Source organism: Xiphias gladius, chromosome 17 (assembly GCF_016859285.1).
Source record: "Xiphias gladius isolate SHS-SW01 ecotype Sanya breed wild chromosome 17, ASM1685928v1, whole genome shotgun sequence".
Classification (NCBI taxonomy): domain Eukaryota; kingdom Metazoa; phylum Chordata; class Actinopteri; order Istiophoriformes; family Xiphiidae; genus Xiphias; species Xiphias gladius.
In genome coordinates this window covers 7263121-7316023 of record NC_053416.1, presented here as the reverse complement: position 1 = coordinate 7316023, position 52903 = coordinate 7263121, and the positions used below count along the sequence as shown (strand labels likewise).

General features: G+C 42.1%; 5 protein-coding genes across 6 annotated transcripts; 3 read left to right on the top strand and 2 right to left on the bottom strand.

Moving 5' to 3' along the window:
- Positions 1–1645: 1645 nt before the first annotated feature.
- haus1 (HAUS augmin-like complex, subunit 1) lies at positions 1646–5820 on the bottom strand. Of its 2 annotated transcripts, XM_040151384.1 has the most exons (9): positions 5418–5819; positions 5152–5326; positions 3555–3690; positions 3320–3454; positions 2992–3115; positions 2317–2382; positions 2136–2207; positions 1851–1898; positions 1646–1763 (listed from the first exon to the last, which is right to left on the bottom strand). In XM_040151384.1, exons 1-9 carry the CDS (start codon positions 5436–5438, stop codon positions 1719–1721), a joined length of 822 nt encoding a protein of 273 aa, XP_040007318.1. In that variant the 5' UTR covers positions 5439–5819; the 3' UTR covers positions 1646–1718. The 2 variants fall into 2 exon arrangements, with proteins under 2 accessions (XP_040007318.1, XP_040007319.1); XM_040151385.1 differs by lacking the exon at positions 1646–1763 and having other exon boundaries at positions 1889–1999; positions 5418–5820.
- A 1104-nt stretch (positions 5821–6924) lies between these two features.
- Positions 6925–12892, top strand: mis18a (MIS18 kinetochore protein A). The gene is made up of 6 exons (XM_040149734.1): positions 6925–7247; positions 8159–8225; positions 8478–8600; positions 9315–9417; positions 12013–12118; positions 12425–12892. The coding sequence occupies exons 1-5, from the start codon at positions 7013–7015 to the stop codon at positions 12091–12093; spliced, it is 609 nt and encodes a 202-aa protein (XP_040005668.1). The 5' UTR covers positions 6925–7012; the 3' UTR covers positions 12094–12118; positions 12425–12892.
- A 6737-nt stretch (positions 12893–19629) lies between these two features.
- On the bottom strand, positions 19630–30234 carry hunk (hormonally up-regulated Neu-associated kinase). Its single transcript, XM_040149736.1, has 9 exons — positions 29995–30234; positions 26889–27181; positions 26114–26169; positions 25588–25723; positions 25352–25479; positions 23588–23714; positions 23301–23469; positions 22953–23115; positions 19630–22022 (listed from the first exon to the last, which is right to left on the bottom strand). The coding sequence occupies exons 1-9, from the start codon at positions 30232–30234 to the stop codon at positions 21274–21276; spliced, it is 2061 nt and encodes a 686-aa protein (XP_040005670.1). The 3' UTR covers positions 19630–21273.
- A 2761-nt stretch (positions 30235–32995) lies between these two features.
- scaf4a (SR-related CTD-associated factor 4a) lies at positions 32996–44655 on the top strand. Its single transcript, XM_040150813.1, has 19 exons — positions 32996–33223; positions 34565–34648; positions 34797–34841; positions 34937–35098; positions 35290–35422; positions 35754–35881; positions 36020–36196; positions 36390–36475; positions 36614–36698; positions 37029–37205; positions 37479–37552; positions 37714–37904; positions 38137–38237; positions 38364–38477; positions 38589–38745; positions 39067–39194; positions 39628–39781; positions 40575–40733; positions 41012–44655. The coding sequence occupies exons 1-19, from the start codon at positions 33194–33196 to the stop codon at positions 42211–42213; spliced, it is 3387 nt and encodes a 1128-aa protein (XP_040006747.1). The 5' UTR covers positions 32996–33193; the 3' UTR covers positions 42214–44655.
- A 755-nt stretch (positions 44656–45410) lies between these two features.
- Positions 45411–48605, top strand: sod1 (superoxide dismutase 1, soluble). Its single transcript, XM_040151369.1, has 5 exons — positions 45411–45543; positions 46711–46807; positions 46981–47050; positions 47884–48001; positions 48241–48605. The coding sequence occupies exons 1-5, from the start codon at positions 45472–45474 to the stop codon at positions 48346–48348; spliced, it is 465 nt and encodes a 154-aa protein (XP_040007303.1). The 5' UTR covers positions 45411–45471; the 3' UTR covers positions 48349–48605.
- Positions 48606–52903: the final 4298 nt, after the last annotated feature.

Here is a 52903-nt window from a genome sequence, read left to right as displayed (position 1 = left end):
CACCGTTGATGCCCTAACCATGGCGCCTCTGAATGAAGCAAGGGGGCCTACGAGGTAAAACCGCTCCCCCGGCCCACATCCATGACCCACTCCATGGTAACGGGTCAATCTCCATGTCAGACCGCGGCGCAGACCTACAGCAGTCAAGCCGACAGAGGTGTTGGGGTCTCCAGACTGGGAGGACAGGCAGGGGGAAGGAAACTGAGAGGTGACAGTTTGCATACAAACTGGATGACAGGCCCCCGAGTCGGTTCCGTTCGCTGTGCTTTAGCTTCGGGCACCCAGGGAGTGGCTCCAAAACCTTTTCAAGTGCTGTTATCCCTCCAAAGCCTGTGGAATTTTGTTGTCAAACTCAAAAAGTCTCCTGGACTTTGTTTTTGAGACAAGATTCAGCCACACAGGTCAAACAGGAGAGTAAAAATGTACTCCTAACATGATTAGTGTCATGCTTTGAGGTATGGAGAAAAAAGTCTCTTAAGTATGTAGATGTCTAAGCAGGGAGATATTAAGAAATAGCCCCTTGAATAATAATAATAATAAAAAAAAGGTGATGCCATTTTTGTCCCATCGCGAGGCTGACCCAAGTCAGCAATCTGCAGTAACAGTTAATAACGCAGATGTCTTTACACTTAGTAATAAGCCAGGAATGACATATTAGTTTTATCTGTATAATATTACTATTGGTGCTTCTTTAAAAAAAAAAACTGAAGTGCCATCATGTTAAGTGTTACTTTTGAAAAGATTCTTCCAAAGTTTCAGCTACAAATAATCAGAAACATATTGCCGTTCATCCCCATTTTTAATATTTTCCAACACAATGAGGCTATTCAAATAACGTCATCTCTCTGTGCATTGGGGCGGAAAGACAAATCAATATGCATCTGGCAAATAAACTGGAACAAAGAAAAATTCTCAGGACATGTTTCATTAACTTATTCAAATCGGGACCGCAACCCCGCGATGGCATTGCGGGAACCAGGAAATGAGGAGAAAAAAACGCTTGATTAGTGGTAATGATGTTTTGTCACAAACAGAAAGAGAATAAGTCGCACGGAAGGAAAGAAAGATCACCATTTACGCCATCCACCATTTGAGGTAAGAGAGTGCACTGAAAGACTAAAGGACAGCTCATCAGAGCTGTAATACATCAGCTTAATCTGAGGCAACTGCATCTGAGAGAAAAAATTACGTGTACGCATGTCAATTATAAACGGTTAGAAAGATTTAGAGTTTCAAGGATGGAAGTGTGTCTAGCCTGCCTCGAATTAACATAAGAATTGACCTGCCAACACTGACTGTGCATGCAGCATTCAGTTTTCAAAAGTCGACTTAATAGAGATTTAATAACTAAATGAAAAAAAAGACAAAAGTTTGTGGCTAATGAGCCTTAATTTTCTGCTATAAGGAGACTCTGATGGTCTCTGATAAATTGTTCAGTAAGGTGTTTGTAAGCTGAAATGTACCTAACACAAGGCACAGACTTGGTGAGTTGTGCAGGAAGTGCAGTTTTGACTAACAGAACTCAATTTTGACTTTATTTCCCCAAACTAATACCTTATGGTTGAGAGGTTCTTTAGAGGCAGACAGAAGTCGGCTGCTGCAGCACATGACCAAGTCGTGTCACCGAGACATGGTGAGGATTAATTTTATTATTTTTGTCAGACACGGAAATGGTACAGCTCAAAACAGAAAACATTACAAAACATTACAAAACATTTTCACTTGAAATCCACATTCATCTCGAGTTGGGAATCAATTGCAGCCTGTAATTAAGGAAATAAAACGGTATTAAAGTAAAAAGTAGGCAACCATATCTTGTTCATTATTGAATGACCTATTTAGATACTCACCAGTTCTCTTTTTGCTTCTTCTATTTTCACTTGAGCAAGAGATGGGCTCTGTTGTGGTTTAGAAGGGAGAAAAACCTTTAGTGAGGCCAAACACAGCAACACAAAGTGGTTCCCAAGTATCTGAAGACCGGTTCAATTATTCGGTCAAGCTGTTGACAAAGTTTAATTTACGCACATGAACATTCATTGAATTTCTCCGAGGACAGGATAAGATAATGTTAAAGGACTTTTTGGTTGAGACTTTTACGAGACAGAGACAAAGTGGAAAAAAAAAACACCACATACTGGGCTTAGGTCCATGTAAGGCTCCAGTTTCTTTTTCAAGGGGATTATTTCTTGTTTCAGCGTGGTGACTTCCTGCAGAGAGAAAAATAAGATGACACATTTTAAATCCTGAAAGCAGATGGTCCTACGTTTTCATTTCCATGGTGATGCCTGGGGCTTGCATGCGTAGAAGCTTAAATACCTCGGAGAGCTGCACAATAGCCTGGTGGGTGATGGACTTGTCCATGTTCCTGGATACAAGTTGAGCCTGTGGGATCGATAAAACAGAATGAACGGCCGGCCAGGCTCCACATCAAGGCTCTGTCATGGCTGCCGCTGTTATGACTGTGGTATTTAAAAAAAAAAAAAAAAACCTGGTCCCTCCAAACAATGATAGGAAAGGCAGGCCTGCAAGGAGGTTATTTGCCCCCCCACCACCAGAGGTCAGTTTCTGCCCCTTTACAAGCATTTATTTTTTCTGTGGCAACATTAGTGAGCTATGAATTACTCTCCTCATCCTCTCCATCTTTCACTCCTTCCAACTGATTATTTGTATGACTATTATTATTATTATTATTATTATTATTATTATTATTATTTTGGCTTGTGTTGATTAGCATTTCCTCTTACTGGTGGCTGAGGACACCATTAGCCTATGCCTCTTCAGGCTGCATAGCAACTTGTCATAAGTAAAATTTTGTTCAATCTTCTCACACAGCACGACTTTCCCACTAGGACAGCCCTCTATTATAATATGGGCATTTTCCGCCTTATCATTTTCAGCAGCAGTATATTGTACCATGTATCAACACCTTAATGTGAAACTTAATTAGCACTATGCAGCTATTACAGACACAGATATAAGGCCACAACATACCTCTGCCCTCTCCCGTCTGTTGCCGAGCTCTTTAGCTTTTGCAGTCACAAAATCCATGTTGAGAAGTCTCTCCTCCGCCTTAGCGCTCTCCACTGCCTGAGCTTTGACAGTTTTGTCGAGATCCCTGAAGACAATTAAGAACACAGATTCACAGATGAAGTACAGCGCGTAGCAGCAAATGGTTTTATGTCTGCTGGGACTAGATGTTGGCCCGTGTCTACATACAGCATGTGACAACCCAAGACTCCGTATTTGTTTTCACTATAACAACGTTACAAAGCAGTTGGTGTCACGTTGTAGATCAACAAAGCAACATCCATGTTCTTACTCTTGTAAGTTGCTCCGCAGCACCAGAGTAGCACCCAGTCTCTTCCTGAGGGCCCCGAGTTCCCTCTCGAGTCTTCTGTTTGACTTCTCTGCTTCCAGAAGTTCGTTGGTGAGGTTGTTCACTGCTGGCATAAAGCTACACGAGAAATAAAAACCGGAGCTCCTTCCCGTGAAATGTTAACTTGACCAAACCCAAGGCAACAGCAACGGCATATAGACGTCAATCGTAAGCATACCTGCCCAGTGATGTGTCCCTCACTCCAAGCACCATAGCATTGTCCACTAAAGCGGACAGGTATTCAGCGGCGGGCTTTGACAAGCTTGCACAGGACAGGCCGACACCTTGTAGAAGGACATCCTGGAGATGTGCACCTGGACGGAGAAAACACCGTTAAGTTCTGTGAAAACCTTTTCAATACTTGGTGGTGTCAATTCACGGACAATAGTGTCGTCTTACACTCGGCTAAACTGCGTACACTAAAGTGATGCATGTAAAGATACTGAGTCTTAGTTCTGGCCATCGTTCCTACCAGTACTGAGAACATTTCACTGACCACGTTAGTTGCTGAGATCTGAGAAAAGTGGCGACTTTGCTAAAAAGGAGTCCGACGGGACAAGAAACACAAATGATCCGATGATCATACAAGTTTTAAACTTGGTTAGCAAGACCTTTTTTAAAGAAAAAAAAAAAAGGTTTGAATGATAAACTTTTTTTTCTGTTGCAAACATCGAACATCATGTTTCTCTACGCACATACTTCATTAGGAACAATAGGAACATTATTTCCAAAAAAAAAAAAAAAAAGCTTTAATCCTGGAGAATAAAGGATATCTGATGGTGGAAGAGCAGTGACATACCGTTTTCACGTGGCACGCAGCAGCGACATATCAATTGTCAGCAGCAGCATGTGCCGGTGAAGATTCGACATAAGCGGTTGGCGGGTGGCAGTGGAAGAGGAGTGATATATTACCGTTTTCTTGTGCCATAAGCCAGCTGAGGAGCAGCCCCGTATGACTAGTGGCATACCAATAAGAATCGGCATATGACAAGGAAACAAGAGTGTGATAGGACATTTAGAAGTCGTACGCAGCCGTGGCATATGTCAATAAGAATCGCTGGATGTTGATGAGAAGTGGCATATGACAGCGGAGCATGGGTGCATGCCGTTGGCAAGTGCCACATGCCAGTAAAACGCCAGACGCTGATCAAAAAGAAACCAAAACAACGGTTGCCACTCGGAGCCGACACAAGCCACAAGAGTGGCGAACCAACAGCCACTGTTCAATCTCAGCTCTGCTGGAACTGTGACTCCCAGTGGGTTTTTGTTTGTTTTTTTTCCTTTTTTAAAGATAGTAGGTATCAACAGCAACACTTATTTTAAAGGAAAACTCCATATCGGGTCCCATGTTTTGTGGTTCTGTATTTTTGTAGTCAAGCCTTAAACAAGACAAAAAATTCTGGCCAGATCAGTAGGTCAAAGATGAGCCAAGAAGTCAATCTGAAGATTGTGATTTGGACCCCTTTTAGGTCGAGGCTAGTCTCCTAAAGGTCAATGTTAACATCACAATTGAAACGTTTATATAACACATGTGTAATATGTTCAGAACTGTGCAAAAGTTTTAGGCACTAAATAAAAAGTTAAGCGAGAAGGCTTTCAAAAACAATAACGGCATGAGTAGTTTTTATTTATCAATTAATTCCATACAAAGTGCATATCAAAATATCAAAAACCAACAGTGACCACTCAGAATGGACGCATGCCTCTGGAATGGGAGCGGAACACCACCAGCCCCTGTCACTGCATGGACCCTCTGCCGACTGGCAGTGACTCACCCTCGGCCTGATACTCCGACGCTTTCTGCCTGATGTCCTCTATGAAGAGAGCCGTGTCCCTGCACCGGGCTTCGCTGGACCGAGCCAGCTGGTACAGGACGTCCACTGTCCTGGTGTTGACCTCGAACTGTGGCACCGGCTGATCTCCGAACACCGCGCTGAGCCAGCCGTTCACCTGAGGAGCCCCACGACACGGGAGGATAAACAACAGGGTCAACAACCGCGCTAGCCTACGACGCTATGGGTAGCCAGACACTGAACGTTACCTTCTTGATCTTTTCACACATGGCGAACAAAAAAAAAAGAAGGGAGCTAAGGCCCAAAATAGCGGACTTCTTCAAACGATGGAGGGGTCCTGCAGCTCCAGTGGGAAAAAACGATGGCAGTATCTGCTCTTTGGTTTCGCGCCCCTGAAATTATTTTTAATAACTTCCTAGTTACCAGCCAATGACGAGCGTGTCCTAGCTACGTCTACTGACAACGACGATTCATATTCTTTTAGATTTAGATTTTTTCTAGAAACTTAAAAACCGACGACAGGCGGCGACGAGTTAAATAAATCCAAGCAAAACAGGCGAAAAATTAAGCGAATAGAAGACAATTCATTTCGCTTAAAAACAAAAAAAAAGTTTATCCGGTTCACGTTTCAAAGAGAAAGATCGGGTCAAGATAGTTCGCGTACCGTCTCCCTAAGGAGAAACATGCAGGGGGACAGAAAAACTGCAGCAGCAGCAATAACAAAAAGATCTATGCACAACAAGATGAAATCAATAACAGAAGAACAGAAGTGATTCATAAGACTGTTTGCTTTAGGGACTGGATTTATAGCACAACCCGAAACTGTACATTTATCTGTAAGTGAGGGCACAAAGTTCCAGCATCTTATGCTAGTTTGGCAAAAAAAAAAAAAAGACTCATATACACACAAATGTATGTTCTACGTTGCTGTATGAGACGAGAGATGTAATAAACTGGTACCCACACACACACACACACACACACACTCACACAAGGAACAGTGGTCATTTATGGTTATATGAAAATTGTCGCCACCACAAATCTGTCACGGTCAAATGAGCTAAAGTGGGATGATATCGCGTATCTCTGTATTCTTCGTTCAAGTACAACGTGCCGTTAAACCCCCCCAGCTCAACACAGAACGAGGCACCGTGGTTCGCAACCCCTCTTCTCTTCATGTGGGCCAGTACTTGATGCCATAAGGTGACATTTATTGGCGTGTACAGAGGCTTTTGTTTAGATTGTTATCTGCAGTAAATTTGTGGGAAAAAAATCGGAGGTCCGGATCGACCCGTTCCAGTTGGCGCCGCTCCAGTGCCAACCCCGTGGCAGTAGTTCCCGTCCACTTGCACTAATGCGCAGTTTATTATAGCACACTGCACTCTAGTATATTGCCACCACGGTAGAGTGTAGATTCAGCACATTGTATAGCTAGGGATCTATCTTTATTCTCTATTCTTTATTTTTACACCAGAGCAGATATGAAATTCTTTTTACGGGCCTTTAACAAAAGTATAAAAGCAAAATTGTCTTGCTACATCAGGCTTGCCATTCACGTGCGTTATCCAGCATGCAACAATAAAGATTATTGAAAGATCATATTTATAAATGCCAGCAGCTGATATAAAAACATTTAGATATCTTGAGCACAAACGAAATATTAAATTACATGCGCGCACACTTATTTCACTCCGATTTTTTGCTGACATTAAGCCAAGAAAGGAAAAACTAAACATATTTGAGTGGAGAGACGAAGACGGAAGTACACGGAAGTGAATATCTCACTGTCAAACACCCGCCGAAGTTTGAAACGGCTTGTTTTGGGGGAAGCCTCGTAAAAAAAATGGCGGCGAGAGAAAAGGCGTCAAAACACCGACAGAAGAGTGTCAATACCACGTTTGAAGGGTCCAGCATAGACTCCACCACCGTCGAAGAAAAGCTGTTTGGCCATGCGGAGGAGGACGAGGACAGTGACGACGGACCGGTGGTCTTCATCTGCGGGAAGTGCAAGTTACCCGTTGGGGATTCGCTGTCCTGGGATGGAAGTGAAGACGGCCAAAACCAAATTAGACTGAAGCGTGAGTCCGGGTTTTTAGATCGGGTTCTCGCCTTCTCCTGGTAACACACTCCTCCAAACATTCAAGCTTCCCAACACTCCCAGTTCTCTGTGACAGTAAAACTCAATGTTTTGGGGTTTTTGACAGCAGCAAAAAAAACAATTGTAATATGTTTACTAGCCTCAGAGAATAATTGTGGACATTTTCACACTTTTCTGAAATTGTATGCACTGAACAGTCAATCAATTACTATAGAAAGTAACTGTCAAATGTTTGTTAATTTAAATAATTATTGGTTGCAGCCTTACCGTTCCCATATGATGGAATAATACTACCTTGCTTGAAGTTTCCTGTGTGTTAATGACTTGACACAGAAAAAAAAAAAAAAAAAGCACATTGATAAAACACTTTACAACAAATGACCACAACATAAATGAAAAAAGTTAAGGCCTTAAAAGTAGATTTTGACACAGGGTCTCTCTTCAAGGCCAGGGCCTTAAGATGGAGGATAGAAGACCCATCATAGTTGATGTTCTATGTCAGTTGCGCAAATTTCTGACAGATTTGCGATTAGTCAAATTATGTAGGCAGTATTAGAGTAGAGTCAACCCTGGGGCCAAAACATGGGCAATTGCCCACTTTGCCTAGAGACAAATTAAAGACAAAACCTAACAAACTACAAGCGACACAAAGCAAACAAAGTGTTAGGCATACAATTAAAGCATCACACAGGATAAAAACACTAAAAATTACGGTAACTTATTCATAGTGATCCTGGCCTGCCCCGAATCATGATGTCATGATCACGAAAAGTCTGATAGAATGGTGCATTCAGGTGCATTTGTGGGGGTTGTGAATTTACACATTTGGAAGTTGCCCTATGAGAACAACGCCGCATTAAGCTGCTGGTGTTTGTGATGCTTCGGTTGTAGGGGTCACCGACAACGTCCTGGTTGGAGAGGACACTCGACTGTATGAAGCAAGCAAAAAATCTCTCTGGTAAGTCTTGTCCCGTGCACCTGGTGTTCAGATTACCGCAGGATAACGCTTCATTTAATAAGCTCGGAAAAACTGCAACTCAAATTGTGCAGTCATTGAATTAAATTGAATCCCCAGAAAATCACAATAGCATTGGTCACGTATGCAAATGGTTTAAAATTGCAGGATTTCGTGAGAATTTTTTTAAATTTGTGTCGCCGTCTCACATGTGCTAAACTGTGCTAATTTCTCCTGTAATTTTTTCCTCCGCAGCCTGATCATGGATCTCTTCTGTCGAGGCTGCCACTCCGTGCTTGGCATGGTTTATGCATCCACGCCTAAGAACCTGGACCACAAGAGATTTGCATTCTGTTTCAATGTAGCGGACATTGACAGGTACGTTCAGGCCCTGGATTAAGAGTAGGAATGTTGAAAGACACAGGCATGAGTTTACATTTCTTCAAAGTTATTTTGCTATTTTTTATGTAACATTTTTTTTATGTAACATAAAAAGCATGCAGGTGCACTTTCACTAAATTCAGCCCTGTACATTATATGAGAAATAAACTGCACCCTCATTCAATGTTATGTTAAAAGATGGGCATGATGATTTTTTTTATTTTTTGGTACCAAAACTTAAAAAGATGGATACTCATTTATGAAATATCAAAAAATGTAATCTTAATGACTTCAGCATAGTCCCGGGATCAAGTAGAATAAAGTAGAAATAAAACCCCCACTGTTATATGATAAATATACTATCTTCACACAAGATTTGGAGATAAAAAGTAAACAGAATTTAACAAGAAACACAGCAGTGTTGCGTTTAAGGGCATAAGTAATTGAAAGCCAAACCCCATATGTTTTGAATAATAAATTGAAAACATGATGAGATATGTTGTGAGTCATGTTCCTAAATTGAGACGGTGATTTTTAAGCTCAGCAGTCCAGTGCCATATCACATAATTCTGAATGGGATAAGCTTTACACGGGTATCGTTCATGATTAGAGTATTGTATTGAATTTCATTAGTTTTACAGGTGTTAATGGTAGGTATCATTCCTGTACCTGCATTTGGCACCCTAATATTACACTGTAAATCCTTTCCAGCTATATGCTTGGCTCTGCGAGCCAGATGTTGGCAGCAGAGGGCCCCAAAGAGCAGCCGGTGACGCTGGAGTACAGAGGCATTGTTGAACAACAGCTGACAGAGGTAAATTACTGCTGCTGTTTTTCTTTGTTTGGTTCCCCTGATTTTGTCTTGCTCTGAGAGAAAATGGTTCACCCGCTGAGCGGAATGTCGGATGTAGAGCTCATTGCGGTGTAGAAGCGTGGCTGTTTTTCCAAAGACAGGCGGAGTTTAGTCCTCAAAATCGGGCTGTCGATGTGTAAAACTGATGACAGACCTGCTATACACATCGCGCCGGTTGCAGCAGGAGTAACTGTTCCCCTTTGCTGCATTCCCTCGCTGACAGTAAACGTTGCGTGTGGGCAGCTCTTTCTCGTTGATGATCAACGCACAGGTTGTACCGATGATGACATCAGCTCAGCTCTGGGAAGCCCTTAGTGCTCCGATGGGCAGACTCTTGTATCAGACATTACCTCATCTCTCCATGTCATCCACTGCAAACAGATTTATTTTCCATACTATTTTAGATTAGATTAGATTAAACAAAGAAGTATACTTTCTCTAGGATCCATTGTTAACATCTAGATCTGTTTCTGTTCATAAATGTCCGTATATTTCACCTTTGAATCCCTTTCCTGTTTTAGCAGTAAATTTTAAAGTGTCACATTAGTGTTACATTTTTTCATTGGAATAGTGTAGTAATTCCCAAAGTTATTCTAAATCATCCTTTTGTTTAAAAAAAAAATATCCGTAAAGCCACAGACGGGCCAGTAGGTGGTGACAGCATGCAGGAGTAGCTGCATGCTGTCAGTACCCTCCCAGCCTCTTGGACCAAGGACAATAGATGTGATGCGAATGGTGTTGAGGAATCTTTGTTAGAGGAAAAACATGTTTTGATCATGAAGTGCCTTCGTCATTATAGCTGGATGTTTGCATGGCATTTTGTTTTACTCGGCCGTGGTCTCTGAATTTGTCTGTAACTTCTTTAGCTCGTTTCCACGCATAATTATCATTTGTCTTCTTTTCCACTTTGGTGACCCACCAAAACGGGTACGTTTCTAAACGAATCAACTCTTCAGTTCATTTCACGCAATAATGCTGCTACACCATGTGTCTCTCAACAATGGGCTGAATAAGGGCACTGTATGAGGAAATGAATAGGCTTGGCTCATATTGTCTTAATATGTAGGTTATGTTGATATGTAGGTTACCCCTGAAATCCACCTTGTCATTGGCTGTGTTTAGTCTCAGTGTGAGCAGGCTGAAGATTAATCTGACTGTGGCCGCACGCTGATTGAATTAATTTTATTTGGTCCTCTAGCCATTGCTCATCGTCCGCTATTGGTTTATTGTAACAAGATTATAAAGGCCGTTGACAGGGTCCAGAAATTAAAAATCGCTGCTTTCTTTCATCACATCTGTCACCTTACAACATTAAGGCTTTTTCACTGAGAACTCCTACTGTCTTTACTTTACATCGGCATTGGGTTTTAGTTTGTGCACAAAGCTGTTTTTCCAGCTAACACAGTCGGTTTTTCTGGACAAAAGTTTAAGTAACACCCAACGAGTGGTATGTGAGAGCTTTTTCCTTTCACAACTCGTGCAGGTTTTGAAATTCAACTTTTTGGTGCCCTCTAAAATTTTTCTCTAGCAACAGGTATCAAAAGCAGTTGATCATACAGGTTCTGATTTAAATCAGTGTTTTGCCAATTTTAATCCCGTATTTTACTTAGAAAAACGTTCTTCTACTCCCACTTGTGTTTAGAATTTTTAACATATATTCCACATCTGAGAAGTTCGGCTTTTTTTTTAGTTTAGTAGATTCATCGATTACTTGATCAGCAGAAAATTAAGTATGAAAATTATGGTAATTGATCCTCAAATGTGAAGATTTTCGGTCTTCCCCGCTTTAAATAGCTGTAAATTGAATATCTTTGGGTTTTGGATTGTTGGTCAGACAAAACATGCTTTTGGAAGACGTCAACTTAGGCTGTTGGAACTATTTTATAAACCAGGAAATTGATCAATTAACTGGAAAAATAATTTACAGATTAGGAAATGATGAGATGAAAATAATCATAGTTGCAGCCCGACTTCTTTAGTAAAATGAAAAGAGTTTTTTGGGAAATACAATTTCTCAAAGTAAGCTGTCGACAAAAAGTTGTTTTGGAATACTAGTAATAAAATTTTTAAACGATACCCAGCCCCGCACTCAAGTGTTACATATGCAGTCTTTGTCCTCAGCTACACTGTATCTGATGATGCTCATCCAACCTGCTGCCAGTGTTAATGTATTCTGTCTGTCTGTCTGACTCCTAGACACTTGTTTGGGTTTTCCATCTTGTACACTCACTGACCTGCCCAACCCACACACCCCCTTCGTGCCCATCCATCCCCGTAAACTTCCCCTTTGGGTTTCGGTCTTCTCCCTCATTGCCCCGTTTTTCAAATTGTTTTTACTGCTCCCCTCTGCCTTCTTCACTGCTTCCCGCTGCTCCCTTAATTTCCCAGCTGTCCAATTTTCTCCTTCGTTTCTTCCCTGTTCGAACTCTTCCACATCCACCCGTTCCATCCGCTCCCTGCTCATTTTCCTGCTATTCTACCCTTTCTGTTCATGTACAAATCCCGAACCTTGCACCATTAAAACAAAAATCTACCTCTTCTCCCCACCCCTCCCAGATGAAAATGCTGGTCATGTCCATGGCACAGAGGCTGGAGGAGATCGAAGCTGGCCCTCAGGAGGGTTGTGATGAGGTGTGACAGTGATGGACGTCAGCTTGTCTGGGTGGGTCCTTTGTCCAGTTGAGCATGAGGATTTAACATCCTCTGTCCTCGCCCCTACCTTTACATTAATGCTTCCTCTTCTAAGTTTCATCTCAACGACATTCCCTCAGTAACATGTTTTGTCCTAGTCTCACCTTATCCACACACACCTACACACACACACACACACACACACACACACACACTCTCTCCGCTTTGTTCTGATTACCGATGGTGAAACAAAGACTGCCTGCACTTGTAATCAGTTATGTTGTGAGCCCGGCTCCTGTGGCTCATGGCACCATCTTCTCTGTATGTCTCAACGCAGCGCGAGAATGCGTGCAGGGTTTCATCAGGCAACCTGCGCACTCAGCACAATTCCGGATCGATCGGGCCATTTGAGGCCACACACACTGTTTCTTTGTTCTCTTCCTCTAGCACGGAGCCCTGAAGACAGACAGGATTGCTAGATGTACTGCCAAAACTCAACAACACTGAATTTGCATTGAAACAAGGTTTTAAACATTAAAGAAAGACACACCCTCTTTCATATTTACTGCATCGCAGTTAGGAACATTATTAGATCATTCTTCACTTAGGAATTATTTAAAGACTTTTTCCTTTTTTTCAAATATTGCCAGAATTTAAAAGGATAGCAGTCAGCATCCCTTCATTTGTTGTTGTTACATTGACCCCTTGATGGTTTGTTCATTTTTCTTTTGTTGGTTCACGATTGTACGAGCTTGTTTTGTCTGACATATTTTTGTGTAATAAAGTATTTAGCTGTTTCCAAAAATTCTTTTAATATTGTCAGTTTTCAATAAATGATTAAATCAAAAAATACAACCTTATACTATCAGGATAATCTTTTTAAACGTTTCTGTGTCTCTGCCGTTGTTCAGTAACGTTGTTGGGGATCAGTGGCTCATCCTGCTTTGTCTCTAATTAGAAGTATCTCTTGGATTTAAGAGTTAAACAGCAAGCTTAAGATCCTAGGGGTTGAGAGGGGGGTTTATTATAAATGAAATGCGCGTGTTTGTTTACCAACTGACCTCTAACGTTCCTAGCAACACTTTCTACCAAGACGGGAAAAGAAGCTCCATGCTGTACCGCTTGCCCTCCCTCACCCACGAGGTTTCATCAGCTTCCCAGAACAACAACAGTTAGAAACAGCCAACCAGCACGCTGTATCCAAGGGCAGGTTGCGATGGCAACTGAGAGCACGTGCTATGCTGAGTGCCTGTTGCCATCTCGTCATTGTGTTCGCTGCCGAAGGAACAGCCAGCCAGCTCGCTGGCCGGCACGCCTGTCAACAGACGTTATCCCCCGCTCATGCTCAGACACATACACGGGGGAGGAGTCCTGAAACCCCCCACCCTAATCTCTGTGTGATGTTTTTCTCTCTGCTTAACCCCACCCTCAGCCTTCTTTCTCCTTCCCCCTCCCTCTAATTCTCCCCTCCCTCAACTGCTGGGGGGGAAAAAAAAAGTCAAAACAACAACAAACAAGCCCGCGTGGTTGTTTCTGTTGTTTCTGTTGGTGTCGGTCTTGGGTGGTGCTGTTATCTTTATCCACTCCTCACTTTAGGATAAGGTGCCTGCACGCAGCCCACACAGAATGTGGATGATGCAAGCCAGTCGACTTTCCAGATGTGCGCCGCTACTCCCTATAACAGACTCATTTTGGAGAATATGTCCCAAGTTGTTTTGTCTTTTCCATTCAGAGCAATAAAGCTTAAAGGCTAGTAGCTGTGTTTGAAGTTAGCATCGCTGTGAATGGCTCACTAAATGGCCTCTGAACTCAGCTAGCCGTTTTATATATATATAGACACGGTGTTGCTGGATGCATTGCACTGCTGAGTGCAATTATTGCACCGGTTTCACCCCATTCACCCTTTAAGTCTGAACCAATCACTACCATCCAAACCAAGACCAACACAGAAACACACACAAAAACACACACACGCATCAGTCAGCACATCTACACACTTTCTACAAGCACTCAGGGACAAAGGATGAATAATGCAGAGGTAGTGTCTGAGTGAAAGTCGCCTCCCCTCTTTCCCTCCTTTTCACCTTCCCTAAGCAATAAGGAAGCAATGTTGCCATGGAGGCAATGAAGCCTCGGCACACTATCAGCCAATTACAGCCCTCCCTGTGTGAAACATCGGGCCAATGGCTGCTGGGACTGATGCTGCTGTTGCCACAGACACTGAGATTCTATTGGCTGAGCTCTGCTCTTTGATTGAATTTCTGATCTTGTTTTTGAGAGAGAAAATATCTCAAGGAGTGCCACCTGTGTGCCAACTTACAAAATGTTTGTTTGTTTTTTTCCATGAAATGAAAAGGATTACCGGTGAGAATGAAAATGTTTTTTTTTTTAAGGGCTTAAGAGAACACAACTCATTGCCGTTTTTGGTTCTGTAATAAAGTCGTCAATGCAGAAACTTGTTTTTTTTTTTCTGACAGTAGGTACAATTTCAGGTGTATGTATCTGGGCTTTTGTCAATTAAAAGGTGAAAAACTTCCTAATTTCAATAATAATTTTAATCACTACTTACTATTTAATTGCAATTTTCTTCTTTCCCATCATATTATTTGGTTATTCCCTGACAAAAGAACCACACCCCACCAGTTGCTCATGGCTTGTTTATGACCAATTTCCGGTTTAACTCTTGATCTTCCACAGCACTGTCCAACCATCAGGTGCACTGTGTTTCATAACAGTCCCATGTAGTTATATTTTCTCAGTGCTGTGTAGATCAAATTTTTAGCAACAGTTCATTCAAATGTTTTTTTTTTTTAATGAATATATTTACATGGTGCTTTTATGTAAATAGATTCAAAAATATTATATTTCATGGAATATATATATACAAATGTTTAATGCTCCTTGATAATATGACAAAACATATGTAAATAAAGCATCAACTTTAAAAAACAACCTATATTTAAGACAGAACCCAACTGATTTTTTGACTTAGTCGATCACCTCTGCTTGATCTGCCATGGTTGGTTGTCTGACATATGCCCGACCACAATCTCTTTAGATCTAAAGTCACTGGCAAAGTTTGGTCTCATCTTTGTCTTTGTATCACACAGACTAGACGACGGGTCAGTTAGTAAAACCCCTTCATCCGGAGGTTAAATTTCCCAAATAATCTCAAGAATGAGTGATTGTAAGATGATCTTGGTGTCAAGAGCATTTGGGAAACTTAGCCTTGTTTGTTTTACTGACAAACGGCACCTCTACGGCGAAAGCGTAAAATCTCTGGTAAGCCACAGCCTTCTCGTTTCATTAAGCTCCCTCATCTGGTTCTGTGATCGAACAGGATAGCTGGCCAGTCAGTTACTGTCTGACGGCATAGCCCCAATCCCCTCTGAGTGCTCAAAGCCTCCTACTTCATTAGAAACATCTGCTTGTTTATTTCCCCCCCCACGTCCTTGTGTACACTGGTGTCTGCCAGGTAGTCTGGCTGTCTCTCGCCCACTCACTCTCTCGTCCTCTGCATGTGTGAGAGCTGCCGCGGAAGGCGGTACTGGTCTGCGAGGTTGAACCAGGATGCTCAGGTAGTCTGCGTGTGTGTGTGTGTGTGTGAACATCCCTGGTGTCCGTCACTGTGCAGCAGGTTAATCGTCTGTTTTTGTCAGACACAAAGGCTTTTTTTGTCAGACACAAAGGCTCATCCCGTTGCCACTGACACCCTGGAGTGAGTGTGTGTGTGTGTATATGTGACGAGAAGGGGGCTAAAAACAGGATTAATGTCATGAAGATCTAAGCCTGAACAGATTGACGGAAACAAAGTCATGCTGGACACTAAGTGGTCAGTTTTGCCTCACATTAAAAGTGATAAGCATATTAAAAACATTATTTTTGTTTGGCCAGTGACAGTTAATAAACAGGCACTTGGACATTTATGAATGCCATCACTCAAGTTATCAGTTCTTCAATATAACACATATACTGGCTGTTTCATGATCTGTTAAAATTTGTTGGGAAAGTCTGCATTTCTCCTGGGTGTGGCATGAGTCTGTTCTCTGGACAAATTCTCTCTTGTGGTTTAAATCTCAGCTTAAATTTTGATTATATCAAAATATTTGATATAAATATATTAAGGCATGGAAAGTCAGCCATCATGCATTTTCATGCCACATCCCAAATATTTCAGAGATCATTCCTGGAGAAACCTGACACAGCAGCTGCTTTTTATTGTTTTCATCAACACAATTGTCACAATATTAAAATATCCCCAACATGATTATGATGAAAAATATCAATTTATTGGCCACCCCTGCCTGGACGGGGATGGGGGGAGTTATCACAGATTTGTCATTGTAACATGACCTGTTTACCCACAGATTAACTTTGAAATAATCAAATAAAATGTGTGTCGAGGAAAATGATTTTTTTTGGTCTTTATCATATCAGTATGGATTTTTTTCTTCTAATGCCTCCTGAGATTACACATACAGTTAGGTCCATAAGTATCTGGACATTGATTTTGGCTCTGTACACAACCATGATGGATCTGAAGTTAAGCCATGAAATGTGATTGAAGTGTAGAGTTTCAGCTTTAAATCAAGGGGTTTAACAAAAATATTGCATTAACCATTTAGGAATTACAGCCATTTTTTTTATAGTCCCTCATTTTCAGAGGCTCGAAAGTAATTGGACAAACCAACGTAATTATTTATATTATATATATATATATAATTAATTAATATATATAATAATATAATTATGATAATATAATAATTTTATTTATATATATATATATATATAATATATTATATATTTAATACGTGGATGAAAATCCTTGGCGGTCAATGACTGCCTGAAGTTTTGAACATCACCAAATACTGAGTTTCCTCCCTTGAGATGCTTTGCCAGGCCTTTACTGCAGCTGCCTTCAGTTGCTGCTTGTTTGTGGGTCTTTCTGCCCTCAGTTTTGTGTGTAGGAGGTGTAAAACATGGTCAGGTGACTGTCTTTGCCTTTGAAGAATATTCTATTTCTTTGCCTTGAGAAACTCTTGTGTTGCTTTTGCAGTAGGTTTTGGGGTCATTATTCATCTGCGCTGTGAAGCACTGTCTTATCAGTTTTACAGCATTTGGGTGAATCTGAGCAGATAGTAGATCCCCAAACCCTTCAGGATTCATCCTGCTACTTCTATCAGCGGTCACATCATCACTGAACACTAGGGACACAGTTCCATGGCGGCCATACATGCCCATGCTTTAACACTGTTTGACAGATGATGTGGTACGCTTTTGATCATGAGCCGTTCCTTTCCTTCTCCATACCTTTCTCTTCCCGTCATTCTGGTACAAATTAATCTTGGCTCATCTGTCCAAAGAATCTTGTTCCAGGACTGGGTAGGCTTTTTTAGATGTTTTCTGCCTAAATCTAATCTGGCCTTTCTGTTTTTGAGTGTTACTGATGATTTGCACCTTGTGGTAAACCCTTTGTGTTTACATTAATGAAGGCGCCTCTTGATTGCAGACTCTGACAGTGATACACCTACCTCCTCGAGAGGGTTCTTGACCTGGCTGGATGTTGTGAAGGGTTTTTCTTCACCAAGGAAAGGATTCTGCGATCATCAACTTTACTTGTCCTCCGTGGTCTTCCAGGCCTTTTGGTGTTGCTGAGCTCGCCAGTGCATTCTTTCTGTTGAAGAATGTAATTGTTGATTTTGCCACTCCCAAAGATTCTGCCATCTGTCTGATAGGTTTGTTTTGTTTTTTCAGCCTAATGATGACCTCTTACATTTGCATTAACGTGTCTTTGGACCACATATTGAGAGTTCCCATGAACAGCTGCCAAATGCAAATTCAACACTTGGAGTCAACTCCAGACCTTTTATCTAGTCATAAAATAATGAAGGAACAGGCCACACCTGGCCTGACATGGATTGTCAGTTCAATTGTCCAATTAATTTTGAGCCCCTGACAGTTAGGGACTATGTATAAAAAGGGCTGTAATTCCTAAACGGTTAATGCAATATCTTTGTTGAACACCTTGAAATAAACCTGAAAGTCTACACTTCAATCACGTCTTTATGGCTTCGTCTCTAATCAAGCGTGGTGGTATACAGAGCCAGAAATATGAAAATTCTGTCGCTTTCCAAATTCTTAGGACCTAACTGTTGATTAACAACTTGCCTCCACATTCAGAATCCCCCAAAAGGCAGTTTAGTGCTGCAACTAACTTTTTCTTACATTTTGATTATTGATTAATCTGTCTGCTATGTATTCCATTAACAGTTGAATCTATAAAATGAGCTAAAGTAGTGAAAATATCCATGACAACTTTACACAGCCAAAGATGATACCTCAAAACTGCAAATTTATGATATGAGGTTAACATTGATAACAAATCCTAATATTGAAGAGCTATTGTTTTGCATTTTTTGCTTTATAACTATTTAAACAATTCATTCCAAACATTGCTATTGATTAATTTTCTGACGTGACAGTCTCCTTAAACAGTTACTGAAACTGATATTCCCCATTACTATCCCTCACCTGCCTGATGTTTCTTAAAACATAATCATCAATAGCGGAACAAATCACAAGAGATGGATGTCTGGGAACTCCAGTCCCTCAGTAGTTAATTATATTTTGTGCTTGCACGTACTGCAGGTGTCACCAGAGCAGCACTAAACACTTACACAGGTATTACCTGTCCATGCCCTGTAGTGTACTCTATCCTTTTTGCTCAGCGCTGTGGTTAAGCCATGGCATTCGTGGCCACAACCTGTTTGTCTCACCAGACGCCCGGGGATTTTGTCCGCCTATCTTTGATAAACAAAAGGCTCCGGCTCTAATGTATTTTGGAGCCACTCTTGCCCCTTGGCTTTTATCAGCTTAGCCACACCGATTTAATCGGACAGCCCTGTTTGTGTTGCCCTGTGCATGTGTGTGTTTGTCTCAGAGCTCCAGTGATCCCCTTTCTTTGTCTCATCAGGGCAGTGTCACCCAAAGAGGTTTATGATGGGGACGGGGGAGCCACAGCTGAGTAGATTACCGTCTACAGTGTGCGTGCATGTATGAGTAAAGAGGGAGGGGTCGTAGTGTGTGTGTGTGTGTGTGTGTGTGTGTGTGTGTGTGTGTGTTTGTGTGTGTGTGTCGGTCCTATGGGTCTTTCAGCTGTTGCAAGGGTGTTTTTCTTTTTTTACCCACCACAGGTGTTCGGTGGGAAATGTATATGGTATGTGAGACAAGTGGCACATTGAGGTTGTAAAGCAACACAGAACCTTCCATAGCAGAGAGGCTAATTTTCGTTAAGTCTTCCTTGAGCTGAGAGTTTTAGGAATAAATTATATGCCTCGGGCACTGTGTAAATTATAATTAAATTAACAAGAATGTTGGGTTCTGTGGATTATTCCGGAATTATTTACTTAATTATAATAATTTAAGTGTATTAATTCTATATTTTATTCAGCTAATAAAAAAAGTTTAATATTGATGTGTGTGTACAGAATACATGATGTGCACAAATGAAGCCAGACAGTAAGCAGGTGCATTTGAAGTAGCAGACAGACACATAATGGATTCCGTATAAATATTTAAAATACTTCATACAGCATAGAAATCTCTTGACACTCAAAAGAAAACCATCCATTACAAAATCTTAAAAAAGACCCCCGAGTCTGTATCAATCTCAGTATCAACCAGGAAAAAAAAAAGGTACAAAGACGTAATTTCAAATTTTGACAGAACAGTTCGACTCGTGAAACATTGCATGCAACTTTTCATTTGGAAAGGAAGAGATTCCACAGTATCTTAACAGTAAGAAGCCTTGTGTGCCAGTGGAAGCCATTTTTTAGAGGCAAATAGTTTTATAAAGCGACTAAGATGCGAAAAAGTCGGCTCAACAAACATTTTAGAATCCCTTCATAAGGAAACGCCATAAGTGACAGGAACACAGGAGTCGTACTGATATTTACAAGCACAATTTTCACACCACTCTCGGAGAGCTCTTGGCAAATACTCGTCATTGCAGTTAACACTTAAGACTATTGCACAACTACAGCATTAAGACAAAAGGAAGTGAATTACTTTCATGGATGTTACGTGATCCTAGTTGCTGTTTTTCCCACCTTCATGCCCTCAGGCTTTGGCGAGGTTGATCAGTTTCATAAGGCCTTTGATGCTCTATTTTTTATCTTTCTTATTTTCTTTTTTTCAAAACTGACTATGAATAGGGATGTCCAGCTGTGAGAAAGTCGTAACTAAGACTTTTATAGTTTGGTTCTCCCTGTGGAAGAGGTGATGTAACACTTGTGTATAAAAAGTTATAACTGTGAATTATTATCAGTGTTGAATGACAGTTTATGAGAATGCTATAAATGCTACTCTTGGTGCCTACTTTATATTTCCGTGCGCTGATTCTAATGGCACTAACGCTCAGACACTGCAACACTGTGGCAAAATCCGCACAAGCATGTCGCGACCAACTGCGGTTATACATCAATGTATGAATAATGCAGTGAGGTAAAAGATGGTAAACACCGTTGTTACTATAGGTTTTGGTTTTCAAGAATAGTGCAGTGAGCTTCTTCGTCCAGTCAGCATTGAGGATACGGTGCCAGCTGGCTGGAAGTCAGTGGGTAGCTTAAGAGAGTTTTCACAGAGACAGAACATTTATACACGTAATCGGGGTTAGGGGTAAGAGTTGGGGTCTGTTAGCTGGTGTGAATCAGTTCGCGGCTCAATTAGTAACCAGTTACAGCAGTACTACATTAGAGAGTATCTCTTAACTCAGTCTATTATACAGTGTTTTGTGTGTATGCGTGTGCGTGTGCGTGTACACCTCGCTGGCAAGGCCCCTATCACATGATGTTCCATGTCCACACTATCTAGGACACAGCAAAGTTTAGTCATTGCTATGGGACCTGTTTCAAATCTCATCTTCTCACTATCACCACCTCTTAGTACGTAACGACAGCGGTACCGAGAGGTAAAATATTATATATTCTCACTCAAGCCCCTTTTGCTTTTTCTTCTCTTTTCTTATTTGAAGGATCAAGTCTGTCGTGAAAAGTGGCATAGTCGCAATAAAGGGACAGTTCACAGTTCAAAAGGCCGCTCTGGAAGACCTCTCCAACTTAAATAAAACGTTGACAGGGGCCTTGAGTTCAGTCTGTCTTTCTCTCATTTTCTCTCTTCTTGAATCCCTCAGCAGAGGGTCTTGAGTGCACCTGAAGCGCAAAGGAGAGTCTGCATGGGGTAGGGAGGTGGTGACACCACTTCCTCAACGACCTGTTCTGGCCGGAAGGTGAACGGCTGCAGCTGGACCTTCTTCTTTAGGATCTGTCCTATTCCCATAGAGGGGAACTTGTTGCGGTGCGTCGGGCTGTCGGGATCGCTGCTGCTGCTGTTGGAAGGAGGACTGAAAGCTGAGGTGGGGTTGAGCGGACTAAAGGCGGACTTCGGAGGGCTGAAAGCTGAGCTGCCAGGGGGGCTTCCTACAGTGCTGGGGGGGCTGCCACTGGTGTCAGATGAACCGCACCAATCTGATGAGTTGCTCTTCTTGGGCTGCGGATTGACAATGAGGACTGGAGGGCTGGGGATTGTGGCCTTTTTCAAGTAAGAGGAGTCGGGTTGGAAGGCAGAGACGTGGCGGGGTGGGGACAGAGTACCGTTGGTCAGCTTGTACCAGGGTGAAGTGGGGGTGTCTTCAATTTGCTCGGCCTTCGAGAGGGAGCCGAAGGAGTGCATGCCAATTGGTGATGGTGCTGGTGGAGCAGGAATGTTGTGTTCTGGGCTCGTATTGACCTGTGGGAGGGTGGCCAATCGCCTCCGTTGCTGAGGGGTGTTGGGAAAGAGAGGATGGATCTCTAGATATTCCATAGAAGAGGAAGCGACGGTGCCAGGCGGTGCCAGAGGTGAATTACGATGGCCACCAGTTATGGCACGCAATAGACCTGAGGAGGAAATGAGAAGCATTGTTACGTTTTGGAAATACTGTCTTTTGATGTATGTCAAAGAAACATTTGTAATAGAAGTGTTTGCTCAGCTCGCTGCAGATACAGCTGAATGAAAGGTTGAGAACTGCAGCTTCTCTGAATACTTTCGGCTGAGCGTCCTACGTGTCCCGATTCTATATGACATGTCAGTGAAGACATATCTCTGATGGGCATAGAGCGTAAAGGTACAGGCACATTCTGTCCTGATTTTAACCTTGTTAAGACCAGCTTGTCTTGACATGCTAGATCTTGAAAAGCCTATGAGCTTTCTCAATAGCACTTATAGTTAAATGAGGAGAGGGAAAGGAGCTTAGGCCTCAGCTTTGCCCCCAGGTCCTTGTCTGTCACTTGAAAGCTCTTCTTCAGGGAGTGTTATCTGACAGACTGCGACCACATTTCAGTCTTTGTTAAAAGTCCCAGACCTAGTTTGAAAGAACTGAATTTAATTAATGATACTGTGTTGATAGATTCAAATCAGTTTCATTCCCAAGGATATACTTACGTTTGTACTACACTTTCTCAGTCAAATGGTAAATTAAAAAAAAGTGTTTGTGTGTTTGCCCCACGATTGACTGGCAACTTGTCCAAGATGTTTCCTCCCAGATCGATGGATGGATGGATGGGTAGGTGGTTGGATGGATGGACAGACAAACAATGGATGGATGGATGGACAGACGGATGACTGGATAACTATATATGTGTGAAACAGGTTGTTGATGTAAAAGAACATGCATGCTCAGTCAACCTACCCTGGATGAATAGAGGTAAATAAAATAGATAAAATAAAATAAATAAAGCGATTTTTTTTTTTGTACTGAATGTACTGAATCTTATTTTCATCTCTTAAAAAATTCAAAGTTTTTTTAACTGCATCATACAAATTCTCACCTGTTCTGTGTTTCTTCTCCTTACTGGGCCCCTTGCTAACAGCCAGGTAGACAGGCGTCTGTTTGGGGGGTATGGTGAGCTTGTCGACATGCTTCCTCCACTGGGTCTGGAAGTATTCGTTTTTCTGCTTTTCTCCTTTCTTTTTCTCTTGGAACTGCATCTCCTAAACAGACACAGCAAACCACACGTCAAAACAGCCCTTGGCATTTAACGAACCAGTTTTGGATAACCACACTTTACCACCTCAAAATTCTTGCACCCTTGTAAACCTATCTAGGCACAGAAAATGGAATTCAGGTGTCATTAAGACGCACTTTAGAATTACAGATGAAACTCTGCTCCCCTTACCCTGTACTCTTTGGAGAGTCTCTTCATTTTCTTATTGAGGAGGAAGTAGATAGCCAAAGTGTGGCAAGCGCGGTTGGTGAGGACGGCGCTGAGCACCTCGCTGTGCTTGTAGCCCATTTTCTCCGTCATATGCAGCAACACCGTGTGGTTTATTTCCTCAATGTGGATCCTTAACACAGAGCAAGAAGGTTAATGCTTAGTGATGCTTTAAATTGAATTCAAAAGGGATTTTTTTCATACTGCTTTAAAATACAAACTCAGCGCATTTCAAATGTGTGTGAGTCTACCTGTTGAGGTACGGTGCCCCTGTATTCTTGTTGGCCAGCTGTAGCCAGGAGTCGGCCATCACCTGATGGATATTGGGACGCTTGTTGGGATCTGGCTCAAGAAGCTTCTTCAGGAGACAGATGGCAGCTGAGACAGAGGGAGGGAGAATAAATATTCATACGCCGCCACCGACAGTCCGCTCACTACATCGAGTGGAAAGTTTTTCCAATATTGAAACATGTTATTTTATTACATGTTTTACTTCAGAAATGTGACTTCTCCTTTGGTTGACAACTATGGGACTGAACAGTAGATATTGCCTCATTCCTCTCCCACCTAGCAAACCAGTCATGACCCTTTTCGATGAATAGTTGGAGCAAAGGTCTTGGCACAGTCCATATACCCACTAAACACATACCTGGCCCTCATCCAGCTCATCTGCTTTCATTCCATTATTACATAAGGCAGGAGATGACACATCTATGTAATTATCTTGATTAACAGGTACTTATGTAAGCCGGTTAAGCCATCCCTGACTTTGCATTTTAGAGAACAACGCGGCTATGACACGCTGAGGAGGTGCAATCACGGTATGAGTATTCCTTATCGCTCTTGTGATTTCTGTTTCTTTATTAGCTGTATTGTAATTTGAGACGGAACGGTACCTAAGGCTTGAATTTGGACTACTTCCAGAAAAGCAAATCACACATCTGTGTTGCCATGCTCATTTCCTTATGTTGCATAACAGAAAAATAAAATAAAATTGTAGTTCCACCTTTATATAATGACTTCAATTAAAGATGGATAAGAATTCTTTTTTTTTTTTTTTTTCTGAAATGAGTGGTGGACCTTCAAAATTTCTTCTTCACTCTGTGGTAAATACTTTTGTCGACAAATATTTTTGATGCACTGACATTCATTTTAGACTCCTGATTCACAGGAAAGGTTACGTAAGGCATGATCTTTTTTTGAAAACAAAACAACAATTATGGTTTGTTTAGCACACCTATTTGCTTGAACTCTGCCATTATGTTTCCTTTATACACTTTGACTACTTACATGTTTTATACACTCATTTTTTTCCCCCCTCCGGTAAAGTACATATAATTGTATTTCTGCCAAAGCGGCCAAGCTCATTCTGGATAAATACTTATCAACAAAGAATTCTATTCTTAGCAGTTTTTGCAAGCGTTTTAGACTTCTGTTTCTCATTTGATCTTTTTTAGTTTGGCATTTAAAAACATTTTAAAAACAGCTTTGACATTTTGAAACCAGACTGCCACAAACCTTTTTCATTGAGGGACAGTCTGCCAATTGGATAGACAGACAAAAACCTCAACAATGCCAATTAGACAGAGGGGGCTTTTTCACGAGTGACTTTAAGGGAGTCTGCTGTTCATTTGCACCCACAAAGGCAGCTACTGACAGCAATACAGAGCAACAGTTTAACTGTGAGTTTCAACCTGCCTTTTTTGTTTCTCTTGGCAGACTGGGATTTTTCATCGTATTTGTGACTGTCAACATTCTTTCGTTCTTTCACTTGCAGTCATAACCTGCAATAGTAATGTTTAAAGGCATATACATTCAGACTTCACACCTATATCAGTCCTACCCTGATTGTGATTACAGTGATATGCAAGTGTCTGATGTGGCATGGTCATGCGCTATCCGTAGGCCCTACGAGTTGATGGATTCAAAGTTTGCTCACTACAAAGGAACTCCTTGTTAGCTATGAAAAGGTATTATCTGCCAACAACAGGCTTGCATCTGCGTTCAGTATTTACCTGTAGAGAGTGAGGGAGGTAGAGGGTTCATCTCCTTGTCTACCATCTTCTGGTGCAGGGCTCGGAGACTGAAGGGCTCCACGGTGAACGGGAGAGTCCCAGTCAACATCGCATACATGTTCACGCCACTGGAAGACCAAAATATACACTTCAGGTCTAAGTGGAAGTGAGGTAAACAATTGTATTTAAATATGTAGATATTTGACCACTGATTCTAAAAAGGAGAGTACACTCACATGGACCAGACATCCACCTTCGGCCCGTACTTCTTCCTGGAGAGCAGCTCGGGGGCGGCATAAGCGGGGCTTCCACACTGGGTGCTGAATGGGTCTGAGTATCCCAAGATGCCGGCGCAGTTGCTGAGGCCAAAGTCTGAGGGGACGCAAGCGGGTGGGGATGAGTCTTGTTTCTGGGTTTATTACTGTCTTTTTCAGCTCGCCCATTAAACGAATCACCTCATCACAGCGTTACGCACACAAACAGAAGCAGATTAGCTCCATGGTGAGAGCTTGTGAGGGTTTTAACAGAAATTTTAATTGCTCTTAGCCCTTCACCACATGTGGGGCTCTGTGACACTACACTCCAACTGAGAAAACCTTTTTATTTCTACTGTAAAATAATTGGCATTATTATTAAGCGCTTACATAGCAGTTAATAATAATACGTTTCGTCTGATGAGGGAATTTTTGTGTCTGTGAATGAATTTATGGAGAGAGGTTTGATGTGAGTTGGATACTGAGAATGTAAGAACTTCTGAGTTACCTATAAGCTTTATGTTGTCCTGTTCATCCAACAGGAGGTTTTCTATCTTCAGATCCCTGTAAGACAGAGAGAAAAAGGAGATGTCAATGCCGGCACAGTGTTAGTGTTTACATTAGATAACTTATCTAAGCTGTCGTCATCATACAATGCACGAGCAGGAGTGGTCCCCCCCTCGCCCCCCGTAATCCCTGACACATACATAACCCTCCCAATGTGGGTCACACTTGCTGATTTTCAGGGTCTATTGTGTGCCTCCAGATCCTGTAGAAATCCTGTTACACAGTTATCTACATAGGCCATCTCACCATGATAGAAATGCAGTTCCCAGGCTCTGAGCGACAAAGAACTGGGAAGAGCTTTTTCTAAAATTTGTATCCGAAACTTGATTTAGAGACGCAGTTCATGTGTTGTTTTCCCTAATTCAAATCAAATATTTTATCATAAAATGCAGCGATCGTATCGGTTTCTTAAGAAATTCTTAGTAGCCTCTCACTGCAGTTATTGAGCAGACAGATCTAGTTATTTGTGGATTAACAGTAATGTGCACAATAAGGACTTAACCCACACTTTGAGAAAGAGGATCATGTCTGACTAAGAGATCTTAAAGTCAGCTTTAACCCATAAACAGCACAGCGCTCTATGGGCTATGGATGGCAAACTCAATATTTTCTGAGCATTCAAACTCTGCTTGTAACACTAGAGATAAATGTGTGTTTTTTTTTATCTCTCTGAGTTTGTCTGCCTTATTTTAATTTTTTTTTTTTTTTAAATTTACCTGTGCACCACACCCGCCCTGTGCAGGTGCTCAACAGCCAGCACCAACTGCCGGATGTATTTCTGAGTCTCCCTCTCATCCAGGCGTTTCTTGTCGTAGATGCGGTTCATGAGGTTCCCGCCGGGACACAGCTCCATCACCAGGTAGTAGCTGTTCTCCGTCTCCAGAATGTCCAGCAGCTGCGTGATGTTGGGGTGGCGGATCATCTGCTGGATGTGGCCCTCCCTCCGCAGGTTCTTGGTCACGTACGAGTCCTTCTTGGCCTTCCGCTTGTCAATCACCTTCACCGCAACCTGGAGGAATCGAGACAAGAGAGGAGAGAGGGAGAGGATGAGGTGAGGACGTTAGTTTAGACAAAGCACTGGTTTAACAGCTGAAGTGCAACTCTTAAACATTGCACTATATGATATTCTGAATAATACCCATGGAGAATAGAGCTCTAGCGCACTGCTGTGTCTTGACGGGAGATTTTTGGGGGATTGTAGTGTAACAGGTGATGAGGTACTCAGTCTCCATTGCAGGGTATAAAACTCGACACTGACCTCTCCCTCACAGCTGCTCTCAATGTGGGGCAACCCTTGAGGCTGCAGGAGGGGGAGGTGTCCATGTGTGTGTGTGTGTGTGTCGGAGTGGACTCTGATCCATCATAAAACTAGAGGGAAAAGCAAATGTTACCCAATCTTTTGAGAAGGCGCCGAGGCCAAATGGACAGTTAATATTCCCCCACTTGCCACAGAGTTTAGTCGCAGCTGAACTCACACGAGAAGCGGTGACAAATGTGGGACCGAAACTCAGGCAGGATAAATTAGGGTCCGCTCATTTTCTGAGAACAGATTTCCAAGCAGACACGTTAAGTCGTTTTTTCTTTAATTAGTCATCGCATCATCTTCTGTCTGTCTGTCCTTGTTGTCTCATTGGAGGAGAACCCTGCCGAATCTTCTCATAAAAGCCACAGAACATGTCCTTTACCTGAATGACAAACACTTTCCCTCCGTAGCTAATAACACTCGATGACATACCCATCTACTCTATTTCATCCTTTGCCCGTGTCTCCTTGTATCCCGTCTAGACTGAGTTCAAGAGCGTGGCTGCCATACACAGCAAATCATCTCAAGGAGAGCCCACAGACATGGAGAGGCATGACCAGTGAAACTAATCAGCATATCCATTAATGAAATGGTGAGGGCCAAAGTGGTTGTCTGCGAGTGTGTGTCGTCTCTTTCTTCTGTCCTTCAGAAGACTTTCGTCCTTTTATCTTTGATAATTGATTCACCCCTGAAAAACCTTTTTACAGCCTCTAATTAAACCTGTGTGTCGCGTGTGTGTGTGTGTGTGTGTGTGTGTGTGTGTGTGTGTGTGTGTGTGTGTGTGTGTGTGTGTGTGTTCACTGAGCCGTCATAATACAGTAATAGATGGCCCATGTTTACGCCAAGCAGTGTGGATAAGAGAAGGGGTGCGGGGGATATATGGGGGGATGGGGCACTGTATTTACAGTAGGCTGGTCTATATGAGGAAAAGGGTGGGGGGGGGCTATAGAGGGGGAGGGGGAGCCAGGGGGCCTTTGTGGGATTCAGTTGTTTATCAGGCGCCCCTCAGACAGAAAAGGGGGGGAGGTGCGGGGAGCATGTTGGGGAAAGTGGGTTACAGACATCAAAAACATGCGTATGACCTCCCCAGACCCCTGACCAGGACAACACCATCTCTCAACTCTCCTCACTTTCATACCCCATGATGCTAAAAAAGGATCTGGGAGGCTTCCCATACCTCCTTTCCCCCTGACTACCCTTTTGCTGGAATAACCCCCCCCAGACACACACACACACACACTCCCACCCATCGCCTGTAGAAACCTGTATTCCACTGAATGAGAGAGAGAGAGAGAGAGAGAGAAGAGAGGGCGAGCATGTGATGTGTTTGGTTTTGAGATTGCCAGTGTTTGCATCATCCTTAACAAAGAGAGTGAGGGAAGGAGGGATGAGGAGAGGAGCGCTTTCTTCACTCCTCACAGCAACGGGGTGGGCTGGGGTGGGGTGGGGTGGGGGGGGTGAGGATGAGCTAATCTTTAATATGCTAAACGTGAATTTCGTTGACACAAGTGCATATATTTTCTTGTACACACATACACAAAGACACGGTCCGACGTGTAAAAACACGTAGGAAAAAGGGAGCACTTGTTTTTCCAATATGCAAATTTCTTGGCTGCTCCGCAAAAAAAAAAAAAAAAAAAAGCCTGTAGAGACAAAGGCAACCAGTGGCCAACGCTTGCCCATATCAAAGCCCTGTGCCGGCGGAATCCTAATGAGGCCGGAGCTCGTTTATCAACGACACGATTTCATATGCGAGCAGCGGCTCTGCTCTCTCATAGGCCGGGCAATTTGCCTCCGTGTGCCTATCACAGGCGTGCGCGCCCACAGCGGTGAGATCACCACCAGCAGCAGCAGCAGCAGCAGCAGCGGGAGACAAAGCAGAGGTTTCAGAAAAGCCACGGAGCGCACATCTAGTCGTCCGTCACATGTCAAGGGGACGGGACAGGCAGCCCTCTCTATGTCTCTCTCTCCGTCTCTCACACACACCCACACACCCACAAAGTAAATATTGTCACCGGGGCTCGGCTAGAAAGCGGGGGCCCCCGAGAGTCGCTGAGTTCAACAGCTGGTGGTGCCTCATGAGCTCATGAGCTCATTAACAGAGGTTCCTGTTGCAACTTTCTCTGAGGAAGCTCAGAACTGATTAATCACTAAGACCTGGACTTACACGTTGTAAAAAAAAAATCAAAAAAAAATCGTAATGTATGGCTAAACTGTTAATATGAATAGGCTTGAATAGGAGTTGACATGCAGCAGAAAATGATGTATTGTCAGGCAGACATGAGCCATGTCAAGCCACGTCCTGCATGGCTCTCATTATTTTTAAATGTTAAAACCAAGGTTGTTGCATGCGGAACCAACTCAGCCAGTTTTCCTTGTTTTGTTTTCCCCACAAAAGTTTGTTTTGCATTCGAAAGTTACAACTATAACTGTATTCATTCTTACAATAACTATGCCAAGAGACAGAAAACACATTTCACGTTTTCACTTTGTGACCCCCCCCTCGCAAGTCCTCTTACCTTCTCCCCGGTCATCGCATGGAGACCTTCGCGAACTTTGGCGAACGATCCTTCTCCCAGCTTCCTCCCAATCAGATAGTTCCCGACGCGTTTGGTGTGGTAAAAGTTCTTGAGGATGTCCGCTGCGGGACTGCATAGGGAGGCCGGGAGGACGCCCTCATTCCCGGCACTGTTTGGGGTTTTACCCTCGTATAGCCCGTGGCTGTTGTCCACTACCATGTCGCTGTCCGCAACTGGCATCACAGCTCCCTTGTCAAGTGTTTTCTCCTTTTAACAAGGGAGGGGGAAAAAAAAAAAAAACACCTAGCTCGACTCTCGCCAGCCCTAAAGGCAGGTATTAAACGCCTGACGTCCGGTAAAGTGCGTAAACTCCGGGCTGTCTGCGTCTCGCCCCTAATAACAAATTAGGAGAACCGGATCTTGCGCCACCTGTTCATCCAAAGCGCCTGGCGAGCGCACTCAGCAGTTTCCCGGACTAGTGTGGACGCACCAGCTTAGAATGAAATGACACACACACACACACACGCACACACAAAATGCCAGACTCAATCATGGAAAGTTATCAACTGACGCAACCTGTCTTAACAGCCTACTTGTGGATTAAAAAACAAAAACAAAAACAAACTGTGGCTCAGTCGGAGGTAGCCTCGGCTAGACACTCGGGGTCCCTTCTCCGCGTATGAGCGCCTCCCGAATAGTCAGTGTGCAGGCAGCGTGTTTTTTCAGTTTGAAGTGACTTTCCCGGTCATCTGGGTGGGCGTTTCTTAGTGTGAGTGTGAACCCCCCCCCAAAAAACCCCCAACACATCCACAGCACCTCACACGGCGGCGGTGTTGGTAGGGGTAATTTTCCAATCCAATCAGCGCAGGCGGGCGGAGCGCATGTGGATACAAGCGGGGGCGACTCCGCCCGATGCCGCGGTCCGGCAGTTTTTCGCATGGTGAGCTCAGACTGTACATGGCTGTGAACAAAGAATACATTTGTAGCCCGAACAGAGGGACGGCAACACCCTCACTACACAAATTTAAACTTTTTTTTTTTGATTGTTTGTTTTATTCCTGTCACATAGCCTGATTGCTGAGTGTCTGCATCCTAATTTTTCGTCAGGTTCATTTAGGTACAACTGCGCGCAAATGATCCACATGTTCACACCGTGCGCACTGGGCAGCCCCACAGTTCCTTAATTGCACTGTCTCCGAGGGGGGGACCTTTCTAGTGGCCACGAATGATCCTAAGTAAACGTAGTCTGTAAATAAAATTTTAAAAAAGTCAGTTTCAGGTAAGACGCGCCATCCTCTAGCTATTGCCATTCCCCCCCCCCCCATTGTGTTATTGATTGTTACTGAACTTGGGGTTCTTCCAGAAAAACAGAAAGAAAAAAAAAGTTGTGCTCCAGCACACCAGGCGCAGACAAAGGAGCATTTTCCTCCCCGCCCGTGGAGGTGTTCACTGGCCTGATTAACACGGGTGTTCATCACTCTAAGGAGGACACCTGCAGGGGAGGGGGCAACACTTTCGAGGCACATTTTCTTCCTGTATTTTGGCTTCAGCTCGGGTTAATCTGACCCAATATAATCATATCGCGTGGGCTCCTATACAGTGAACCTGCCCAGGCTGAATAAAATAACAGAAACACCTGACCATACAATGAAATTCCAATAAAATAATAGCCCCTGTAAAAACCAAAGTGAAGCTTCGGTTATTTCTGAGTCAGTGCCCGAGGGGTGTCGCTTCAGCTCTGTGCTGTTGTTGCGAGGTCGTAGTTTCTCCGTGTGACTTATCGGCTTTAATTCCAGGTGCGCTCTGTTGTGTCCACGCTTTATATGGATTCCCTGGAGGGAGTGGGACGATTGGCTACATCCACACGCGCAGTTCGACTTGCCCGCTGGACCTCGCTTTCCAGGCACAGAAGCCGGACACCCAGACACGGAACCAAAAGTACAAGTATACCACCATCTGTCGGAATTATTTTATACTACAAGAACGCACAGTCAGTCAGAGTCTAGACATTAGTAGGCCTGCGGTCTTAAAGCAAGTGGTCCTCGGATTAGCCCCTTGGAGTCTAACAGTAGCCTGTAAAACAAAGATACTGGGAACCATCCGTAAAGGTCATCTGTTCAAGGAGGGGACAGAGCAGCCTTGTGAGGGAGTTATTTCACGATTTGGGGATAATGTTTCTCAATTCAAAGTTCTTTTAAAAAGTGCGTATCCCAGATGTTGCACGTGTCCATTTAATGCTTTAAATTTGAGTAGCGTCATACCACTATCAAAGTGATTATATCACTGATAATCCTTTGATTAATCGTTTGCGACTTGGAATACCATCGAGGTAGATGTTGTATCATCTTCATCCCAGAAATGAAGATGGGTAATGATGACAAGACCAATAGGAATGGGCACTTTTGATTGTGTAATTAAAAACAATCAAATATAATGCATGTCTTCACCTTCTTGCATGGTTTAATCTGGGGCCATGTCTTTCTCCGAGCATACTAATACTGGTTGGTATCCGGGAGCGTACGCGAAATGTAAGACTTGCGCGTAAAGGGATCTTCTGCGTGCGCACTGCACCCACATGGCACTCGAAAGACGCCGGGCCAGGTAGACAATGCACAGAGAAAGTGAGGAACGTGGATCAACAGGGGGGTTTAAATCTGGCCAAAATTAACAGTCCGTGGACCTCCTTGTCCTACACTCTGTCCAGATGACGGATGTATTGGTCCACATAATTTAGCCCAATGTCTTATCTGCATGCCACAAAGATCGGGCAGCAGTGTGGCAGAGGCACATCAGTCGTTCTCAAGTTCATGATTTTTCTTTATTCCTGTGTCATGCTTCAATTTTACGCATAACAACTTGTTATGCCTCTTGTGATTTGTTTTGTATTGTCTCTATTGTACTCCTTATGCATGCGTTTCGTGTTGTCTTTTGTTCTTTTTTTTTTTTAATATTTGGACATGTTATGTAATGCCTGGGGTTTCTATCCCGACGGCACCCCGCCACCCAGTGGACGAAACCTAGAACTACAGAATCGAATCCCATCATGCTTTGCCGTGCCCGCCGACCCGAGCGCTATCGATGCTAGGCTAACCGCGTTAGCTACCGGGAGCGGACATGTTGTACCGACCCTTCCTTGAATAAACATCGTTGTAAGCGGGGAATCGGGAGCTAAGGGGAAGGCTCGCAGCGTCGGGCAACCATGGATGCCGTCAACGCCTTTAACCAGGAGGTAGGCTGCTTTCAAGGGCTCGCCGAGACCCTGAACTCAAAGAGCCTGGTGGTGCTGGTCACGGTGCTGTGTTGCACCGGAGCTAGCCGAGCAGGACCGACCTGTGGGCCTGCTCGGCGAGCTATCTGAACATGACCATCTTATCTGGCTTAGGGCTAACCGCGCTAGCGTCCGTGTTGCACGCCTGCAGCGCAGGTAATGTTGTAAGTGAAACGAGTGACGGGATTTTATGCCAACGAAGAAGCTAACACAACATTGGCTCTTGTACTGAAAAAAAATGTTGGCTAGTGCGAATGTGGTTACTAATATTGGGGTTGGTAACAATGCTACTCAGCGCACACTATCCTGGTGTTATTGTCACACTGCAAGCTTAAAAAACAGATATTCACAACTGCCTCAATAATATGCACAGCCTCTGTTTGTCAAGTCAGTGTAAGACCTGAGGACTGGTGGTTAATACTGTTGTTAAGTCCACTAATTAAACAGGCCAAGTCATCTATTGGTGTTTTTTGGTTGCTCTCGTTTAAGATGATGGCCCTTTTAACTCTTGAACGTAACAGCTACTGTGGCTGGGCCTATATAGTTGATCAACCACAGGGACAGAGTGGCTAGAGCAAACCTGTAATCGTATCACAACCATCTGGCTAGCCCTGGTACTTGTTTATTGCACTAGCTCAGTTTAACCTCAGAGCTATGAGCAGTTTCTGGTGCTTCTTGAAAAGTGTCTTGCGGTTTCAGTTGAAGTTTCTGTTTGGCACAGAAAAAAAGAAAGTAGTTTTTTTTTTCCCTGCATGCAAATCACTGATAGTTATGATACACATGGAAGTACGTCAGCGTATACTTAAATATCAGTAACCCAGTTCAGGTTGCTTGCGTGTAACAAGGATTTATAGTATGTGGGATATGAAAGTGGCAAACAACTCACTGTAATACCAGAGCCTTCAGCCCCAGGCCTCCATCAGAGAATGATGAAAATTACAACAATAACACAAGGTAGGCAGTAAAAAAACAAAAAAACATAATCAGTCCACATAAACAATCACAATGTCACCTTTCAGATTGTCAGTTGTGGCAACCGCTGAAAGATTTACCCAACAGACAAAATGCATGTCATTAACAGTCGACTGTTACTATACTAAATGATGATAACCCTGTAAAGACTGGGATGTTCATTGCTTAGAGTTTATAAAATCAGGCTTAATTGTACCCATTATTGCCACTAAAACACTGAATTGTAAAGAGCTTGTCTTGTAAATGTGTCTTTTGATATGGGAAGACATGCAGGTTTGGGTCTCAGGACTCCCCCTCGTCCAACTTGTTTATTATCTACTCTTTCTCTAGTTATTCTCTCTGATGGACTCCAAGCCCCCGATCTCTCGGGCGAAGATGATCTCCATCACCAAATCTGCCATCAAAGCGATGAAAGTAAGACTGAGTTTGGCATTCCCTTGCTTTAAAAGTTACTTGCATATCTATTTGAGCTATATTGTCTGTATTTCTAAAATTATATCCCTTATTTTTAAAAATCTTATGTCCAGCTTGTAACATGCTGACTCGCTTCTCTCTTTCTCAGCTCTACAAACATGTGGTCCAGATTGTGGAAAAGTTTATCAAGAAGGTAAGACAAACTGGTCTAAGTTCAGTTATCACCCAGTTTTTCCTCACCAAAGTTGCATACAACCGGAATCTGTTTTCTCCCTTTGCTCTCTCCAGTGCAAGCCTGAGTACAAGGTAGCAGGCCTGTATGTGGTGGATTCCATTGTTAGGCAGTCCAGACACCAGTTTGGACCAGACAAGGACGTGTTTGGCCCAAGATTTACCAAAAACATTACTGGAACTTTTGAGAACCTCTGCCTTTGCCCTGTAGAAGATCGGGTAAGAACATAAGGACGTGGTTGAAATTTGAGTGACATGAAAGTTTGTTTTGAAAATTGTAGACTGTACTGCCGTAGTCACAAATACTCAAAATTTGATTTTGCCCCTTCTAATGTTAAATGTTCGCTCTTCCCGTTCCTGTTATTCCCTCTCTTTCACCTATTGCCTTGCCTCCTTATTTTCCTTTGTAGAGTAAGATTGTGCGGGTGTTGAACCTGTGGCAGAAGAATGGAGTGTTCAAGATTGAGGTCATCCAGCCCCTCTTGGACATGGCAGCTGGCTCTAGCAGCGCTGCTGCACCATATACAGGCACAGATGAGCCAGGTAATTTGTGTGATTGCATGCAGGAGGCAGTAGTGATTACTGTAAGGCCGTGATATTGTTTTTATATACAGACACAACTTTACGGATTCAATTTTGTATATGTTTTTGTTTATGTAATCTTAATCAGCACAAATTGATACTTGGTAATTGTGGTGAATGAAGTTGTGTTTGCAAGTGAAAATAATGTATTTTTTGCTTAGCGGAGAAATTTTTAATGTATATTGCATAAAACAATGTAGTATTGATATGCTGAAGTCTCAGTGAATAAAGCTGGCATTTGAATGCAGCTGTGTGCTGCTCACACACGTAAAAGCTTTCTCTCTTCCGTCAGGTTCTTCTCCACCTCCAGCCAAAGAGCCAGTTACCGCAGTAACAGCCAACTCATCTGCTGCTCAGCTGCAAAACTCTGATGCCTTTGCTGCTGTGGCACAGCTCTTCCAGTCCTCTCAGGGTCAGCAGGTGAGTTAGTACTAATGTAGACTGGCATTAGCTTTGACTTCAGTCTTGTTCCTTATATTTTTGGCATTTCTTGTACATCTCCTAGACCTCCACTAATAAATAACTTTTCTTTCACTCTCTGTCACTGGCATTTATAAGCTTCAACAGATGCTCCAGAACTTTCAGCAGCAGCCAGTGAAGCCAGACGCCAACACTCAGCCTCCTCTCCATACTGTCCAAACACAGGCCCAAAACATCACCACGGGGCTGGGCGTGGTCACCCCACAACCACTCCTGCCCACCCAACCCGCCCAGCAGAAAACAACCTTTGACAAGGTAGCAGTGTGTTTTTGTTTTTGCATATGAACAATTAAATGAATGAATTGCAGCATGGCACATTTTGTAGCAAAGTGCTTGGAGTATGTTGCAGCAGAGGTAAAAAAAAAAACTGAGGCCGTACAAGCTCCGCCATGTTAAAAAAAGTCATCATTTGTGTATTTTTTACACTCATTACTTGTGTCTCCCTCAGAAATTGCTGGACCGTTTTGACTATGATGATGAACCAGAAGTTGGAGAAGAAACAAGGAAGGATGACATCGCATCGCAGCCCTCCTTGTAAGCCCTTGGTTTATTACATGCACTACGACATATCTGTGATGCCAAGAAGTGGGAAGCTTTGATTGATTTTTTTTTTTTTTTTTTTTCAAATGAAATAAAAGCTGTGAAGCTGATGGTGTATTTTTATCATCACAGTATGCAGCAGCCTCCAGCCTTCCCACAGCACATGGAGCACTTTAAACCGCCAATGATTAACATGTCCCAAGACCTCTCACAACAGGTAATAAGAACAAAATTTTTAATTTATTGAAATTAATTTTTAATTAATTTATTTGATCTATGTTGTCCTTTTCCATTTTTACTTTAAACTTTAAAAGTGGTATAAAATGCTATTCCTGTAACTACAAACAGTGTTGCGTGTGTTACAACAATAGGGTTACATAAAACATATACTATATACAGTATAGTACATGCTCTTTATTTTTGGAGAGCAACACCTTTATAAAAAGAAAAAAAATTACAATGGGCACACCTCTTTCTGATAAATTGATTTTATATTTGGGAAACCCTATGGTATCTGCACAATATTTACCACACTTGTCTTACTCAGGTTCCCCTTCCACCTAATGGCCAGCTCCAGGCCTATGGTTTACCACCAGGACAAAGCTTCCCAGTTATGATGCCTCCTATGGGACATGCTCTGCCAGGGCAACCCCTCCTTGGTTCTACTGGGCATCCAAGCTTCCCAGGGGTATACCCTCCCCACAATGCAGCCCAGCAGCAACAGGTAGACTTAACATTGGTACAAAGGATATACGAAATAGTAGTACCCAACAAGCCATTTTCAGAGGAAAGTAAGTTGGTAAAGCACACTTTTATTTTCGTAATAAAATTAAATTGTGATGCCAGAAATCTGGATAACAGGTGGCTGAGATGAAAGATTAAGAATTGTTTTCTGTTCTGTGTAATTTAAGTATATTTTGTTGTAGTGAAAGACCCAGTGTTGTAGGTATAATAGGTTGCAACAAATCATAATCATGTCTTCTTCATACAATATCAGGATTTGTCGATGGATATGGACCGTTCATCAAATAGGGATGGCAGACATGGTCAAAGGTCACACTCAGGCTCCAGGTAAGCATCTGAAATGGGATATGACCTTCTAAACTAGGGTTCCGTATCCACACTGTAATTCGTTCTTTTTCATTTACTTTGCCTTATGCAGATAAGCTGCTCATGGTATGTTAATTTCTGATAAACACACCATGAGTTGCAATGCCTTTTTTTTTCTTCAGGTCGCCAAAGCGGAGGAGGTCACGGTCTAATTCCCGTACACGACGATCCAGGCACAGGCGATCCCGCTCGCGCTCCAGAGACCGGCGTCACCATTCCCCGCGCTCTCGCTCGCAGGAGCGCAGGGAGAGAGAGAAAGAGAGAGAGCGTCGGCAGAAAGGCCTCCCGCCACCCAAGAGCGAGACACTAAGCAGTGAGTCATAATCTGTTTACAGTCATATTTATTGAATTAGATAGACATGGACCTGAAATGCAGTATGTGTGTTGTTTTGTTTTTTTTATAATAGTATTTTCAGAAGATTATTGTCTTTAGATGACATCACAGGGTTTTTTCAAATAATTTTCCTCCCCTTGGTTGCAAGTAATGTATAATTTTTACATTTCTAAGTTCTTGTTCATATTACCTTTTTATTTCTCTGTTTCAGTTTGCAGTACAACTCTCTGGGTAGGCCAGTTGGACAAAAGAACACAGCAGCAAGATGTCGCCTGTTTACTGGAGGAGTTTGGGCAGATAGAATCCATCAATGTAAGTAAACTTGTGTAGATCACTTGCACTGAGCTAAATTTAAATTAAATTAAATTAAATTAGCATTTTCTCATCTAAATGAAGGATGAAAAATGCTTATTTATTGTGTCTTCCTCTCCTGTTAAGATGATCCCTCCACGTGGTTGTGCCTATATTGTCATGATACATAGGCAAGATGCCTTCAGGGCTCTACAGAAGCTCAGTAGGGGATCTTACAAAGTTAACCAGAAAGCCATCAAGGTGAGTGAGCTGCACAGGTTGTTGCTTAGTAATGCACTGCTGAACAAAAGGTCAGCAACTCAAAGGGAACACAAAGAAATCAAGAGTTGGGTTTTTTTAATTTCTTGCCAGATTGCTTGGGCTTTGAACAAGGGCATAAAGGCTGAGTTTAAACAGTACTGGGACGTGGAGCTGGGTGTCACCTACATACCTTGGTCTAAAATCAGAGAGGACCAGTTGGAGGAGCTAAAAGAAGGAGGAATACTGGATGTAGACACCTTATCACCAGGTAAATACTCTGACAGGCACGGACACATTAGGAAATCCTACAAACGAATTAAGGCATAAAATGCAACCACACAAACGTCACGTGGGAAGTCCAGTTAGTCACGCAGATCACAGTAAACAAGGTCTTCTTGCACAGAAAATACTTCATACCCAGTCTGACAAACTTAAAGCTGAATTCAGCAATTTATACCGTGCCTGTGTTTTATCATTTAGAAATTTGATTTTATTTAATTTACAAGTTGTATTATTGATGTTATTGTGTATCATAGTGTATTGACGAATTTGCTTTTTAACAAATCTGAATTGTGTCCGTCTTTTCCAGAGTGGAATGGAGTGAGGAAGACTCTAGACCACCCGGAGGAACTCACCCACAACGGCCGTTCGGAGCCACAGCAGCCCGAGGAGACACAGGTATTACCTGTAGCTGCTGCAGCTGCTCCTCCTGCACAGGTAAACAACAGCTACCAGCTGTTACCAGTATTTTAAACCCTTAGAATTAGAGATGTGTTGATCTATCACTGGTATAAAAGAAAATGTTGGTAAATATATATCAATCTGAAACTTCTTTTGATTAAGATTACACTATGTGCCTGCTGTTCTTTCAGGGATCTATTCAGATGTTTAATTGAATACAATCAGACACACATTTGAACACAATCAGAAGGATAGGTGTGGAGGTAACATTTAAAATAATAGAACAAGCCGATGTTACAGCTGGTCCATAGCTAAATTAAAACATATGAGAGAGCTTAGATGAAATAAGATGTTTTTATTGTACTTGCTGAAATTATGTACTCCTATGTGTCTCCAGAGTATCACTGGGAAGTATAACAAATAACTTTCTCATTTACCATCTACAGTAAATCCCTGTATATGTTCTCAGGTCCCTCCAATGCAGCAGCCAATGGTTGGTGTGGGTTCTCTCCAGCCTCCTGTCTTTCCTGGTCCCATAGGCATGCCTCCGCCTTCCTTCCCCCCCGGCGTCCCCCCTCCTCCTTTCATCAGACCTGGCTTCAACCCCATGCAGATGCCGCCAGGTAGCACCTCCTACGACCGCCATCGAAACCCCCTCCCACTGGCTTTCATTCAGTCTCTTTCTATCATACAGTGCCTGTACTCAAATTTATTTTGAACAGTATCGCACACAGAACTTCAGATCGAGTTCACCTGTAACTGTAGCTCAGTTAATTTAGTCCAAATTATACACTGATCATGATACAGTGTTGCCACTTACACTGTGTTCACATTAGGTTTTAACAAATTAACTGAGAGTTGAAAACATGAAGTGGTATGGACTGATGGGTAACTCGTTCATTGGGCAGTTACGGTGACTGTCATCTTGTCATCCGCTCTTATTGGACACGTGGAAATCAAGTTCTGACTGAAAGACATGCACCAATTTACTGCTCCTTACGTGTTAGGGTATTCATGTTCTCTGGTGTCAAAAAGAACACATTCAGAAATGATTGTCAAGATTAATGACGAAAAAGGTCAACAGGGCAAAATTGAGGCGCCTTGTACCCTAATATTAAGGGGATATTAAACGTGTAGTCGCTGTTTTTCGCTCACTTTTTAATAAGAAACTGCAAAAATACATGGACAAGAACAAAGGCACAACGCCCCAATGATTAGGTTGCTTCACTATTACTAGACGACAAACCGCACAAGTTCACCTTTTTGGAAATTTTTTAATCCACACTAGAATTCAACTGACAGACTTCACACCAGCCCGAATGAACTGAATCAAACAGGCAAATGCACCAGAGTTTGTTTGAACCGAACCAGACTGGTATGAAAGCACCCTAACTCGTCTCACCCCTCTTCTCCCAGGTTTCCCTCCCCCAGGTGCCATGCCTCTAGGTCCCCCGCCTCCTTCCAAAGGGGGAGTTGAGGACCCACCTCTTGACCCAGCAGGTCTGGGCAACAGACCCAAAAATGACGAGGTCCCAGAGGGTCCCAACATCTTCAACAACCAGATGGGACCTATGGGTCAGTCCGTCTTTCCCTCCTCACTTTTCCCCTTACAGAGTGATTTGTTGTCTCTTCTTCTGCCTGATCCATTGTAAAAAGATAGTCAAATTGAATATGCCGATTAAAACCAGGGGAATCTGTCTCATTACTTTAAAAAACTGTAAGGAATCTGTCATTAGAGGTTCTGTGTGAGATTTTATGCTTGTCAAATAGATGCAGTATAGTCATTACAGTAGTCACCCAGTGGGTTGATTGGTTCAAATTAAAGCTGTATTTTCTATTTGGTTCCCCATCAGGTAACAAAGTAGGTGTACCTCCAGGTGGACCACCAGGTCCTATATCAGGTATACCTCCAGGTGGACCCCCAGGTGCTCTTCCAGGTGGTCCTCCAGGAAACATCCAACCGCCCTCTGGTGGTCTGCTTGGCGCACGGCCTGGTATAATCCCTCTCCAGCGTCCTCCTGTTCCTCCACTACCACACATGCAGCGTTTCCCTCCACCCCACGTGACAAGACCCCCTCACCCCAACATGCCCCCTATGCCCCCACAGATGTTGCCCAGAGGACCACATCCTCAAATGATGCACCACGAGCCCCCTCCACCTAAAGGAGGCTTTGGGATGCCCCCTCCCCACAATATAAGGGCTCCTTTCCCTCCACATGGGCATGGCCCTCCTCCGCAAGGTCCTCCTCCTCCTTTTATCAGACCAGGGGGTCCTCGTGGCCTCGAAGCGCCAGAAGAAATGGATGGCAGACCATTCAGAGGAGACAGACCTGGATTCAGGGACCGAGAGCCAGAGAGGGACAGAGACTGGGATCGGGACAGAGATAGAGAGAGGGACCGAGGTTTTGGAGGTGGAAGGCGTCCATTTGGTGATGGGGGGAGGGGAGGAGGTGGTGATAGAATGGATGGGAGGGACAGGCTCGGAGGCTGGCAGGAAGATGGAGGCAATCACCGGGGAGGAGGATGGGAGAGAGACAGGGACAGAGATCGGGACCGAGACCGAGACCGTGATCGGGAAAGAGACAGACGGGACTGGAGGGAGAGGCGAAGCAGTCTGGATAGCGACAGGGAAAGAGGGAGGGGTGACGATGGAGAGAGGGAGCATGGGAGGGCGGAGGGAGGAGAAAGAGGAAGAGGAGAAGGAGGGAGTCGGGAAAGAGGGAGAGGAACTGAAGGAAAAGAAGGAGACAGGCCAAGGCGGTCAGAACGGCGCGAGAGGACCACGCGGTGGGACAGGGATGATCGTTTGGCCGAATTGGAAAACATGGACAGATTTCGGACCTCTAACAGCACAGAGCAACCCTGTGTGACTCCTGTGGTTACCGTGGAAACCAGTAAAGAACCAAGTGTGGAAGCTTCTCAACAAAAGGCCGAATCTGAACTTGTAGCTCCGGCCCCTGAGGTAACTACTGCTGCAGGAGAGCCAGTGTCCTCTGAGCCCTTACCTTCAGCTCAAAGTGAGCCCACAGAAACAACACAGGAAGCAGCATCGTAGACTGGCTCACTGTTTCTTCAGCCAGAGACTCCTGTGAACCACTGAAAGATAACAAAGGTGTTTTTCACTATAGTAGCCAGCCTCAACTCCTGGCAGATGATTCCTAATTAGTCACAGTTTGTCAGTTGGTAATTGACAGTTTCTGGGAAGTAACATATGTCTTGAAAACAAACATCTTCTACACATGTCGTGAAAAACAGGAAAATGGTTGTTTTTAGAATTTACGGCTCATGGTCAAATTTTGCTTTGCATCTATGTCTCAAAACATGGCTGTAGTAAAATACCGGCTGTCACCTTTAGTATTTCTCCTTCCCGTAAGTGGGGAAAAATGAATGGAATTCTTGCATGTTAACTTAGGTCTGTCCATCTGAGGTTAATGTGAGCGTAGCTTTTATGTCTTTATTCAAGTTGGTTTGCAGACAGAGGAAACAATTGATTTCTATGCCACAAGTTTATTTTTTCTCCATGGCCTCATCTGTGTGATAGCAGGCACCCCTCAACAAGGTAAATATATTAATTTTAAAATATTTTTTTTTTAAATTTGCCAATATGTTATGTCAAACACTGAATATCTGCTTAAGCAATTCTGTTATAATTGAAGCGCCATTTATTTTTCTTTTGTTGTTTTCATCTCATCTTCTTTTGCTTGTCAGCCAGTCAGGCACAGCTTTGAAAGGACTATGGCGATCTCAAAATCCAGTCAAGCTACTTGTACGTGTTTTGAATGGAGAAGGGCATGTGATTAGAAATGAAGAAGTACAAATTGGGGAAAATGTCCTTCTGGATGTTGGGGTAAATTACACTGAGAATTCTTCCAGACTTGGTCCAGTAACTGATAAATCTGTGACATGTGCACATTGACTGGCCAGTGCCCAATGTCCTTAAAAAAAAATCCAATCACAAAACATGGTTTTATTTAAGTTTTTAAAAGTAACTCACTAGTCTTCTTTTTTTTTTTTTAAACTGATAACAGGAATTACACCCAATTGTGATAAAGTAACACACTTGTTATTCTAATATTATCTAGAGAATCAAAGATGCTTCACATTCTTTGTACTCTACTGTACTTATCCTGATGTCATTCTACAGCAAAGTTGTCATGAAAATCTTTTCCTCATATTGTTTGGTTACAGAAATATTGGACAAACAAAAACAATTGTAGAGGCTGAAAACCAAGGAGTTTAACTTTAACAGTGGCGTAATAAAATATCCTTTGCTTTACGGACATTTTGACTGATGGGCCAAGAGGAATTTCAGATAAGACATTTCAACAAAACGTGCTCAAAAACTAAGGATGAAAGAAAAGTTACGTCCAGGTGTATCATCATGTATCTCCCTTGGAATATTTTGTGAGTAAAGAAATTTGATATTATATAAATGGGCTTTATTCTAGAAGTTGGAGTGATCTAGACATAGAGATGTTGTTATAAAATAAATTTTAGTATGTCCATTTCCAAAGAAATTGACTTGTACCCCGATGAGCAACATCTGTTCAAGAACTGCTGGATTTTCATCTTGGTTTCTGTTAAATGTTTAGTCAGTCTTTCAAAACTAACATCTACATCATAAAGGTTCAGTAAAATTCCAATGGAAATTCTAAGATCTGCATACTTAGTAAATTTTCTTCTCTGTCGTCTTAACTTTCACACTCCTGCCTAAAGGTGTATATTTTTATTTTTCAGTTAAAGAAATAAAGCAGAACCTTTTGTAGATCCAACAGAGGAAAATCCAACACAAGGTTATTTTAGAAGTAAAAGTTTATTTTAAAAGTGTTGTACTCCACAAAAAATTCAGGCTATTTGAGCATTTTGTATAAACACAAGTTAGTAGGCAGGTTCTGTAAGTTTTATGTTTATGGTGGTCTTTTGTTTTTCCTATGTGTATAGAAGGAAGGGGGCAATATCTTAGATCAGACGAACTGAATTGTATTTTGGAATGTTTATCTGTTCGCCTTACGTATGTCAGTCAAACTCAGATATAAATTAGTTTTGGCCACATGAAAATGCAAAATGAAACCCTGTAGTCTTTATGTTTGTCTTTGATAAACGCAGCTTTCAAACTTAAGTGTCTGTTTCACTGAAGACACACTGTATCTGATAATAAGTCGTTAACATCCGAAGCCCAGATTCTGCAAGCCCAACTCGTTTTGGAATAATTTAAACACAGGCACCGGGGGCAAAACTAGAGCGATGAAATGAAGAGTATTGCTTGGCACACACTGCTGTAAATATGCTTGTATCACTGACAATTCCAAGGTGTCATGGTTATTGTTGTTCATCATTGTCGTGATTCGTTTATCAGAGAGAGACAAGTTGACGTGGAAGGAATAACTGAGGCCCTTTGCTTTAATGTTTTTAACTCCTCATGGTTTGAAAGTTGACAGATATTTCTATGATTTGTTAAAAATACAAAAGACATGGACATAAAATCTTCAATATTTCAACCATAGGAAATTGTTTTTAATAAACTATTTTTTTACCAAATCGTTTCGTTGGCTCAGATTTATATTCTGTGCATATCCCACAATCAACAAAATGAGCTCGAACACATATGATGTAGTGGCTGTTTCAAATGCCACAGGCCTGATATTTACTGTGATTCTGAATTATTCAACTAATGCTTACAGCTTGATCCTTTACTCTCCATGGTGAAGAATAAAACAGGTAAGATTGTTTTTAATTGAGTCAAGGTCCCAACAACAAAAAGCCTGGACAGCCGCCTTTGCAGTCCTCATACTTCATTCTGACCCTCAATTGCTCATCTTCATATGAAAGACCATTCCTTAGGTCTTCACGTCAGTTTACTTAACTAGCTGTACTGAACAGCATATAGTTTAGACCGGTAGGCACATCTGAATGTTACTTTTTTTTCCCCTGCAAATCTAATGACAAAGGAATATATATGTATACATTTTTTTTTCCCCCCACTGCATAACTACCGGAAATACAGCCTACAAACAGGCAAAATGATGCAAATACTAGGCTATTGGTTGATAGTGTTATATATTAATATAGATAAAAACGGAAACTTATTTGGGTTTTTTTGGATTGTTTAGTAAATGTGAACGTGTTAATCTGCTTAATGGGCTCCTCTCCACCGTGAAAATCAGTGACCAATAAAATGTAGTCTCGTTGATCGTACGCGATTCTGATTGGCTGCCTGTGTTATGCGCCCGCCTATTAGGCACTTATGTATAGTTGGCTGTCTCTAGCAAGCGCACAAGACAGAAACTTGGACGTCTGAGAAACTACCGCAAAGATGGTGCTGAAAGCAGTCTGTGTGCTGAGGGGAGCTGGAGAGACCACCGGGACTGTTTATTTTGAGCAGGAGGTAAGGCGTGCTACCGTCCTCTCAGGGGAAGAAATAGCCAGCCAGCCAGCTAGCTAGTCATTCTGATATGAAAATACCCGGAGAGTTGACCTGCATCGAATGCTAAGCTAGCTAAATTCTCCATTCAAAAGCCCGTTGTCGTTAAGTTAGATCCAGTTTTATGAGAGCCTAAGCTAGCTAGCCACATGTTACATTTGAATGGGAAGTCATCGAACTTGGTCTAATTTGAGAGTTGTCCCCCCCCGTTCTAATTTGCATAGGTCACCTAGTACTGCACATTTTTAAAAAATGCAAATTAACGCTTGTCTGCACGTTGCGAAACAGCAATTAACGTTAGCGTTAAGTGCGCATTCGGCTACTGCTTGGCACTTTGAATTCGGACTGGGGCTGCTAGTGTAAACACGTCGTAATTAGCCAGTCAAAATCAGTGGCTAGTCGTGAAAGTCACAACCTTTGAACGTTTAGGCACTCGTTCAGGTTTTGTTAATGATCGACGTCGGGTGTGTTGAATAGCCTGTTGTATAAGTTAAGCGTTTGCAGTTTCAGTTCCTAGCGTTATCATTGCCAGTCTGATGTGGTTTGCTGAACCACACCAAAACGGTATCACCTCCGCAGCTGCTTTGCTGACTCTAAGTGCTGCAACTATTAATGTTAGCCTATAAAATAAAATAAAATAAAATAAATAAATAAACGCTGGGCCTCTAATCCCCTAATGACATTTTTGCTGAGTCACCGTGTCCGCCTCCTTTTTAGCCTTTTTGGCCTTGTTGAATAAGGGTAAAACCATGTGTCATTGAGGAGGGCGGGAGTAGGGGATTTCGCGGAGGGCTCCATGGAATACATCCAACAATGTATGGTTTATGAAAACAAAACAAAAAAAAAAACCCTGCATACTCAGCCCTCCATAAAGTCATTCTATAGTCTATTTTGGTGAAAAACTTAGTGATCGCAGGCATGGTGCTGCAGATCTGGACTGAATATTGTAAGACACCATCTACCACCCATAAAAGCAGACACACTGTTCATTATGCGACGATTGCAAAGCCAATGGAAAATGTCTAATGTAACAAAAGCCTTTTTTTGCTTATGGACATGTTTCTGCGTTTGTATTAGATAGTATGACTTTTTTTTTTTTTCTTGATAAATTGTGTAATCCCAATCTGCCAGGGTGATGCAGACGCTGTGAAGGTGACAGGAGAAATCAAAGGTCTTACCCCTGGTGAACATGGTTTCCATGTCCATGCTTTTGGAGACAACACAAATGGTGAGCATCTGACAATAAGTGTGTGTGTGTGTGTGTGTGTGTGTGTGTGAATTTATTAGGTTTGCAAATTGTTAATGCATTGCCTGGTTTTATCTTACTCACATTCATACTGAATCTGAAGCGTTCCCTGATAAAGATGTTTGTTTTTTGCTTTTTTTATTTTTATTTCGTAGGGTGCATCAGTGCAGGACCTCACTTCAATCCCCACAACAAGAATCATGCCGGTCCTAATGATAAAGAGAGGTGAATCCAGAGTAGTAGTGTAATGAGCCGTTTACATATGTCATATTCAGTCACACTCAGAAACAACTCAGCAAATTTTGCATAGTTTTGCACATTATCTGGGTGTACTCTGATATGTGCCTATTGGATAACAAATGTCAAATCAGATAATATGACCAAGAGGTGGAACTAGCATTGAGTTTTTTTTGTTCCCAGTCAAAATAAAACTTTTCAACTGTTGTTGAAACATTGAAGTTTGAAACTGATGACTGAATATCATACAGATGTGCCCATGCTCAAACACCAGAACATTGCCTGTGAAACAATGAAATGATATGCATCCATTTTTTAAAAATGGCTTAAATGTATTACTTGTACTTGTGAATAAGGTAAATTGTGTGTGTGTGTGTGTGTGTGTGTTTTTTTTTTTTTTTTCCTCCTTCTTAAAAGAAAGGTATACATTAGCATGAGGTGCAGAACAAGAGATTTGGTAGAAAACCAGCCAGAAAGCAAATTTTTGATTTGACCTTACACAGAAAATATTTATAGGATTGGAAATGATTAGGTTTTCAGTGGGATGTTAGGAACGAAAACACCCTCTTTTTTTTAAAAAAAGAAAAAAAAACCTGGTGTGTTCTTGACAAACTGTTAACATTTTTGAAGTCGTTTTCTGGTCTAATACTTTCTTCAGTGCCATCAATCAAAATGAATTTATATTAGTGTAAAAATATCAGCCTTAACTTCTGTAAGTAATTAATGATTAGAAGAGCAAGCCCTAAGTATATTGTAAGTTATCATTTTTAAGGTGAGTTTGATTACAATTTTTTTTATTTTTATTTTTTTAATTCAAATAGGCATGTTGGTGACCTGGGGAATGTGACTGCCGGAGCAGATAATGTTGCCAAGATAGACATCACGGACAAGATAATCTCCCTCACTGGCCCCTATTCCATCATTGGCCGAACAATGGTGGTAAGGAAAAGTCATTTTTGATTTCCCTTCCACAGAAGAGGAAAAAAAAAATTTGAGACTAGTGAGCCAGGTTTTAGCCTAAAGTTAGCCTTGAGACTGGCCCAGGTGTGGCTCATGTGGTGTACAGGAGGAACACAAAACCAGCAGGATATTATAGCTTACTGATGGGAACTGAGCTTCTAGGCTATAAACTGTTGACGAAAACCTTTTTTGACTGTGCTTTCTGTCCTGTGCTTCAGATCCACGAGAAGGCCGATGACCTGGGAAGAGGAGGCAATGAAGAGAGTCTAAAGACAGGCAATGCTGGTGGCCGTCTGGCCTGTGGAGTCATTGGCATCACCCAGTAAACAATCTGCCAAATCTTGGAGCACTGGAAATAGCTTTTTTTTCCCCTCAGCACTTAATAAGACCAACATAGCTACTTGATGTGACAGTTTGTCCTTTTCAATACTCTGTGGCTTTTTATTGACTAGTCAAAGGAGTAGATGAGCCATGCTTTACCCTGTCCCCTCATGACAATTGTATGTATGGATTTATATGTCTGACTAGTTTTGTTCCCAAAGACTTAGTTACGCACAAGTAATAAACAGATGTAAACAATATACAAAGTTGATCAATAAATTCAGTTCATTTGAAGGGTGTGACAATCCCGCCAATTTGCGACGCTCTGGCCTCGGTAGCGCTATTTTAGAGTTGTATAACCGTAAATGGTTATACTGTTTGAAAGATCAAAATCTCCTGATTTCTAACTGTAAGACTTGTGGCAACTACACAAAAAAGGTTTTTTACACCCCCTCCCCTCCAATCCCCCTTTTGAGCAACTCGGTTTCATTTAAATAACTTTTCAAGGCCCAGAGGTGTAATTATCCAGTATTTCACAAAGTAAAGATGAGAGGAAAAGTTCCAAAAATAAAAGCTTGTTTAGTAAAGCTTCTTAAAAAAAAAAAAAAAAAATTGCCCCATTAATCATCTCACAACTCCCGTTGTTTATCTTGTGACCCACTGGGAATGGGCTGATCGTAGCTCGGCTGGGAACCACTGATCTGTAGTGAACCGTATACACTGTACCTGATGGGAGGTTGGAGACAACAGGCTGACTGGACTCATCAAGACTGGATTACCAAGTGGGCAACTGCCCAGGGACCCACAACCCCTATATTTTCTCCATATCATTCAGATCTACAAATTTGAATCTCAAATGAACAAGTTTACTTTGTATAACTGAAACTGTCAGCTATGACAAGTCCTCCGTCCTCCATCTTGTGGCCCCAGTCTTGTAGTGGTAACCTGCATCAAAATCTGGTTTTAAGACCTTAACTTTTTGTAGGTTAAATACAGGATACATGTAATGTTCTCATTAGGCGGTAAGTGTTTTATCAAATTATTTTTTTTTTTAGTTCACAAAAAACTTAAAGTAAGGTGGTATTGTTCCATCATTGGACTACTGTCAGGCTGCAACCAACAATTATTTTCATTACAAATACATCTTGACAATTATTTTCTTTGATTTTTCAGTGTGTAAAATGCCAGATAATAGTCAAGTCTATCATTATTCCCTGAAGCCCCAGTAAAACATTTTATTTTATTATTTTTGTCCAACCAACAGTACAACTATCACCAAAAACTGGGAAAACCAGTTAATATTCAGATTTTTCAAAGGTGGTGCCAATTGATTTTTTTGTAATGGATCAGTTATCAAGATTGCTGCCAAACTAATTTTCTGTCAATTGCCTAATCAAGTTCTCAAGAGTATTGGTTGGTTTCTTGGTGCCTGGGGAAATAAGGAAACTGCAGTCTACAGTTAGGTCCATAAGTATTTGTCCAGTGATACAATTTTTGAAATTTTGCCTCTACGCTTTCACAGTGGATTTGAAACAAAAAAAATGCATTAACCATTTAGTAATTAAAGCCATTTTTATACATAGTCCCTCATTTTCAGAGGCTCAAAATTAATTGGACAAACCATCATAATTAATATAAGGATTATTATTAATATTTGGATGCAAATCCTTTGTAGTCAATGACTGCCAGAAGTCTGGAACCCATGAACGTCACCAAATACTGAGTTTCCTCCCTTGAGATGCTTTGCCAGGCCTTTACTGCAGCTGCCTTCAGTTGCTGCTTGTTTGTGGGTCTTTCTGCCCTCAGTTTTGTGTGTAGGAGGTGTAAAACATGTTCAGTTGGGTTGAGGTCAGGTGACTGACTTTGCCTTTGAAGAATATTCTATTTCTTTGCCTTGAGAAGCTCTTGGGTTGCTTTTGCAGTATGTTTCGGGGTCATTATTCATCTGCACTGTGAAGCACCGTCCTATCGTTTTTTTTATCAGCATTTGGCTGAATCCCAGCTGATAGTGTAGCCCTTTATACTTAAGAATTAATCCTCCTAATTCTATCGGTAGTCACATCATCACTAAACACCAGTGACCAAGTTCTATTGGCAGCAGTACACGCCCATGCCATAACACTGCCTCCACCATGTTTGACAGATGATGTGGTATGCTTTAGATCATGAGCCGTTCCTTTCCTTCTCCATACTCTTCTATTCCCATCATTCTGGTACAAGAATCTTGTTCCAGAACTGGGCGGGTTTTCTAAGATATTTTCTGGCAAAGCCTAATCTGGCCTTTCTGTTTTTGAGTGTTACCGATGATTTGCACCTTGTGGTAAACTCTCTGTATTTACATTCATGAAGGCGCCTCTTGATTGCAGACTCTGACAGTGATACACCTACCTCCCCGAGAGGGTTCTTGACCTGGCTGGATGTTGTGAAGGGTTTTTCTTCACCAAGGAAAGGATTCTGCGATCATCCATTTTATTTGTCCTCTGTGGTCTTCCATGCCATTTGTTGTTGCTGACCTCACCAGTGCATTCTTTCTTTTTAAGAATGTAATTGTTGATTTTGCCACTCCCCAAGATTCTGCCATCTGTATGATAGGTTTGTTTTGTTTTTTCAGCCTAACGATGGCCTCCTTCACTTGCATCGACACCTCTTTGGACCGCATATTGAGAGTTCCCATGTACAGCTACCAAATGCGAATTCAACACTTGGAATCAACTGCTTAATTTGTCGTGAAATATCAAGGGAACAGGCCACACGTGGCCACAATCTAGCTGGAGGCTAGGATCCCCCAAAACAGGAGGAATAACTTCAGGTATGTCATGAACTGGCTCACATACATGTTATTCCTTCATAGCTGATGATTGGATTTAGGCGCTGCATTTGTATGTGGTATACCAAAACTCAGTTACTAAGATCTTAGTGCATCAAATTTGATTTTTAACATCCGAGCAACAGGAAAAAGTGGATAAAGTAGTTGTAGTTAAGCAGTTCAGCACAGATATATACAGGGTAGCTATCTAAAGCTATCTCACCAGCTAGCTGTGATTAACTGTATTGCAGTCCCTTCAGTTTTATTTAATTTTTTTTACACATTATGGCACAATTCTTATATGGTAAGGTAAAAGGTCAAAAAGTCATTCTGGTCTTAATAAAATATGTACTAAGTGTGTTTTGGCTTTGAAGGGCAGTATGCCTTGGTAGTTTCTTTATCTATTTCTATACTAGTAATGATTAAAATACCACTGTGTGGCACCTTTGAATAATGGGAACGAATTATTTCTAGTGTCAAGTAATAAAATTTCTTTTCCAGTGGGTAGTAAGTTATAAGTATTGGTTATTTTTCAAGTAACTTTACCGACACTGGAATTGTGCAGAAGTAAAATACGTAGCCTTTTTGCATAAAGAAGTAGGAGTTCCCAAATACAGGAGTGAAGGTAACATAACCGAGGTGTGATATAATATATAAATAATTTAAGACTTACTGTTTGTACTAAACAATTAAGCACTTCAATTCTAAATGTTTGAATTACACTAGTTTAATGTATCAAACTACAACAGACCCCTGACACTGTTATCAAATATGGCAGATATCTGGGATCATGTGTGATCAGTCTCGGTCACTGAGTCATGATGGATCGCAGTACACCTGAGAGACATGCTTGGCTACAGGTAAGTAAAATAAATGATTAGGATATGTCGAAAGAGACACAATCTTCTAATGAGTTCTCAGAGTCCATCGAATCTGGTTCAGTACCCTGGGTAGTACGCCCTTTTGGCCTGATGTTGACATTAAAGATGTCACCAAAAAAACTACAATGAAAAGACAAACATCAATCAAAAACAAGTAAATTGAAGAAGTAATTTTTAAAATGTTACTGAGTCCACAAGCCCTAGATTCTCAGGCAGGGTGTTTCTGGGAGGCACTGACAGCAAAAACTTGTGATCCCTGGTCAGCTCCTTGCTGGATTGTGTATTAAGCTGTATCAACCTCTAGAGGGCATTGCACCTCTTCATAACTTAACTTGTAACAAGCATTGGTTTGATACATCAACGCAGAGGGATCAGATCACATTTTGTCCTCCTCATCAAAACTTAAAAATGCTTACATGAGAATTTGTATATTTTTACATTGTAGGAGTGTAGCTGTGCACAACCAGTGGCTGAAAATGTCCAGAAGTTAATGCTGTAAACGTTCATCACCATAGGAGAAAGAGGCGGCACCGCAAAGAATTGCTTCCCTTTAATTATTGATTGGTGTTGCACAAACATAAAAACATTAAATTTTATGAAGATCTCCGACAGGCGCCAGGAGCCCACACACTAAAATATAAATAACAGTTTTTGATGAGAAATTCTGGTTTGAAATTGGAATCATGGTCTTTGCTCTTCATCCGTGTTATTAAACGGAACAGCTGTGCTTTGCAGTGGCCAACTCCCATACACACACGGTAACACACATGGAGACACTCTCATACAATATACACATTCCTCCCTATAGAAAGCCAGTGCATGGCTGTAAAAGCTGCATGCTCCAAAAGCCTTTTCTTTTGCGTGGGGATGCCG

Bases quoted from the DNA above. Each gene is read 5' to 3' on its own strand.
- haus1 (XM_040151384.1), bottom strand. From the start codon at position 5,438: ATGTGTGAAAAGATCAAGAAG. The intron at 5,327-5,417 runs GTAACGTTCAGT...GGGGCTCCTCAG, and splicing joins TGTGTGAAAAGATCAAGAAG to GTGAACGGCTGGCTCAGCGC. The intron at 1,764-1,850 runs GTGAGTATCTAA...CCTTAATTACAG, and splicing joins AAGAAGCAAAAAGAGAACTG to GCTGCAATTGATTCCCAACT.
- mis18a (XM_040149734.1), top strand. From the start codon at position 7,013: ATGGCGGCGAGAGAAAAGGCGTCAAAACACCGACAGAAGAGTGTCAAT. The intron at 7,248-8,158 runs GTGAGTCCGGGT...CTTCGGTTGTAG, and splicing joins AAACCAAATTAGACTGAAGC to GGGTCACCGACAACGTCCTG. The intron at 8,226-8,477 runs GTAAGTCTTGTC...TTTCCTCCGCAG, and splicing joins GCAAGCAAAAAATCTCTCTG to CCTGATCATGGATCTCTTCT.
- hunk (XM_040149736.1), bottom strand. From the start codon at position 30,234: ATGCCAGTTGCGGACAGCGACATGGTAGTGGACAACAGCCACGGGCTA. The intron at 26,170-26,888 runs GTAAATTTAAAA...TCTGTCTTACAG, and splicing joins AGGGCGGGTGTGGTGCACAG to GGATCTGAAGATAGAAAACC. The intron at 23,116-23,300 runs GTAAGGGGAGCA...GTGTCTGTTTAG, and splicing joins GACTCTCCAAAGAGTACAGG to GAGATGCAGTTCCAAGAGAA.
- scaf4a (XM_040150813.1), top strand. From the start codon at position 33,194: ATGGATGCCGTCAACGCCTTTAACCAGGAG. The intron at 37,553-37,713 runs GTAAGCATCTGA...TTTTTTCTTCAG, and splicing joins AGGTCACACTCAGGCTCCAG to GTCGCCAAAGCGGAGGAGGT. The intron at 38,746-39,066 runs GTAAATACTCTG...CGTCTTTTCCAG, and splicing joins TGTAGACACCTTATCACCAG to AGTGGAATGGAGTGAGGAAG.
- sod1 (XM_040151369.1), top strand. From the start codon at position 45,472: ATGGTGCTGAAAGCAGTCTGTGTGCTGAGGGGAGCTGGAGAGACCACC. The intron at 45,544-46,710 runs GTAAGGCGTGCT...CCAATCTGCCAG, and splicing joins CTGTTTATTTTGAGCAGGAG to GGTGATGCAGACGCTGTGAA. The intron at 48,002-48,240 runs GTAAGGAAAAGT...CCTGTGCTTCAG, and splicing joins TCATTGGCCGAACAATGGTG to ATCCACGAGAAGGCCGATGA.